The sequence below is a fragment of the Budorcas taxicolor genome, chromosome 22 (assembly GCF_023091745.1).
Source record: "Budorcas taxicolor isolate Tak-1 chromosome 22, Takin1.1, whole genome shotgun sequence".
Taxonomy (NCBI): domain Eukaryota; kingdom Metazoa; phylum Chordata; class Mammalia; order Artiodactyla; family Bovidae; genus Budorcas; species Budorcas taxicolor.
Window position 1 is genome coordinate 42567012 of NC_068931.1, and position 71349 is coordinate 42638360.

At 45.2% G+C, this 71349-nt stretch overlaps 1 protein-coding gene across 2 annotated transcripts; it reads left to right on the forward strand.

Moving 5' to 3' along the window:
* The first annotated feature begins 9903 nt into the window (after positions 1-9903).
* On the forward strand, positions 9904-47867 carry VAPA (VAMP associated protein A). Of its 2 annotated transcripts, XM_052660237.1 has the most exons (7): positions 9904-10055; positions 28406-28558; positions 31595-31698; positions 32113-32193; positions 38714-38848; positions 42627-42800; positions 44595-47867. In XM_052660237.1, exons 1-7 carry the CDS (start codon positions 9977-9979, stop codon positions 44751-44753), a joined length of 885 nt encoding a protein of 294 aa, XP_052516197.1. In that variant the 5' UTR covers positions 9904-9976; the 3' UTR covers positions 44754-47867. The 2 variants fall into 2 exon arrangements, with proteins under 2 accessions (XP_052516197.1, XP_052516198.1); XM_052660238.1 differs by lacking the exon at positions 38714-38848 and having other exon boundaries at positions 9905-10055.
* The last annotated feature ends 23482 nt before the right edge of the window (positions 47868-71349 follow it).

Consider the following 71349-nt stretch of genomic DNA (forward strand, 5'->3'; position numbering starts at 1 on the left):
TATATTCTTTTCCATGGTAGTTTAACACAGAATATTCAATATAGTTCCCTGTGCTGTATAGTAGGAACTGTTTAGCACAGTTTAGGAACTATTTATCCATCATATATATAATAATTTGCATCTACTAATTCCAAACTCCTAACCCACCCCTCCTCTAAACCCCCTCCACCTTGGCAAACACCGGTCTGTTCTCTATGTCCATGATTCTTTTTTTATTTCATAGATAAGTTCATTTGTATCATATTTTAGATTCCACACAGAAGTGATATCATATGGTGTTTGTCTTTGTCTTTCTGACTTACTTTACTTAGTATGATAATCACTAGGTCCATCCATGTTGCTGCAAATGGCATTATCGTATTCTTTTCCATGGCTGAGTAGGGTTCCATTATATATACGTACCATATCTTTTTTATCCATTCAGGAAGATGACCTATGAATGTTAACACATTCATTGGAAGGCAAACAAAGCTATAGGAAAACAGTGGTGTTGGAGCAGGAGACATTTCTAGGCCTTCCCCCTGGATGGGTGAAAGGGTATGCACTGGAACGGAGGAGTAGTTAGCCAACAGAGCTGCCGGTGCTCCGTCCAGGATCCACTGTTGGAAGAGATGCTGAATCCCCAGGAGGAAGGAAGGAGCACCGCAGTGATTCCCTCAAGACTACCCCCAGAGAGACCTCTGGCCGTTGACTCAGGCTGCTGCATACCAGGGAGAAGGAAACACCCAGATTTTCCTGTGTTTGGGGCACAGTCTTACTGCAGATCAGAAAAGCCACCAGACGTGTATCCCTCAGCCTGCCCCCTGCTATAGGGTGCTTTACCAGTGGCCCCCTTACCACCACATCTCCCACTTGATGGTCGTTTTCTTGGGCCCTGAGTGTAAAATGCACATCTCAATTATTTCCTAAGAGGAATGTAGAGTCAGGGACCACGCACCCTCTACTGCACTGCCAACATGCAGTAATTTATGTGTAAATAGAAATTCTGGAACTTACATAATCATTTCCAAAATTGCACCATTACTAGGTTGTCTGGGCAGGCACACTCTAATTTCAGCTTAATGTATTTCTTCTGAAACTGAACCACACTATAAGCTGGATCAGTGATAAACCCCACACTCTCCGGGCTGGACTTTACATGGAGCTACAGACTCTTAAAGGACAAGTCATTCACTGTAAAATCCACTGCTAGCATCTGAATTGTGATTTCATTCCCACTCTTTAGCCTGACAATTCTTCAAAATTCATGTTTCTATTGATTTTTGGCCAGATTAAAAATAGGAATAATTATATCTTGGTTGCCACATGCTTGTTTTATTTCTCTGAGCTTGTCAACTCACCCTCCTGGGCAAGGACAAAGGGCAAGAAGCAGTCTGGCAGCTCAGCCTGCTGCTGACTCTGGTCAGGGCGCAGTGTGGGTGACACAGGCAACCCTGGAAGGTGAAACTGGCCGGAGGAGGAATCGATGCTGCCATGGAGCCCGGATGTGTGTGTCACTTGTCTTTGCCAGCAGGCTCCAGCCCTGGGCTCAGACATTTAAAGACAGCTGGGAGGTGGTAAATGGCGTGTGAAAAAGATAGGCATGTGTGTGTGTTTTCAAGGGTTCCAGGCTTTTTTTTTTTTTTAAATCACCTTTGTAAGGAAGTAAAACCTTGAAATCACTGAGGCTAGGATAAATTAAGTTTCTCAGTCTTTTTTAAAAAATTGAGTATAGCTGATTTACAATGTTGTTTTAAATTGTGCTGTACAGCAAAGTGACTCAGTTATATGTATATAAAATATATTCTTTTTTAAAAAAATATTCTTTTCCATGGTAGTTTATCATAGACTATTGAATATAGTTCCCTGTACTTCCCAAGTGGCACAGTAGTAAAGAATCCACCTGCCAATGCAGGAGACATGGGTTCCATCCCTGGGTCAGGAAGGTCCCCTAGAGAAACAAATGGCAGTCCACTCCAGTATTCTTACCTGGAGAATCTCATGGACAGAGGAGACTGGTGGGCTACAGTCCATGGGGTTGTAAACAGTCAGACAGCACTGAGCATTAAGACCATTGAATGTAGTTCCCTGTGCTATTCAGTAGGACCTTATTTATCCATTCTATATATAATAGTTTGCATCTGTCTAAAAGCCCTTTAGTTCCAAGGAAGGTCTTCCATCTGAGGAAGCAGCTTGGTGAGTTTCTGTGATACAGCTGTGTGATTGCGTTGGAATAAAATTAAATCTACATACTTGGCTTTGATTTTTATTAAACATATAACAAGTAGACAAGGGCTAAAGCCATTGTACCAAGTAAAGTGCTGAGGATACAGTGTTAATGCTTCCTCTATCAACTCAGGCTTCCCTGGTGGCTCAGAGGTTAAAGCATCTGCCTGCAATGTGGGAGACCTGGGTTCGATCCCTCGGACAGGAAGATCCCCTGGAAAAGGAAATGGCAACCCACTCCAGGATTCTCGCCTGGAGAGTCCCATGGACGGAGGAGCCTGGTGGGCTACAGTACATGGGGTCGCAAAGGTTCGGACACGACTGAGCGACTTCACTTCACTTCACTTCACTTCACTATCAACTGGATGTACTTCTTTCATCATACAAACCTGCCAGATGAGTTCATGGGGGGTCAGTAGGGTCTGGCCACACCTCCAGATCCACTCAAAAGATGGTTGACTCCAGGGTTCCTGCCCACCTCACAGGTGTTCTGGTGGTGGTGTGTGAACTCATCCCATCCACATTTAGGATGAGCTTTCCAGGTTCCTGACTGTAACTGCTCAGGCCCCAGAAGGCTGGGTTTCTACATAACCCTGGGGTCACCCAGCCTTCACTCGGGTCACAGGCTTAACCCACACGAGTACAGGTCCTTACTTATCTCTGCACTGAAAAGTGACCTGCAAATGCATTCTTATTCTTGTTTTTTAATGTCATGGTTAGAAACTTACTTAATATGCTGACAAGATAAATCCAGACTTGGGCAACACACAGGGATCAACAGGACAGAATTTCTGGACAGAATTTCTTTGGAAGTAACTATTTGTCAGAGTGTGCTGTTGAGTCTCCAGTGGGATCAGCTTCATTTTTTAAATTATTTTTTTCAGATACATTTATGATTCTAAGGAGATAATACAACTATATAACCTCTAAAAAGGAGCCAAAAATGAATGTTTACCCCACTTGAGAATGAGCAATTACGAAGTAAATAACAGCAATGATGACATTTACTATCTTACGAGTGCCAGACATTGTATTCAAATGGTTACAAGGCTCTTTTCCTTTAATTTTTACAACAGTAAATAGTTGTATTATCCCCTTAGAAACTAAAAGGACAGGAATTGAACCCAGATTGGAGTGAGCCTAAGCTCAGATCCCTAGTATTGCTTTTAAAAGGCCAAGATAGTGATGTAAAAAAAAAAGCCATTGAGAAGGAAGGAGATGGCCAGGGCTCTGTTACAGAAGGACCTGATAAACTGTGTGCACTGAACAAAAGAAATGCTTTCATTCTTTTATTTTATTGTGATAAAATATCTCTGACATGAAATTTACCATTTTAACCATTTTTCCAGTGTGCAGTTCAGTGGCAGTTTGTCCCAAACAAGACCTCAAGCAACAATTGAAATCAATGAATTAAAAAAAAAAACCCACCAAGGTTTTATTTTCAGAAAATCCTACAAAATTATCTTCTGTTTTTGAAGTGTCTCATTAAGAAGATGACATTTGGTTGTGGATTTAAATGTCTAACAACTTATATATGTGTATGACTGATACTTCAAAGGAGCTATCAAACTGTAGGATCTATCTTATAACCGTCATTTATTAAAAGCTCAGTGTTTGCCAACTATCACACTGAGCACTTTGTACCCATCAGCGAAAGTAAACAGAAGTTGGAATGTTGCCATATTATAGATAAGGTAATGAGTATAATTGCACTAACAGGGCAAAAAGTGATGGAGCCTGGATTCTAGTATCAGTTCAGTTCAGTTCCGCAGCTCAGTCATGTCTGACTCTTTGCAACCCCATGGACTGTAGCACGCCAGGCTTCCCTGTCCATCACCATCTCCTGGAGCTTGGTCAAACTCATGTCCGTCGAGTTGGTGATGCCATCCAACCATTTCATCCTCTGTTGTCCCCTTCTCCTCCCTGAGAACCCCAAGAACAGTATGAAAAGGATTCCAGTATGTTGATTAGCAAATATGTGATGTCTGCCCTGGGTCCAGGTTTTGGAAGGCTCTGCAAAGGAGCCTGTGTGTTCAGAGATTACAAGCAGTCAGATAACATCAAATGTAGATTTATTGTTCATAGGCCTCTTTGGATTTCTTCTTGCTTGCTTTCCTTTATGAATAAGTGTATTTGGGGACTTCCCTGGTAGTCCAATGGTTAAGACTCTGTGCTTCCAATACAGGTGTCGTGGGGTCGACTGCTGGCCAGATTGCTAAGATTTCACATGCTGCGTGGCGCAGCCAAAAACTATTTCTAAAAGGAATAAATGTATTTGTAGGAGAAAACACATAATTAACTGCAGAGAATCTGGGCTTACAGGGCCTCTGGTCTTTGTAACCTAGAGAAAGAAATGGAATGAACAGGAGGAGAAGACAGACTCAATGGGAAAGGATGGATTGAGGAAAGTATACAATTTTGGAGGCCAAAACTGCTGACCCAAGCAATCCAAGGAGACATACATATATGCCTCTTCTTTAGTCCCTGATGTGGAGAGGGATCTAGCATTTGGTGAGGCTGGGGGCATTGGGGGTGTGGGGAGATGGACGCTCTCCTAAGTCCCTGATTGGAAATGTGAACTGCTACAACCCTTTGGATGAAATGTGTGCTATACGTATCAAAATAGGAAATAGGCTTGATCCAGAGGTTCCCATGACTGGGCTTCTCCCTGTGGAAATAAAAGCATCGCTGTGGAAATAAAAGCATCTTGTGGTAAGGACACATGTTTATTGCTGTGCTGTTTGTTGGGATAAAAGCCTACATCAGTTTACATGTTCATCAATAAGGGAACAAGTGGTACCATAGTAGGGTCATCTATTCTGTGGATTCAGCTATTAAAAGACTGAGTTAGATCTTTGCCAATTGATCTGATTAGATATCCATACTAAACTGTCAGGTGAATAAAGCAACTGGATATGTTTTTATATATATTATAAGAATTCTTATTTAAAAAAACCCCAAACAAACTAGCCATGTTTTTCTAAGTCTGGATAAATTTGGGGAGCGGCACACAATCCAGACAGTCAACGCTGGTCACCTGAAGTGGAGTCACAATTGCGAGATTCAAGAGGAAGCTTCTTATTCATATGCGTCTTGGGTTGTGTCACTTGTTACAATAACCACATATTGCTTTTACAGAATAGAAGATTGAGAAAACATTCTTCAAATCGTTTCTCATAAACAAAGATTATTCCTTATTGTTTTAACTGCTTTCCATAGTCATACAAGGGGCTTCCCCGGAGGCACAGAGGTAAAGAATGCCTGCCAATGCAGGAGATGCACGTTTGATCCCTGGGTGAGGAAGACCCCTGGAGGAAGAAACGGCAACCCACTCCAGTGTTCTTGCTGGAGAATCCCATGGAAAGAAGAGCCTGGCGGGCTATAGTCCATGGGGTCCCGAAGAGTTGGACATGGGTGAGTGACTGAAAGGTATCCCGGGATACATTTTTTTTTTTCTAACTCTTCTTCCAGCATTGATTTTTATCTGGTGAAGCTTCCACCTGCCTTCTCTTGGAATCTCTATTTCTCACAGAAGTCTGAAAAATACGCTACAAGGAGTACCCCCAACATACCCACACTTTCATCACTGCTTCCCTGGGGTGCTTCCTGACCTCGTGCTCGTTTCGGGTGGTTCTCACTCTCCTTCATATCTGAGTGTTTTAGAAAGAGTCCCTCATGCGCAGTGACTGTGTTCCATTCCCATTTTACCCCAGCTCCCCCTTTTACACCCTTAGGTGGATGGTTGCTGGTCTTTGCCTTATAAGACCACTCAGCAGATTTCTACGCCTCTCACCTTTCTTGGTCCACTCCTGGCTTCCCCGACACCTCCTTCTCCGCAGCCTCTACTATTACCATAGGCAGGAAGCAGCGCAATTAGGTGCTTACACAACGTGGGGGAGGGGCAGGCTCTCTTGGGCAGCTGCTGCCTATGAGGCTGCAGGTCCGACCAATGACTCAGGGAGCTGGACTTTGCACTCAAGCAGGAGCTGCTGCCTCTGCTGATCCTGCACTACTTACTGCCTCTGGAGACCAGATTGCCGGAGTCTGGGCACTGGGATCGCTGCTGCAGAAAGCGTCAAGGCTCCCCACTGCCTCCCAGAAAACAGATAGGGGCAGAGAGCTGGCCTCTGCCTCACTTTCAAATATCCCAGGAGCCTAACTGACTGGTTGAACTGAGGCCAAGAACAGAATCCTAGCTGCAAAGGAGCTATTTCATGCTTGTCTCTCCTCTTCGGATGGAGGGGCAGAGGCCATGTCTACTGGCTTACCCCTGAATACCCACCACGTGCTGGGCAAGGCAATAATTTAACATCGATAAAGTATTAACTCATATGATTCTCACGACAAATCTCGGATGGAGCTTTTGTTATTCTTTCCAACTTACAAATGTAGAACAGGCACAGAGAGGTGAAGTCTGTTGCTGTGACCACACAGCAGACAACGGTACTTGAACCCAGCCTGTACTCTATACACTTTACTGCCTCAGTATCTGTTGAAGATATGGTCATTTAAATGTTTACTGAAATAAATTAAGCAGAGAATTGTCCATAAATTCATAATTATAGAGCATCTCTATAGTAAAGGTTAACATATTTAAAGATGGAGAAGACAATTGTACTTTGTTATCATTTGTACTGGAAATTGGTGGTTTTTTTTTTTTTTTAATTCTATCCAAACTACTAAGAGATAATCTATACAAAGGTGAGTATTACTCATGATTCAAGTGGGTTGAAGTAATATTCGAGGACTTTGTACCTCTTGGACACCTGAAAACTTGGGAGTTAAAGAATATGCTTGAGTATATTTTTGGTTATTTTCTTAAGGCATCTTTGAGAAGCTGTGTGTCAATGTAGAAACAACAGAAGTCAGTTACACTGAAACAGTTGTTGCCTTAATCACTTTCAAATGTCATTTTATTGTGGCTTTGGGAAGAGTGAAAATGCACATAAGAGAAAACTGGGCAATTCCTCCCCTCCAGTTTAGGTCTATTAACTGACATGAGATACTCTCACCTATGTTTTCATTTCCATATTTAACAACAAAGGTAACACTTGCCAACTGTTATGAGGTTGTTCTGAGTAGCGTGTGATGTTTGTAAAGTTCTTCGAAGTGTAAGAAGAAAGGTATTAAAAAACACCAAAGCACAAACAAGACCTCACTGGTGGTCCAGTGGTTAAGACTGTGTGATTCCAATGCAGGGCGTGCGCTTCAATCTTTGGTCAGGGAACTAAGATCCCACACACCGTGTGGCAAAAAAAAAAAAAAAAAAAAACCAACCCTAAAAAACGAAAACAAAGCACAAAGTGCACCGTTGAATGAGGGGTAGGTGATTCAGGGGGACTCTGAGTCATTCACAGTGTGGTGCTCTAAAATAGTAATAGAATAATTCTTCCAAAGAAGTTTCACGTATTCTACATATCAAACCAGATATGTAGATTCTTATGGGTTTAGACTCTATTCCATTTTTGAAGCTATACTGCAAAGAGAAAATCAGTTGATTGCAGAGGCGATAACTGAAATGGCAGAGGTTTCTGAATGATACAGATGTGGAAACTGCAATATATCCATTTCCGGCTTCCTCCTGAACTCGGTGGTGAATACGCCAACCTGTCCCACAGCAGAGAAACTGGCAGAGCCTCAGCCTGCTGGGTCTGCTACCGGGGGTTTCCAGTCAGCTAGCTGGGAGACAACTGTTCACTTAGTCATGGAGGGGCCAGTCAGCCAGGCTAATTTACCCATGGATTAGAGTTCTGCAGCAAGCTGAAAAGGAACTTGATTTTGTGATAGCTTAAGGGTCATCAGTTCATGACTAAACATATATGGTACCACATACCATGGGGAGATTGTCAACTTCAACTATTTTGTTTTTAAATCTTAAAGCCTCTTGAACAGATTTTCTGTATTTTCCTTTAATGAAGTTTCAAAATAATTTTGTGAATAGAAGAAAATCAAAGGATAGGTAGATTTAGAAGATGCTTTTCAAATAATTGGCGCCGTGGTAAAGAATCTGCCTGCCAAGGCAGGTGACATGGTTTCCATCCCTGGGTCCAGAAGACCCTCCTGGAGAAGAAAATGGCAACCCACTCCAGTGTTCTTGCCTGGAGAATCCCCTGGACAGAGTGTCTAGGCGGGCTATAGTCCATGGGGTCGCACGGAGTCGACAGGACTGAGGACGCACGCATTTCAAACAAATTAAGCTCTTGCAGCCTGTTGAAGGTACACTTGCTCTCCTTGGGCACAGCCTACAGCCTGGTGCGCATGCTAGGTTAGCTACTCCGGAGAGCTGTTCCCAAGTGGGTTCCGATGCCTGGACTGCAGTGAGGAGGTGGACTCTGTGTCCACGGCTAGGCCACTGTCCCATTTGTCTGGTTTGTTTTCTAGACCAACTGGGCTCCTCCTCCACCGCGGCAGCATCAATTTGAGCGTTGTTTCGCGGAGCTTCCCAGGGATTTGAATTCCAGCAGCACCATGACGGTTGATTTACAGCACACTCGTTTGTTTCACGTTCCTGTCCCCGACTACCCTGGCGATCCGTTAAGGACTGGTCAGCAACTCTGCTGTTGGCATTTTTTTCTCCTTCAGCTCAGTTTACTACAGGCTATCTTAAATGCTGCAGATGGAATTCTCTGCCAACATGTGAACGTGACAACTGTTTTGCTTTGGGCTCATCGTTATCAATCAAAACTGAGGATGAGACAGAGCAACAAACACTGTAGATTCTGACTTTTATTTCCAGTTTGATAACGCTTGCCTCATCAGGTCCCCAACGACGCGTCCTCGACAGAGGAGGTGTGTTTCTTCAAGGGCTTTTGCATCCCAGAAGAGAATTCGGGAAGCCGGAGAGCTTGGACTGGAGAACCACAGCTGTACCGACGGAGGGATGGATAGAATTAGGGAGGGAGCATACTAACAGATCCTGGCATGTTTTCCTCTGGGAAGCTTCTATACTTCTAACCGAGGAACCTCGGGGCAGTCTCCAAAAGTTGTTTTTCTTTTTTCAGGGCATATGAGACATCCTTTGGGAACCAAAATGAGTGTTGGCACGCGTCACCCCAGCCTCCAACCGACCCTTCTTCCCGCCCGCGCTCAGCCGCTACTACAATTCCCAGCAAGCACCACGCAGCGCCGCAGGAGGACCGGTCCGGCTGGAGACCCCGCCCCGCGCGTAGCATGCTGGGAGTTGTAGTCCACGATCCGGTTCGCTCCTACTTCTGCTATTTGCCATTCCCGCTTAGGAGATGGCGATGGGCTACCATAGCGGGTTTTCCAGTCTAGTCTCGTAACTGCAGCTAAACGTGACCGAGGATTGCGCCCTCCCGCTCTGCGGTGCGCGCCGCGTCAGTGCCAGGGAGCTGAGCTCCGCCCCGTCCACGCCCGCTCCCTTGACAGCTGGGCTAGGCTCAGAGCGCGGCGGGCCAGGGACGCGCAGGCGCAGCAGCCGGTCGCGCCTGGCGGCGTGGAGGGCGGGCCGGGCGCGAGAAATCGCGGCCGCCGGGGCGCGCACGTAGGCACGCAGAGGCGTCACGTGGGGCGCCGAAGATCGCAGTGCGCGTGGCCGCGGCGGCTGGTGTGGGGTTGAGTCAGTTGTGAGACCCGGGGCTGCGGACCGGCGAGCGGCCCAGCTAGTCGCCGACAGAGCGGCGGGTGTCGGGTTCGGGAGCCGAGCGCTGGCCCTGCGTCGAGCCGGGCCGACCCGCGCCGCCGCCGCCGCCGCCCCCCGCCCGCAGCCAGCGACCCGCCGCGGGCGCGCCCCCGCTCTGCGCTGTCTCCGATGGCGTCCGCCTCCGGGACCATGGCGAAGCACGAGCAGATCCTGGTCCTCGACCCGCCCACAGACCTCAAATTCAAAGGTGGGCAGGGGCGGCCTGCGGGAGCGGCGGGCTGGGGGTGGCGGCCGCGCCCGGTGGGCCCCCTCCCCCGCCGCCCGCGCCCGGCCCGGCCCCGCCCGCGCGGGCGCGCGCGCCCCTCCCGCATCCCGCCGCCATCTTGCGGCCCGCGGGCGCCTCGCTGCGGCGGCGGCCTCGTCCTTGGCCCGCGGGCCGGGGCGGGGTCCGGGCGTGGGCGGCTGGCCGGGGACTCGGGGCAGGCTGGGCGGTCGTCGGTCTGGCGCGGGCGCGGGCCGGGCTTTGCGTCAGCGGGCCGGAGGCGGCCGGACGTCCTCCGCGCCGGGCGACACCTGCGCGGGGCGTCACCTGCGCGGGGACCCGGGGGCCGCGGGAGCGACTCGGGCAGTTCTGCTGGGGATGCTGCGGGCGCGGGGAGCTTGTCCTTCATTCCCGGGGCCCCACGAGCACAGGGGCTTGGGACTGTGAGGCCGCTCCAGTGCTTTAGAGAATCAAACCGAAAGAAATGGAGTGCGAAAGAAAACACCTTGGTTTCCGTAGGACACGTTTTAAATAGTTTTAGGAGCTTTAAGATGTTGTATTTTGCCGCTATGAGAGTAATGTTGTATAAAACCTGTATTTTGCAAGGTCTTCAGTTCATTTGCGAGTTTCTTTGAATGGAAATGTCAGTGAGCCGCGTGTTACGTGAGAATTCGGTTTTTTAGACGACTCCACGAAATACTTAGAGAGGCTTCTTAAGTGCATTTTATTGTAGCAAGTTTATGGGCGTAACGTGAGTTTACAAAGTTTTCGCTGAAAGGGGGAATTAAAAGACTTAGGGGAATCATGAATACCAAAGTTCAGGTAATACCTAACTCTAGCTGTTATCTGAGAATGGAAGAATTTAATGTAAACCTTTATGGTAGGTAGTTCTTCTGAGAATTTAAGTGTTTTGCACTTATTTTGGGGGAGGCTGATTTTACAGAGGAAGTTTTCTCCTTGTTAATCCGTGTGTGTTGCCATTAGGGACTTGGACGCCGTTAAAACTAGTTTTAGGTCAAGAAGTATTTATAAGTCGGACAGTTTCTTCTTAGAGAAGTCAGTATGAAGTCATACTTCAGTATGTTTCAATGACATGCTTCCTGGCTCAGTCGTCTCCGTCTGCTGATTCCATGGACTGTAGCCCGCCAGGCTCGTCTGTCCATGGGATTCTCCAGGCAGGAATACTGCCGTGGGTTGTCATTTCCTTCTCCGGGGGATCTTCCCCACCCAGGAATCGAATCTCCGTTTCTTAAGTCTCCTGAATTGCGGGTGAACTTTTTACCGGCGAAATCTTCCTTGGATTCTTTACCGTTTCAGTAGTAAGAGGCTAATAATAGCAAAGAGGCAAGTTAAAGGAACAACCAAAACCCCGACCCAAAGACTTGCCAGATGCTTATTTTAGGTATTGAAGAATTACTAGCTATGATTACAGAACGGATTCTTGTGTTATGGATGAAAGTAATTCACAAGGCCTATTAAAGTTTGGACATTAGTTGACTTTTTTAAAAAAGGATTTCATGGAAAAGTTTATAGGGACACATAGTCAGCTGGGCCATTTACTTAGCAAACACTATTGAAAGCTTTGTACCATCTCTATATTTGATGAAGAGTATTCAACAATGAATAATTTATTCAGCAAACATCAGCTTATATTTGGGGATTCAGTGCTAAGCAAGGTGGAGAAATGACCCACATTTAGTTTGTAGTTTAAGGAGTAAAACATGTTTTTTCTTAGTGCTTGAACTCCCAGACGGAAGAGGCACTCACATGCGGTAACAGAGGCAAAACAAGTATGAGGAAAGAAGCCCCTTCTTCCTTCCTCCCCACTTGTTTTCCGAGGAGTTGCTTAGTCGCAGAGTCCTGTATGGCTCTGTGACCCTCATGGGCTGTACTGTAGCACATCGGGGTCCACCGTCCTGCACTGTCTCCCGGAATTTGCTCATTGTTGGGTGATGCTATTTAACCATCTCATCCTCTGCCACCCCCTTGTTTTTGCCTTCAGTTTTTCCCAAAATCAGGATCTTTTCCAATGAGTTGGCTCTTCGCATCAGGTGGCCAAAGTATTGGAGCTTCAGCATCAACATCAGTCCTTCCAATGGCCATTCAGGGTTGATTTTCTTTAAAATTGACCGTTTGATCTGCTTGAAGTCCAAGGGACTCTGAAGAGTCTTATCCAACATCTTTATTGGCTTGCTTTCAAATGGGGAAGTGGGAGGGCAGGTCATGGGAATGGTTTGCTCCTTTCCTGACGTGAGAAAAGGTTGGCTTGTGCTTAGGCACCCACGGTGTGCTGTGTGCCTCTGTAAGAGTAGGGGATGGGAAGGATTGGGAAAGCAGAGGGTAGGATGAATTGGGAGGCTACATTTGGTGCCATTTGATTCCTTCCTTCTTAAAAGTTATTCTTTTAGTCAGAGGTAAATAAGTTCTTGATGGAAACCTCTCTGTATTCCAAGGACCAGTTCAGCATTAAGTGAGGAGACTCATTTGGAATCAGCAATTCTCTTCATGCTAATTTGATGATGGTGTGAAAAAAATCTTTAAACTCTACTTTAAATCATCTGTAGTTTTAGTTAAGTGGAAGTTTGTTAAAGGATATTTTTACAAAATGTCATCTTCTGGTAGATTTATTTGAATTATTTTAACTTTACATTTGATTAAGATAGTTTCTCCAAGAATGAGTCATTTAATCATTCTGAGATTGTATGGTGCATTTTTCTGTTACGTGCATAATAAAGTCATCTTGCTATGAATTATTGGCACTTTGCACTATTTTGGAGAAGCAAATAACTGTTTAATACATTTCCTACGTTAATATTTTATTCTAGTTTGTTTTATACAATTGTTTATGTGAAAGTACTTTTATAATGTCATGAACTCTGAAGTAGTTTTTTTGTTGCATTAGTAAAGAAAAAGATGTAGATATTTTAAAATTCTGTTTTTTGAGCTTTGGCAGTAATTTGACCTAGAATTCAGGTGTGAAATTTGGTATTACATGTGAGACTTTTTTGGGGTGGCGGTCTTTAAAGTGTTTATTTACTCTTGTAAAAATTTTTCCTTTGTATTACACAACATTTTATTTTTCCAGCCTGTTCATTTTGGAGAAAAGTTTGGAGAAGAAAGTTTAGAAAGTGCTGAAATAACTTGTGAATATATTCTTCCTGGCCGTGATCAGAGAAAGGAAAATAGACGAAAATCATTGTGTTGAAGGTGGCCCATAGTAATAGCATCAGTAAAGAAAACTAAGTGCTCTGAGCGACCAGGGACCAGTGATGTTCAGACAAAGCATCTTTGGATAGCAGCCCATCAGGAAAAAGAGATCCAAGAGAGGATGGAGACTATGACTCCTCCTGGTGGGTATGTGGCACAGTTGTAGGTGTTTCAGCTCACTCACATTTTACAGCGGCTACATCAGACCCCTGCCGTGATTCCCCACACCCTGGACATGGATGTCATATCTTCCTTAGCAGTTTTCAGGGAGCTCTCGACTGCCCTCTGGGTGAGAGTGTAACTATTAGTGTGGCATACACGCCCTCTGGGATGTGCTGTCCCCTCTTGTAACACCTGTTCATCGGCACACGTCCACACTTCCCTGAGAAGGCAGAGCCCTTCTCATGTTCAAGCTTGTTGGTTCTGCTGGTTTTGCTGGTTAAGGTAGAGATGCTCATGACTCAGACCCTGTTCCAACAGGTATTTTCTCTGTCACATTTTCAACCACTGGCTTCTTCCTTTAAACATACGAACACATACACCTGAGTCTTTCCTTTTAAAAACAAACAAACCAGCAAAATATTGTACTTCCTTGACTCCCAGCTCCCCGTGCTCTCGTGTCTCCTGGGCTTTGTTTCCTTTGCGCTCAGGCTTCTTGGAAAAGCAGTTGGAGTGCCGGGTCTCTTCTGATGGCCCCTGTGGTGGCCACGGTGCGCTCTCTCTCCCTGGCCCTGCCTTTGGCCCTTGCCAGGGTTGACAGCTCACTTTTTAGTAACGCGATTCTTCTGACTCCTGTGACACAGCTGTTCTCCCGCCTTCGTCTTGCCTGCATCATTTGTGACCTCCTTTTTCTTAAATGCTCATGTTTTTGAGATTCTGATTTGGTTTCAATTTTATCTCACTCTGAACTTCCCTTGTTCAGTCTTCCTTGTTTTGAGGGCTTCTCTGTCTCCTTCATGCTCTTTTCACACATTGCTACACACCCAAATCTGTGTTGAGTTCAGAGTTAAAATCAGCTTTGGGGGATTCCTAGTGGTACAGTGGTTAAGACTCTGTGCTTTGACTGCAGGGGGCATGGGTTTGATCCCAGGTTGGGAAATTCCTCATGTTGCCAGTGGAGGCGGGGATCCACTTTGGAGTACATACTGATTGGGTGCATGCATGCTAAGTTGCTTCAGTCATGTCCGACTCTGCGACCCCATGGACTGTGGCCCACCGCACTCCTGTCCATGGAATTCTGCAGGCAAGAACGCTGGAGTGGGTCCCCATGTCCCCTCCAGGGGGACCTCCCCACCCAGGGGTCGAGCCTATGCCTCTTTTCTGTCTCCCTCATTGGCAGGTGGGTTCTGTACCACATACTTATTACTTCTTGACTGTCCTGGATTTGAATGTTGCTCAGGTGGCTCCCTCAGAGAAGTCAGTGGCACCCCACTCCAGTACTCTTGCCTGGAAAATCCCATGGACGGAGGAGCCTGGAAGGCTGCAGTCGATGGGGTCGCTAAGAGTGGGATGCGACTTAACGACTTCACTTTCACGTATTGGAGAAGGAAATGGCAATCCACTCCAGTGTTCTTGCCTGGAGAATCCCAGGGACGGGGGAGCCTGGTGGGCTGCCGTCTCTGGGGTTGCACAGAGTCGGACACGACTGAAGTGACTTAGTAGCAGCAGCAGCAGCAGGTGGCTCTCTGGTAGCTCACCTGGTAAAGAAACTACCTGCAACGCAGGAGACTCTGGTTCGATTCCTGATTTGGCACGGTGCCCTGGAGAAGGGATAGGCTACCCACTCCAGTGTTCTTGCTTGGAGAATCCCCATGGATAGAGGAACTTGGCGGGCAGCGGCCCATGAGGTCGCAAAGAGTCAGACACGACTGAGTGACTAAGCACAGCACGAGTGGTGGCTCAGTGGTAAAGAATCCGCCTGCAGTGAGGGGGACCTGGGTTCGATCCCTGGGTTGCAGGCCCCCTGGAAAAGGAAATGGCAACCGCTCTAGTATTCTTGCCTGGGAAATCCATGGACAGAGGAGCCTGGAGGGCTGCAGTCCATGGGGTCACAATGAGTAGGACTTAACTCAGACATGCACAGACATCTCAAACTGCGTATCCTGAACTGTGCTTTTTATGTGCACGCCTGCTCCTCTTCCTATGTTATTAATTTCTTTTTTGTGGCATCTTGATTACTTATTCCAGAAATGCTGTGCACATCTAATGATTAAAATCTGTATTTTTGCATTCAAAAGATAACTTTTGAATCTCTCCTGTTAAATGCAGCTCAGTTTCTCAATTCATTCAGCTATATAAGAGTTGAGTTTCTACTATATGTGATACACGTTGGATAAGTGTTGGAAGTACAGTTTTGAGTAAAAGAATCTTTATTTTTAAGAGGTGATTGTCATGGGAGCAGTAGAAGCTAATCAGATCATCAGAAGACAAATTAGCTTTGAAGTCTGTGGTGCTGTGAGAACGTGGAATAGGGGTCTTTGATGTGGTCAAGGAAGGCTGCCATAGGTTGACCAAGATTCCAAGAGTGAGTGGAAGTTACCTGGGTGAAGAGAAAAGGAGCACTCTCCTGGAGCGGCGGGTGCAAGCGTTCTGAGGCAGGAGGGTGTGGTGTTCGACGTGTTAAATAACCTCTCCTGTGTTTACAAGGCTGCGGGGTCAGTACCCCAGTCGCTGGGTCAGCCAGGATGCATGGGTGTTGGCTTAGTAGTTCTGTTTTTATCCTGACCCACTGTTGATCTTCAGTGGGGAGAAGGCAGAGGTGTGGAGGTAGTGGGCTGACACCACGTTTGTGTTGACGGGAGTGTTGTAATCTGGTCATAGTGTGGACTTGTGTTGGAGGGAGCTAGAGATGACCCAGGCTGTGGCTGCCGTCCACGCAGGTGCTGACTGCTGGAGGGGCAGTGGTGGGGATGGTGAGAAGTTTGACGGGGTCTGTTGGGTGTGTGCACGGGGGGAGAGTGTCCGGACAGCGCTGCGGTCTCTGGCTGCACAGCTGGAGAGGGCAGCTGGCAGATACTGGCCGAATTCAGGGGCGTTGGAGAGCACCTGTGGGAAGGTCCTGACCTCATCAGATAGGGTAGCTGCCTTTAGGTCCTCCAGCTGGACTTACGGAGGGAACCCAGGGGCATTTGGGGGTCCATGAGCCTGACTTGGGAGGGATCTGGACTTGGCTTGTTTCTTTGCTTCAGGTGCTTCTCTTTCCTCTACCGGTCAGCAGGCTGGTCTCCTTTCTCCTTGTGTCCCACTTCCTCCCGGTCAGCAGGCTGGTCTCCTTTCTCCTTGTGTCCCACTTCCTCCAGCCTGTCGTCCTCACGGATGCTGAAAGAACTGCCCTTTGAAAAGTGCACACCTGATCCCATTGCTTCCCTGGTTGAAGAACCTGCAGCATCTTCCTGTTATGCACTTACTGGAGCCCAGATCCAGCCTGCCTCTTCAGTTCACCTCTGCTGTAGCTTTGCTTGCATGCAGCGGTTTCACCAGACGCTGTCAGTGCTGCGGACCTCTGCATGCTCTTTTCCGAATGTCGTCCCCTCCTGTCTGGAGGGCTGTCTCCCCTGCAGGAGCTCTACCTCCAGTGTCGTCTCTGGCTCTCCAGGCCCTGGGCCACTGCTATTTTCTTGACCCTGTCCTCATTGCTGCTCACTGGCAATTACCGCACTCACCACATGGCACAGTACTGATGTTTACATACTTTTCTCTCACAAGCTGTTTGTGAAGCGCTTGAGGATATGCCCATTTATTTTTATATCTGTGATAACAAGATCTGGCCTGGGGTGATTGCCCAGTCAGTGTTGATGGCGTTAATAAGACTCAGACCATCTCTCTGTCCTGTAATTGTCGTCGTTTTAGCCTTGCATCTTTCAGCAGATGCTTCATCTGCCTTTGCAGGTAGTGTTTTCAGAGCTTTGTAGTTCCAGAAAAGGGTATTTTGTTAAGAGCTGACTACTGTGCTTCACTTTTTTCATTTGTGAAGTGAGAAGCAGGGGTGGGTGATTTCTCGGTGGTGGTCTGACCGTAAAGGTTTGTGAATGCATAGGATGGTTGCGTGCAAAACAGAAACACAATTCTTGTATGAAATGGAAGAACGTAAGAATTGGGAGACCTTGATGAGGTTCTTCTGAGTTTGGTATTTTGTGATTATTAGTATTGGTAATTTTGTTGTTGTTTTCTGTATTGTAATAGTTACCTGTTGCTTTTCCTTTCAATAAAGTTTTCCTTAACCATATGAGGCAAGTCTGTTAGCAAGGACCCCTTTATCATTGCTTTCAGAGGTGCTTGCTAACTCTTTTTCTTGTTGCTTCTGTTATTTTTACTGACCCTGCAGTGAACTGTCTTTTAGAGGAGATAGTAGTTAATATAGCGTGGATCTTGCTTTCCATAATAAAAAATTGGTTTAAAAGAAAATAATATTTGCCAGTTTATTAAATACAGACCACAAAATGTAATACTGTGTGAGCACTAAAGAAACTTCTTGATTAAGAAAAATTAAAGGTAAAGGGAGGGTTAGTTATTTTTGCAAATGCTTGTTTACTGGGTTTATTATGCTTAAAGTATGACTCAGATTACTCTAATATTCCTTATGAAAACTTGCAAAACATTCATAAAAAACTTTCTATATACTTAATGAACCTCTGTACTCTTTAATAGCTTCATATAATCTTAAGTTTAATGATTATTAGTATTTTACTGTTTTGGAGAGAGTAGGATTACTGCAGTATTTTAAACAAATTCTGGCTATCATAACATCTCAAGCCTGAATATTTGAGCTTACATTTCTAATAAAAAAAGAGGCTTTTTCTTTACATAATCATGACACCATTGTCACTTAATAAAACCAAAAGTAATTCTTCAGTAATCTGATGTCTGGTCTGTTGAAATCTCCCCATAGTGCTAATTTTTGGTTGCTGGGTGTCAGGTTGTCCTAATCTTTGGCAGTGCCTTGTCCACCTGCTTTTTATCACACCATTCACTTGTTGAAAAGACCCCGTCGTCGTCCAGTGGAGTGTCCCAGACTTGTGGTATTTCTGGTATGTATTTCCTGTAAGTTTGGAGTTGGATTTAAGGGCTTGAAGATTCAGGTTTCAGTATTTTTTTGGTGCAGATACTTCATAGATGGAATTGTATCACATCAGGTGATGATGGCTGCTTGTCCCCCTTCTAGTGATGCCAAGTTGATTGGTGATGACAACCTTATCCCGCCCGTGAGAAGTTGCATAAATATGAGTGCATTTATGGTAATATGTGTGAGGAAAAACATCAGAAAGAAAAGGACGTTAGCAGTCCTCAGATCTACTTTAGGATGCTTTTGTTTTTACTTTTCTGTGTTTTTCAAGATTTCTGCATAAACATTCAGTGCTTTTCATAGTAAGAGAAAAAATTATTTTGTTATTAGACTTGATACTTTGGGAGATTATATCCAAAGTTTCAATTGTCCTACAATGAGGTGACTATGTAAGGTCAATAGAAAACAAATCTGTAACCATCCAGTAACAGTTAAAATTAAGGCATATGAAGACAAGTAGAAAACCATGTTTGTTTGAAAGTGAATCTAATTTATAAATTATAGCTATCCTGTGACAGCTGACAAATTGAGCTCCTACTGCCAGCATCAGTTGGTGGTCCATGGTGAGAAGCATGGTAGATTGTTGAGGGTGTTTATTTCTCAGAGAATCGGCCCTACCCGCAGACTGTATTTAAGAGCAGTGTGGACGAGCTCACAGGAGCCCTCCCTCTATGTCCAGACTACTGAACTCATTGGTCTTGTGGTGGGCATCTCCCCCAGGCTGGACCGTGTATGTGTGGATGGCTGACAGTCAATATTTTGATGTCTCCTCTTTAAACTTCAGACTTTTGAGGTCACAGAGGCTAGGAGACAGTGGCTGGAGAGGGCCCTGTGCATGCAGAAGAAGCTAGCTGAGAGGAAGGGGAGAGCAGATGACACAGAGCTTGTGGATCCAGGTGGCAGTTTCTCTTGGAAGTAGCCTTTTGTGAGGCCAGCTGTACTTCATTTCCTGTGCCATAGATTGAGTGCATCTTTAGAATCAACTCTTGATATGATTGTATTCTTCCTAGTAAAACTCCTTGCTTAAATAAAATTAGACTACAAAACTTCTGAGAATATGTTCAACTTGATGACTGTGACACGTTTCACTTTACAAAAATAATCTCCACCAACGTCTTAAATTTTTATAGCTGCCATCTTTGATGCTGTGTTATTAATATGCTATAGTTTGCTTAGCTGCTTTTCTCTGGCATTTGGGATGTTCACTGGTAGAGTTACTGCCAACATTTGGTACTGTTTTCAAAATTCATGTTTAAATTAATGAGATGTTTAGTTATTTGTATTTCAACTTTTAAAGGATATGATTGAATTCAGTTGCCATTTTAAAAAATAGATATGTTAAAGAATTGTTAATATGAGAGGACTTTAAAGTACTAGTTTGCAGTATAATTCGACAAGTTTCTTATGGGCTACATTTTGACAGCCTTTTATTTTGTAGTTCTATGTTTCATATATATGTATTTATACACATATATTTGTTTTGGTGCTTGGACAGTCTGACATAAATTGGAGTGACTGGTACACCTTTGAAGGTATAGAGTACCTTTGCGTCACAGTGTGTGTTTTCTGTTCGTTTTTCTCCATAAACAGATTTTACTTTTATAGCTTACAGGGGAAGATGAATTCCTTGGTTTTGTTTTCTGAGTACGGTTCATACTGCCAAACATCTCAATAACCACATCTTCCAAAGATAGCTTTTTTTGTATCATCTCAGTACCCCCACCCTGACTTTAAAAATAAAAGCTTTTATGAATAAGCTAATATGAATTCATGTTTAAAAATCCCTTCTGATTGTAAAATCAGTGCTTAATGTCAAAAGTTGAGAAAGTATAGAACAGTATAAAGCAAATTCTCAATCCTACCACATAATAACACCTGTTGCTGCTGCTGCTAAGTCGCTTCAGTCGTGTCCGACTCTGTGCGACCCCATAGACTGCAGCCCACCAGGCTCCCCCGTCCCTGGGATTCTCCAGGCAAGAACACTGGAGTGGGTTGCCATTTCCTTCTCCAATATGTGAAAGTGAAGTCGCTCAGTCGCATCCCACTCTTAGCGACCCCATGGACTGCAGCCTTCCAGGCTCCTCCGTCCATGGGATTTTCCAGGCAAGAGTACTGGAGTGGGGTGCCATTGCCTTCTCCATAAAATTTATAGTATTGTGATAATTTTTTAAATAACTGTTTTGCTTCTAGTCTAACAAGAGCTTTAGATTTATAAGTGGTGCTAAAAAAACATTTATTTCAAGTTCTCCCCAAAGTATCCATTTCTCTTTTATTCTTTCCCATCCTGCCTACCTAGGTTTTAAAAAGTAGTCTAAACTCTTAAGATATGAAGCACTTATTTCTGTTTTAATGAAGGTGTTCACTTAAGCAGCCTCCACATTTAATATTTAATTGCAAGCATTAAATTTTATGTGTGGGTACATATGATTTTTCTTTATAATGTTGCACAGTGGAAGAACATAAAATTTATATAAAAATGTTACAAGTCAGATTGTTTTATTTCTTTGTGAAGACAGTGCAGTTGTGTATTCTCCCCCATTCGTTTTCAGTACAGTGTCACAAAGATTGTTTAGGTCAGAGTGAGCAGTCTCTGTGTCAGAAGGTTAGAAAGAGTACTCCTAAAATGTTTAGTAGCTTTATGCTGAATGTCAGTAAGGCTGTGATCATCTGAGATTGGATTATCTGCCTTGCTTCCCTGGAGTAGTAGGTGTTTTCTGATTAAGGCAGTAAAGTTGTTCCTAAATGTCATGTAGTTTTAGGACTGAGAGGAGTTTAGGAATTGGAGCTGGTTTTGTCTGCTGAGCTGGAGTAGGGGGTTAGGCTGTGCTGGAGAAGTGACAGGATTTGCTCAAGGGCACTCACCCCATCCCCCGCCGCCCTACCTCCCACAGGGAGGATGAGAGTCAGTGCTTTGACTTCATGGTGCCCATGCTTCTTCACTGGCAGGTGATGGGTGAGTACTTGACTGTGTGCTCAGAACACTGCTACGTTAACTGACAGCGCTGCCAGCTAAAGAAAGGACATGGTTCCTGCCTGCTGGTCACTTGTAACCCTGACTCCAAGCCCCTAGAAATGACCACACACTACTACCTTAAAGTGGATTTTGGAGATTTTTCATGATGAATTCTGAAGTTTTTTTGGCTGATTATGTAATATGTATAAACAAGGGCTGTGATGCAGTTTAAGAAATCAAAGACTTTCTTAAATAGTTCAGTTGAGTCACGCAGTCATGTCTGACTCTCTGCGACCCCGTGGACTGCAGCACTCCAGGCTTCCCTGTCCATCACCAACTCCTGGAGTTTACTCAGACTCCTGTTCATTGAGTCGGTGATGCCATCCAACCACCTCATCCTCTGTCGTCCCCTTCTGCTCCTCAGGGTCTTTTCCAGTGAGTCGGTTCTTCCCATCAGGTGGCCCAAAGTATTGGAGTTTCAGCTTCAACATCAGTCCGTCCAGTGAACACTCAGGACTGATCTCCTTTAGGATGGACTGGTTGGATCTCCTTGCAGTCCAAGGGACTCTGAAGAGTCTACTCCAACACCACAGTTCAAAAGCATCAATTCTTCGGCGCTCAGCTTTCTTTATAGTCCAACTCTCATATCCATACATGACTGCTGGAAAAACTGTAGCTTTGCCTAGACAGACCTTTGTTGGCAAAGTAATGTCTCTGCTTTTAAATATGCTATTTAGGTTGGTCATAGCTTTTCTTCAAGGAGCAAGGGTCTTTTGATTTCATGGCTGCAGTCACCATCTGCAGTGATTTTGGAGCCCAAGAAAATAAAGTCTCTCACTGTTTCTACTGTTTCCCCATCTATTTGCCATGAAGTGATGGGACCGGATGCCATGATCTTAGTTTTCTGAGTGTTGAGTTTTAAGCCAACTTTTTCATTCTCTTCTTTCACTTTCATCAAGAGGCTCTTTAGCGCTTCACTTTCTGCCATAAGGGTGGTGTGTTTAAATAAAATAGTGAAATTTGGCTTTTGTATTAATCTCGCGTCTATACTTTTGTAATAATGAAACCTTATGAAAAGATATGCCTTAGTATCTTAATAACTACAAACCATCTTGAATTGATTCATTTTGTTTCCTGAAGTGGTCCTCTGTTTGTTTTTACACTAATGCTTGTATCATGACATTCATTCAGTACCTGCTGTGCCAGGGATTGTCCTAGCAGCTGAGGGCAAGCTGCACATGAGACCGGTCTTCACAGAGCTCACATTCTCTCTGGTCTGAGATTTCAGTATGTTTTCGGGAAAATGGAGTAAAGGTAAATAGGTAGCTTAATGTTTTAGGGCATTCTTTGGTGTAAAAGAGAAAAACTGTTTTCTTGGTGTTTGAAACTTATTTCTGGAAATGTTTTTCCTGTGGAACAAAGGGAAATATAGTAACCATTAAAAATCTTTTTCCTGTATTACTGATTTGACTTCAGTTTCATGCCTTAATGCTGCAGAAGTCAACCTAGAATGGCTTATGAATTAGGAAATAAATACAGCCAGGTAGTTCACATAGACTATGTAGAGAATTTATGAGAATTCAGGCCCTGGAGACAGACCTGCTTTGACTTCCCACTTTCACGGTTCTGTGCTTGTCTGACCTTGGACAAGTGTTCTCATGTCTGAGTCACAGTTGTCTCATCTGTAAAATGAGAATAATAAGTAATAAAAGTATCAGCCTTGTGGCTTGTTATTAGGGTTAGATGACATAATTCATGCAGAGTTCTTGATACTTGGTGAATGTCCAGTAAAGGCTAGACTGTGAAAGCTGCTGTGATCACTTCAGGACGTTGAGTCTGCTTCAGTGTTCTGGGTGCTGTGGAAGGCATGGGACTCCTGGGTTTAGAGACCAGGGTGTGTGATGGTCAGGGCACTACAGGCAGCATCTTCATAGCTGTGTTGGTTTCCTTTGCCCCTTCATTCCGTGGGGTGACACAGGGCTTCAGTGTAGGCGGGTGCTGTGCTGCCCATGTGGTGGATTTGTCATAGCTGAGAAACTTTGAGCCTAGGGTGCTGAATCTTTCATGATGGGCTGCACAGAAACCTGCCTGACCTTTTTCCAGAGGAAGACCTGAGCTTTATCACCCTGGATAGTAGAGAAGCCTGCTCTCTCCGGGAGGAGGTACTGTCTTCCGGGGCTGTTGACTCTGCTGTACATCCTTGGAAAGACCGACTGTGTGAAAGCCCCCAGGGCCTGCACTGGCCAAGCTGCAGAAATGCCAGGACCCATGGAGACGGGTCTGCCAGCAGGCCTCCGAGTCCCTGGTCTAAAGGACGCCACAGCCTTCGCGGGGCACCGTTCATGCACACAGCCGTTTATTCTGGAGCCGCATCCCAGAGACCTTTTCTGTTTCTGTAATGCTCCATGCTGTGTTCAGGACCACGTATCCTGAAATAACGTTTGAGTCTCTTCTCAGCAAACAGATACTATTGAACTCAAGTTGGTATACATGATGAGGTGTTCAGTTTTCAGAACCTTGGAATGTAGGAAGATAAGATGGATGGACACAGACGGCTAGGTAGGTTGCTAGGTCTTACGGTAACAGCAGGTGTCAGTTGTGGAGTCTAGGTGAGGCATATACAGTTCCTATTCACAGTTGAGTTATTTTGATTTCTCTGAAATTCTTCCGAAGTCTGGGAGAAAAGGCAACTAGTCTCTCCGCGCGGCCCCTCCCCCCCCCATCAGTTTTCTTTGTAACTAAACAAAGCCTGGTATCTAAAGAAAACTTTTAACAGCAATTTACATAAAAATATGGACTGATGATAACCATTTTAAAGATTTGTTTGGTTAGAGTGGTTCTAGTTTTAGCTGTTTTTAGCTTAATTGGGTTCCTTTTAAGATAGGATGGTTTGGAGAACTATTTAAAAGAAAATCATTGCTCTGTATTTTAGATAGCCAGTGTTTCGTGCCTGGAATACATTTTTAGGTAAAGGAGTCAGGCCAGTCTCCCTAAGGACAGCCTTCCAGGTGGGTGGCCCTAAGCTTTTTCTACATTTCTGAAGTCTGAGGGTGCAAGTTTTTCCAGGCTTTTAAACACTGAGCCCACATTGAAGTATGTTACATTTCTGTCAGTTTGGGGCTGAGGCTAGGGTGCTGGTTTACAGGGAATGGTAACTGGTTAGAGTTACGGTGGAGTACCTGGTGACCCCAAGTGACCCTGCTGCTTGAGAGGAGAGGAGGGCAGCCTGTGTGATGAAAAGGTAGACTTTTAATAAAATTAATTTTTGTTTTGTTTCTTTTCGGTAAAAGAGTTTAAATGTAATTTGTATTGTGTGGAATTTTGTTTTATGTGGAATATTTTTACGTGTAAACAGTGAAATTTCATCTCTCAAGTAGGGAATACCAGATGGTATCTGTGATTGGTGATTAGTTTACTACCAAGTAATCTTAAATGGACTGTTGTAATTGTGTTTCTAAATGTTAAACTAAGCATTTATGTTGGACACATGGCTGGATTTCTCTCAGTTACAGGGATTGTTTTAGAAATCCTCTAAACATGAGTTTATTTCCTATGTAGTTTGCTTCAAATGTTTCACTTTTTCATCAGAAGTGCTTTTCACAGGTTTTTTCAGTTTTTTTTAAGGTTATACCAAGAGTCATCTTTTCTTAAACAACAACAACAACAAACCTTTACTGTTTTTCATAAAAGAAAAACCATGTGCAGTTGATAGAATTATCAGAGTCAATAGCCCTGTAGTCACAGCCCAGGCTCAGAAATGGAACTTGGCTTCAGCAGAGCCCTCCTCCTTTCACTGCACAGCTAACTCCTCTTTTTTAAGGTGACCATTTACATGTTTTTCTAAACAGTTTAAACATCTAAGCATTGCATGAGATATTAGTAAAGCTGGAGAGTATTGATAGAATGCAGTAGTTTTTAACCTTATTTGACAAAATATCCCATTTTAACATTTTATATTTTGTAGTGCCCAGTTTTGCATTCTGAGATGAAATTCATGTATGAATTACCCACCAATGTACATAGTTTAAAATCTTAATATATGCCCTAACTATAACATACAGGAGAAGAAACTGGATTTGTAATAAAATAGGCATTTCGATGTGTAAGTGTTGGGCATGACTGTATTGGAACTAGTAGAATATCTATCCTATATAGACTATACTAGCTGTAGTGTATCTGTATATAGGTAGATAGGTAGTATATCTATATAGACTGTACTGGAAGACTAGTGAAGTAGCCGGATGCCTGTGACCTCCTTCAAGAAGTGAGCTTCGGTTTAAGGGAAGTGAGGCAAGAGTTGCCTGGTGGAGGCTGACTGCTTTTCTCTGACGTCTTGAAATCAGGGTGAGAGCATCCTAATGCAGTGGGTGCGCTCACATGACTGTCACGCACACACGTGTGCTGACTGTCCCAGAAGTGTTGCAGGATTCCCATGTCCTGAGTGGCATTGCTGTTGGTAGAATAATCTTCTGTATTGGTGAACTCAGGTTTTAGATTTTTGGAGAAAGAGAACAGAGTTTTTGCAATAGATGTATTTTTGGAAATACATAAGATGGATGGACACAGATGCAGTGTGGCTGTCTGGAGGGGTGTGGGAAGGTTTGGTGGGCCCTTGACTGCGCGGGTCTGCCTGGGCGCCGCAGGACACTGCTGTCCTGTTCCTCCCCCCAGCAGCAGCTCCTCCAGACCTCACATCAGACAGAACACCCACATTTAATTTTGTGAGATTCTCAGAGTTTCTGTGACCTGTGAAGTGTAACATATCTCTGCCTGACGCTGCTTCCAGCTGTAAATCTGGTTCTTATGCTTGTGGTCATTAGTACTTGGTTATTTTGCATTTTAACCCAGAAAATGGCTTTGGACTCTGAACTGTCTGTTGGAAGCAACCCTTATTGAGAGACCTGGGAGGGACACAGTGGTGCAGAAAACCTCAAATTGATTTGTTAGGTGGGTTTATTACAGGTAATTTTATATTTTACTGAGAAGGTTAACCTATTCAGTTAAGAATTTGGTTTTAGTGAAATTTTTTTCTTTTGACATATTATTTTCATCGTTAGAGTTTGCATTTTCATGTCTAGAAAGATCACAATTGGTTAATTTAAGATTTATATTCCTTGATGTGCAATCTAAAATGTGAGTACTGTTTCAGAATTCATATGTTGATGAAAATTGACACATGGTCATTTAAAAAATCAGTTTAAAAAACCAGTTATTTTACCTTATTTTGAATAGTTGGCACTTTCCTCTAAAATTGGGGAGATTTTAGAAATTGAATTTAAAATGACAAGGTTACATAATTATGTTATGAAAATACAGGATTGTTCTAAATTAAGATTCATAAAATTTTAGCTATTTTACTAAGAAACTTCTGAAAACAAACTTTAAAAAATTATACTTAGCGCTAATGTTAAAATCCTAGTTGAAATAACATAAAAATTGACATGTTCTCAGTTACTTGTAGTAACTTGTGGATTTTGAGAATGTTAGGAAATGGGATCGGTCTCTCTAAGATTCATAGTTTTGCCAGTGGATTCACTTGGCAGAATGCACCGCTGGGGGCTTTCCCCTTGCTCCCTGGGTGTGGCTGTGGGGATGGGGTGTCAGGTGCTTGTCAAACGTGCAAGCAGCAGCAGTGCTGGGAGGAGCAGCAAGGATGAGAGATAATATGCAAATGCAGTGGGGGACTCGACTGTGAAATTAAAGCGGGCTGCCCAAGAAGTTGTAGTTCTTGTGTGTATTGTATATATTAAAAAAAAAGCCCACTTGTTGATTTAAATACCTATTTCATGTTAAAATTTTTTCTGTAACTGCTTCTCTGCCTTTGTGTTTTCTTCTAATGTTCTCTTATTTCTAGCTCCTCCCTCTCATCCCAGTTCCAAATCTTTGTTAGAAAATATAACTCAAAAACTTTTAAGCACAGATTAGAATTAATTTCTCTCCTTGGATTTGAAGTAAGTGCTTTTCCCTGGCCTTTGATTTGAAGTCTCTCTTTTCCTCTCCTCTTATCAGTTTGGCCTGCTTTCCACCGCCCTCCGCACACTGTCCATTCGCCTGTGTGTGTGGTTCCCCTTCAAGCCTTTGTCTTAGATAATTTCCCACTACTCAGCAAAATGGGAGACTTGTGTGTGGCAGAGTTGGGGAATTTTCTCAGTCTGGGATCCTTACTAGAAACATTTTAAAGCATACTAGAAACATTTTAAAGTTCTAAAAGACATGTTTATTCTGGTTTATTTAATTTCAGCCTTGAAATTTGATTTCAGACTTCTAAAGGTTTTTTTTTTTTTCTCCTTTAGAGACCACTTAAAATTGCTTTTGGGTTAGTGAGAAGTGTGTGGTTGTTGCTTCTCATGGGGACATGTTTTTTAAGTTTTATCTTCTGTCTCCAGATTAACCAGTATTCAGTTTATTGTCTAAATCTGCGTACAGTGTCTTTAGGCTTTTCTTGAACCGAGAACTGTACTGTTTCTCCGCACCCCGCTCTCCCGCTTTTTTAAAAACAAAAAATGGTTTTAGATTTACTTAATTCAGGCAGGACTGCATCGCCGTTTGGTTTCTTTGTTTTGCAGTTTTATGTTTGGGTGTTGAACCAAAGTTTAAAAAAACCTTTGTATGTAGAACATTTGACACAGTTATCTTAGTAAACCTGTGATGAACAGGAGTGAAAGAAGGAGCGAGTGAGGGGGTCAAAGCTGATGGAGGTGGGGCGGGACCACTTGGTCTGGGCCTGCTGGCTTTAGGTGGAGAGACTTTGCCCTCAGCTTGGTCAGGTAAGCCTGAAGACGGGCTCTGGTTTGCAGAGCACTGGGGGACTGATCTTTTCAGTAATGTGGTAAGCATGTACTGGGAGAATACAGTTTGGGGCTTATTTTGTAAGTTGTGAAACTTTCAGAACACATTTTACTTGATGGAAACAAAAGTTCAAGTAGGGATTTTATGGGTTGGTTAATAACGAAGGAGAGAGCACAGCCCCTTTGTGAGTCCCCACCTGTACACGGACTTCAGTACATACTCTACATAAAGTCGAGGTTATGTTTGTCCAGTTTTGAATTCTGTTTTTATGTGGGTGTGAATCCAATTACATTTTCCCCCGTTTTTGTTTTTTAAATCTTACAGGCCCCTTCACAGATGTAGTCACTACAAACCTTAAGTTGCGAAATCCTTCAGATCGAAAGGTGTGTTTCAAAGTGAAGACGACAGCGCCTCGTCGGTACTGTGTGCGGCCCAACAGTGGGATCATTGACCCCGGGTTGACTGTGACCGTTTCAGGTAGCAAATGCATGCTGTCCTCCCTGTGTGCAGACTGCTGTAGAAACTGTCTGCCCCTTCTGGTGGGGTGGGCTGAAAGCCCTATGCAGTCTAAAATGTTATGCTGTTCTTTATGTCTGCAGCTTACTACCACCACATCCTCTGCCCTTATTATTTGGTCTTTGAAATTTTGTATCATTTTTGGCTTTGCTCATTCTCTCCCATAGATCACTAGCTGTTACGCTTTACATGCAGCTTCATGCATTGGAGAAGGAAGTGGCAGCCCACTCCAGTGTTCTTGCCTGGAGAATCCCAGGGATGGCAGAGCCTGGTGGGCTGCCGTCTATGGGGTCGCACAGAGTCGGACACAACTGAAGCCACTTAGCAGCAGCAGCAGCATGGGGGGATTATTCTCAGTCTTTTGCTTAAGAATGTACAGTGTATATCTTTGGGCAGTAACTTTCAATAGTTGGTGAGGCTTCTGTCTTTACTGTGAATGCCGTGTCTGTTTTGATCCCCTTCTGTGTTTACTTGAAGTCCGCGTGCGCTTGGCTCCTTCCTCACATGGATTACTTGCTCCTGCCATGCAGCACAGTCAGTGCCCCAGACTGTTCCTTCTTCCCTCATGACACTGGCTCACAGTGGAGGCAGGAAGGTAGTCGAGGGTACAGGTTACTTAACGGCAGCGCCTCTCAGGCCCCACACCAAGACCAGTCACTCCCGTTTTCTGGCCGTGGTTCTCACCTTTGTGAAGGCCTGTTGTAGCAGCACGGGCTTTTCCAGATTAGAGTCTGCGGATACAGCTCAGATGTGTGTGTTAAAGCACACAGAGTATGCCTGGGTAATCCTGACAGGTATTACTAAGATAGTAAACAATTCTGTGTCAGTGTTCCAGTTTTCAGGCCCACAGAGCCGGCTGGGGGCTGGCTCCTTGAGACGTTTCACGGTGGAACCTGACGCGTGGCAGTTGAGGCCAGACTGCAGTTAGGGTTTGTGGGGCACTGAATCCTCCCTCTGTCACTAGCCCCCGGATGCAGAGCCTGGAGGCCCTACAAAAGGAGTCTTATGGTGTGGCGGCCGGGCAGGCTTGCTGTCGTGTTTGTCCGAGCTGTCAGTTCTTGGGAAAGGTGGCGGGCAGTGAGAAGAGTGAGCAGTGGGCACGTGTGTTCTGGAGGTTGCTCTCTAAGGCCACAAGCCTGCAGCCCAATTGGGAGAAGATACAATAATTTCTGTCCACATGGTTAAAAATGGATTTTGGCGCAAGGAGCTGTACCCCTAGGATTCCATGGAACTATTCAGAGTGACTTTCTTGGAGTGTTCTAATTCACTGAGCTTTTCCGGTATTAGTGTTTTTTAAGAATGTGTATATACTTCTCAAAGCACTTTCTCCCACATAAGCCCCCCTTGTATTGAGCATCTGAGTTAACTAAGACCTCCAGACACACTGGTTCCTGTGTCCACACGCATCCTTGACGCCTTTCCTCCACTTGGAGCTTGGCACTCCAGCTTAGTGCAGCACCTCAGTGGGTGAGGGGTTCTCCAATCACACTTTGTCCAGCAGCCCTCCTTGATTGTCTGCATATTCACTCTAGCACGTACTAGATTAAGATTGTCTTTCTCTTGTTATGAGGTCTATCAGCAAGTCAAAGTCACATCTTTGTTTGAAGTTTTCTTTTTATTCAGTTTCTAGTGAATATCCTGGGGTGGTGGTTCTGTGAAAGGTGTTCCTGGAGATACATTGTGCGTTATCTGGATAAACACACATTTATCCTGTGCGTTTTCTTTTCTTTTTCCACAATTTTGCTGATTTACGTTTTTATGGCTGCTGGTTCTTTGTTGCTGCGTGGGTATTCTCTAGTGGTGGTGCACAAACTTCTCATTGCAGTGGCTTCTCTTGTGCAGATCACAGGCTTTAGGTCCTTGGGCTTAGTAGTTGTGTTTCCTGGGCTCCAGAGCACAGGCTCAGTAGTTGTGGCGCAAGGGCTTATTAGTTGCCCTGTGGCCTGTGGAATCTTCCCGGATCAAGGATTGAACCCACGTCTCCTGCATTGGCAGGCAGATTCTTTGCCACTGAACCACCAGTGACTCCCCGTCTTGTGCATTTTCTACTGCTGTATATTTGGCTGTTAAAATTTTTTTTTACCATGATGGGAGTTAAGGATCTCTCAGACCTACCTTATAAAGAAGAAGTTCTTATATAATTGCTATTTCTTGCATTTGCTTAATTTCATCTGAGTTTTTGAAAGTGTTGACATCTGTCTTAGAAATAATCTAAATATTAGCAGGGAAGTTAACTCCACAGTATTGTGTACATATTTTGTGGAATTGCTGATTCATTCTTTATAATCTCTTATTAGATTTATATTACATAATTTAAACCATACAGAGCCTCTAAAAAACCTCTTGTAAGCCATTGAAAACCATAAATGCTTGGTAAAAAATTTTTAAATATAATTAGTAGGACAGTGGAAAAAGTTCAGAAATCGTGAGGCTGTATGGTCTCCTTCTACACTTTGTTGTCTTAGACTCATTTAAACACACTGATAAACTCTTGAATAGGTGTTTATTTAAAATCTATTTTAGAAAAAGCTAGTTATATTGAAGCACTAATAAACGGTAGTGAGTTTTAAGTTACCTAGAATTTCTCCTATAAATATTCTAGTTGTCTGATTTTAAGAGCTGTTATCACTAAATACTAATGTGAAAACTAAATTTATAAGTGGTTTTAAATACAAATTTACTAGATTTTGAGTTTATAGGCATTGTAATAGTTAATGTTAGCAAAGGTTTGAAAATTTTCCAAACTTAAGTTTAGAGAGGGCACTTATAGATACTTATTTTTTAAAATAGCCATTTGTTTATTTTGTGGGTTGTCAAAGATGTAGCAACTTAAAAACGTAGACAAGGTAAAAATAATTGAAAATCGTAAAATTGATTCTGAATCAACTTCAATAATCCAGTGTTACTTGCAACTTTGCTGGTTTTCTTTAAATTTTCAAATTAGAGAGTGAGTGCTGGGAATGGTCAAAAGTCAGTGATATGTCCTTTCTTCTTCAGTAATGCTGCAGCCTTTTGACTATGACCCCAATGAGAAGAGTAAACACAAGTTTATGGTACAGACCATCTTTGCTCCACCAAACATTTCAGACATGGAAGCTGTGGTGAGTAGAAAAATTGAACAGAAATCTTTTGGGGGAATGTTGTTTAAACTTGGGTTTTGTTTAGTTCTTCATTGAGAAACCTACTTTTTAAAATTAAAAAAATATGTACATCTCTTTACTATGGATAATCCTAACTCATGTCAAGAATGAAGGAATTTTGAAGTCATATTTGTTAGAGACGGATTAGAAGTCCATTGCTAACAGTGAAGCCCGGTCATCTCTAGGGATGTCAGTGAGGTTTTAATGGTGGTGACAGTAGCTCTTATAAGGTTCTGTAGAAAGTTCTGTGGCACCTGGAAACCCCCCAACCCCTGCCTCCAGGCAGCTACTCTAACCCTTTAGTCCCTCGAGAGGAAACCTAGTTGCTGCAACTGTATTTCCTCTGTCTCATTGTTTGGTTTCCTTTGTTTTTAGTGGAAAGAAGCAAAACCCGATGAATTAATGGATTCTAAATTGAGATGTGTATTTGAAATGCCCAATGAAAATGATAAATTGGTAAGTAGGAAAATTTAAGAAACTTGGAAGCTGCTCAGCTCTTACACTGAGACTTCACTTCTGCTGCTGGTTTCGGCCTTGGTGGGTGTGTGATGCAGGATACAGCTGTTCCAGATTCGGTGCTCAGGCTTTTTCTAAAAACATGGTGTGGACGTGCTCTTTTTGTGTTACAACATTTTGTTTGTTTAAGAGGAAAAGTACTTTTAGATACTTTTGATTAAAAGTATGATGAAAAAAGAAATAGTTAAAAAAGCTGCATGATGGAGAAGAACCATCTCTTCCTACCAAAATCTTACCACTTAAACCACTTCAAGTTCTTTGTTAGAATAAGATGTGTGTATACATAAATATAATTAAGTTACAGACATAAACTGCCTGTTAGCAGCTATATACCTGCAGTCTGCGGGTAAGATTTAATTTACATGGACATTTAATTTGCATTTATTCCAGATTTGGCTATTCCCAGGTATTTTGTTCGCTATTGTTATTTGTCAAAATAACTCTGATTTTATCCCTTAGTAAATGATTTTTATGTTGCGTTTTGATTAGTGTGAGGCAAATAAAATTTGAGAGAGAGTTTGAAAAATAGCCTTAGAGAATGGGTTGTGGCCACTTTCTCTGTTCCTTTTGTGAAATTCAAATTTAAATTTTTTCTGTGGTTTTTAGGAGGACTTGAGGGGTCTTTAGATTTGTGTGCATGTGATTTAACATAAAGTAATACAAACACATAACATGGTTTGGCACAATTAGGTTATAATCTGACATGACTGTTGTCTTTGCTCTGGAAGCTGTTTCCCCTGTTGAAAAGTAAACTTGCAAGTTAAATACATGGGCTCGATTATTGTGTTTCTCTTTGAGGATAAGCTGAAATAAAGAAGTGCCTGAGTGGCAATTAGGTGTTGACCAAATCATTTATTGTGTTTTTAATGCCTTTTTAAGGGGGTTTTGAAATATTTGCCAAGATGGAGAACGTGCACACGTGTTCTTACTGGAGAGCGAGGTTCTGATGGTGTAGCAGCGCTGATGAAGCTTTGACACTTCCCACATAGAGCTCACTTTCTGTTTTGCTGAGGCTGCCAGGAGGCTAAGAGCTTGTGTAGTTCTTACCGGAACCAAGAAAGCACAGTAGCACATTGTCTGGGTTGACTTGTTTTATTTCTAGTTTTCTTGAGCTGTAGTTGACATGCTGTATAAGTTTAAGGTGTCAGCATAAAGACTAGTCTTCCATACATTGTGAAATGATTACTGCAGTAAGTTTAGTTAACACCCATTGTCTCATACAGCTACCAAAAAAACACTGTTTTCCCCTGTGATCAGAACTCTTAGGATCTGCTCTCTTAACAGGTGTTGAGTGTACCGCACAGCAGTGTTAACTGTAGTCAGCATGCTGTATGTTACATCCCCAGTTCTTGTTTATCTTGTTTATCTGGAGGTGTGTACCTTCTGACCACCTTCATCCAGTCGCTCCTCCCCATAGCCGACTCTTCTAGCCACAGACCTGATCTCTGTTTCTGAGAGTTTGGGACTTTGTTGTTGTTTTAAGATTCCATGTATAAGTGAGCTCATCATACAGTATTTCTCTCTCTCTCACTTCGCTTGGTGTAATGCCCCTAAGGTTCATTCATGTTGTCACAAATGGCCGGGTTTCCTTTTTAATGGCTGGGTAACATTCCATTGTATACACGCATTCCAGTCCTTGCATGTACACCACAGCTGCTTCACCTGTTCTCTTGGTGGACACTTAGGTTGTCCCCATGTCTTGTCTGTTGTAGATGATGCTACTGTGTGAACATGGAGCTGCAGATATCTCTTCCACACGGGCTGTCCTTCCCTTCAGATGTGTTCCAAGAAGTAGAGTTCATTGGAATAGGGTTAACTTATTTTAAAAACACATTTGGGTATTTTCTCACTTTTATGAGTTTTATGATTTTTACAATTGTTTAATAAGCACAGAGCTGTCTTTCAACTGGGCTTCTCTTACGCTCTGGATTGGAGACCATTTGAGATTATAGTCTGAAAAGGGCCGGGACCCAAGTAGTATTGGAAACCAAACCAGAGATTGAGGGAAATGACATGACTATGATAGATGGGCCCAGCCATCTTCCACCTTACACAGGGAAGGAAGTAGCAGGTGCCCCAGACAGAGGTGTGGCCCAGATTATCCAGCAGAGTGGCTTTGGATCTGCAAAAGGCTTGAGCAGATACTGCGTGGTGAGCTCAGGACCCCGTACCATGGAGCTAATGCCAAAGTAGTTTGGTCCTAAAAGTTTTTCAGAGTAGGTTGTTAGTAACCTGGAGTGTGTTCAGCAATTTCAAAGTTCTCCAGAGAGTAGCTGATCCTGAGCTTGATATACTGGCTGCAGAAGGATAGGGGCTTATTGAACTACTTGGACTTGCAGTATAGTTTTTACTGACCAATTAAATTATAGGGAATACTTGCTAAAGGTGATGATTTTTTAAAAGCGATTGATTATGAAAAACTTGAAATACCTAGAAAAATGAACAGTAAGTTAACCCCTGTGAATCAGCTTTATAAATAATGACCAGTTTGATTTTATCTCCATCACTTCCCATCTCATTTACTGTTTGAAGTCACATCTCAGACATAATTTCAATCCGTTATTGTTTCAGTATATATTGTTCAAAGCTAAGGATGTTAAGAAAAGTAGAAGAGTGAAGACAACACTGTCATTAGTCTTTGAAAGTTTAATGTATCATTAACATCACACTGCCAAGCAGAGTCACACGTGTCATCTGGACATTTGTAGTTTGTTTGATTTGAAATCAAACATACTGCTCTTGGACGATATGTTTCTTAAGACTCTTAAACTGTAGATTCCCTTGTTTTCCTCTTGAAAATTGTTTAGTAAATCAGGTTTGTCCTGTAGAGCTTCCCGTAGCTTGGGTTTTGTTGGTTACATCCTTCAGGTGTCATTTAACTTTCCTGCTTTTTTTGGTATTTCCCATAATCGAATCTAGAGACTGGATTAAATTGAGGCTTATTTTTTGCTGGTGAGGGAGAGGGCAGGACTGCTATATAGATGATTATCTGTTCTTTCAGGGAGGCACATAGTGTTTTTTTGTTTTGAAGCTAGCAGCTGTTGGTGTGTAGACAGTGGTTCCCAGCCAGGGGACATTTGTCCGTGTCTGGAGGCATTTTTGGTTGTCACAGCCATTGGGGTTGGAGGGAGGTGTCTACAGACAGCTAGTGGGTAGAGGCCAGGGATGCTGCTCGCAGAACCATTCCCAGAGCAAAGATTCTCTAGCCCTAAATGTCAGTAAAGTCAAAAGTGAGAAAGCATGGTTTAGGCCCATTAATTCCCTGAAGGTTGCGTAGTGGTGATTCTGTCATTCCTGCTTCATTGTGTTAGAAGTATGTGGCGCTCGTTTGATACTTGCTGATACCGTCAGGGCTGGAGTTCTCAGTCTTTCTCTTGGTTAGAAGCACCCACTCACTGTGTCCTGGGGGCGGTACCCGGTAGCTTTGCACCTCCTTCCTTTTCTCCTCTTTGCTGTCTTCTGTGGACTCACAGACTTAAACTCATTTGTGTTTCAGCCCCTCAGAGGTACCATGATGGTACCAGGTGTTCTGTAAAATACTCTTTTGGAAACTGTTGCTGCTTAAACTCATTCTTGTGGTGCTGCTAACCTGCAGGTTCTACAAAAAACCCCTGTGACACAGGGGTCACTGAAGTGGGCGCAGCCTGCCCCAGACCTGCCATCTGAATTGTTGAGTAGTGACTTCCTGTTGAGTCGTCAGCTTTCCGTTGTGTCAGAATCTTTATAGAAAATGTGAAGCATCAAAGTAACCAAACCTGGAGTGTTTATAATATAAAAAATACAAAGTTTTTGTGTATTTGTTATAATGGTTAAGGATGAAACCTTATATATATGTATGGATACACACATGCGGGTGTAAAAATACATTTAAAACACCTCTTTTCTAATACTTTATTCATGTAGTGATAAGACCCTGTTGGTAAGACCCTAATGGAATCTTGCCACTTCCAGTTCAGTGTTAACTACAGACAATGTTAATGAAACTGCTCTAAGATCATAGTGTCTTTGACATACTGCTTTCTTTCTAACATCCATAGGTACAGTTATGAAATTACTTAATACCCCATTTCTGTATATGTGTCTTCACTTTAGTGAGAACTTTGTTTATTAGGGAATTAGGGCATCGTTGAGTCGTGTTTTGCACAGATAAAGTTTGTCAGTTTACTACAGATAAATTGGTTAGGTGCCATATGAAGCTGAATGCTGCCTACACAAACTGATTAAAGAGGACACTCCCTTATTCAAGGAAAACATACTTCTGAACAGTTAGTAGCATGTATTTTTAGAAGTAAAGTATGAAACATTTTTTAGTATATAGTTACTATTATTGTGTAGTAAATTCCTATGGTGACATGGTTTGACCTCTCATTTGTTTAGTTTGTTCGTTTATATGTTTTTAAAAGTGTGTTAATTTCAGTAAAATTCAATTCAGTCTTGACCAAGTTGCTGGTGACAGCCTGTGGTTTAATACACAGCTCCGTCCAGACGGCACTCGCACTGTGTTCAGCTGAAGAGAAGCCCATGCCAGTTAGCGGTCCCTTCCACATTCACTCTGAAGAGTTGCCCATCTGAATTTAGGACCTTTAGTAATCATTTGCAAAGCTTTAGTTAATATCCAAAGCTGATAGATGGTGCAGTAGCTGTCATAGTTGTTTTACTTTGGTCTCAGGGTTGGTGTAGGCAGCAAGTCTCAGCGTTGTGATGTTGACTCAGTGTTTCTTAATGTTTGGTACCCCATCCCCTTCTCACCCCTGCCCGCAGCCCCTCACCCACCTCCCTGAGCCACCACAAAGAAGTAGACAGTCAGTGAAGTGTATTAGGAAGGCGCCCAGTGTGACCTGTGTCTGTTTAGGTGTGCTGTTATTGCTTGGCGTTTACTGTTCCTAAAGACAGTTGGAAGAGAGTGTGGTGTTATGTTGTTGATTTCCTTAGGGATTTTAGAACCTTGATGCCAAATATATAACTAAGAAAATGAAGGTTTTGGTTATCTTGTAGGAAAGGTGCTAGTATAGTGGTTGAGTCCATTTTTTTTTGTTGTTGTTTATCGTTTAAGGAAGTCATTTTTGTGATGAAACAGTCATAATGTATTTGAACCATCATTAGAATATGGGCTTCTTTTTGGGAAATAGGTCTCTGATTTGGATCGTACATAGAATGGCCTAGGAGTCGAAGAAACCTTTCATTTTAGAATGAAAAGAGGTCCTGTTACTAACACTTTCTGGGCAGCTCTGCTTTTAGGTACTGAGACTTGTGGCCCCCAGTCCTCTGGGCTCTGAGCATGTTGTTGGTGCGTTTTAGTAAGTTCATGGCAAGCAGAGTTCTCTGAGTTATTAACTCTTGTTAGTTACGATTATCTCTGTATTATGAAATCTGACGTCCAGTTAGTGTTCGTGGTTTTTTCAGAATGAGTGTGGTTTCAAATTAACTTGTTAGTAATGGTATTTGATCACTTACTCAATTCTGTTGAAATAAAATTTTTTTGTGTGTTTTTTAGGCCACCAACTCTACTTGACATTTTCCAAATTTTAAAAAAGTATTACATTTCATTTATAAGCCCTCCATTTAACATCTGTTAATGACATTTGCTTTATGATATAATGTTATTTTCAAGGAAAAAATACTTATCGTAATGAAGAGTGAAGGGCAGTCAAGAAAGGGAACCTTAGGGGCCTTTGTATAAAGATTTTCTATGATTACGTGTGCATTATTTTCTGTTGAGATAAAGAACAGATTGACGACAGTGCATTATCAGATAAGATGGAGAGGTCTTATCATAGTTATGTTTAGTGACCTGGATATCAGTAAGTATTATTTGATCTGCTACAACCTTTTTATACGGTATTATCTTTAAGTGTGTTAAAGGAATTTGAGAAGATAGAGAACTGTGGAGATACAGTGGTGTACTAGAATGTTCTGTGTGTCTGTGTCTTGATCCTGGGAGGTAGGTAGGGGGGTGTGTGCGCATGTTTGTGTTTGTGGGAGGGGTGTCTGTGCTGAATGCAGAAGTGTATAAATTATTGTAATTTTTGAACCCTTGAAAAAATTCATTTAATTTAAACATTATTCAAGTTGAGTGTTTTCAAAGGTAAGAAAACGGAAGTGCTTGTTCTTCAGGTATTGACAAGTATTCATTAGCAACAAAAATTAGGAGCCATGCAGGTAGAAGGTCCTCATTCTAGGACAACATGAGGCTGGCCTAAGGTTAATAAGGTTTATACATTTAGTTTAGTGAACGTAATGCAAGATGATTGTAGCTAATTCATAGAAAAAAAAACTTCAAAAAGGTAGTTTTTGCTCTAACATAACTATTATTTATTACTATTTCTTATGTGTGACACGTCTTTATAGAATAAGTTGAGTGTTGAGAGCCTAATGATCTCTGTGTTAGTCATCTCCAGTCCCTCGCAGGAGTGGTCAGAGCTCGGTGTGAATCTGAGACTGTGTTTCCCCCGCACCTCAGGGTCTCGCTCCTCCAGGGCCCGCCGTGGCCGTCGCTCCGCTGAGCAGCATCAACAGCACAGGCACAGCACCTACCACTTATAGTGCGAAGAATGAGCCCAGGGGCTTCAGTGTGTTCAAACAGGAGAAGCAGAAGGTTTGTTTCAGGGAGCTGACAGATAGACGGGTCTGCCAGTGTCAGTGATCACGGTGACATAGTCACTGAGCACGTGCGAGGTATTTATTGTGAGTGTTTTATGTGCAGTAACTAGAACTGAAAATTTCAGCTGTTTAAAATGACAGCAGAACCACAGTCACTTAAAAACCATGCATGCAAATTCTTCTGTTTAAACAGCAAACACAGCACTTGATAACATCCCAGTCGTGAGCAGAACAGTGTAAATGGGAGCATTATTATGAAATGGGCGGCTTTTTCACTGTCACTGAGAGGTTTGGGGAGCATCTTCTGGGAAAAATCTGACGGGGGCAGCAGGTGTCAGTCAAGGGGGAGGAGCTGGTGGATGTCACTCTCCAGGCAGGTGTTTATGTTTATACATAAGAAAGATCAGTGAGATTTCTGCCTTACATCTTCTGTCCCATGCAGCTGACAGTCACTGTCTTTAACTGTCTGTGCCCCCTGGGGAGAATGGTAGCAGGAGCCCTACAGATCTGAGGTCACATTTGAGTTTATTAGTGTCTTTGTGTGTGTGCCTGTGTGTATGCTTGTGTGCACCTAACATCCATTGAGTCACTGTCGATGACCTTGACCTCCTGGGGGTGTCCTGGATGCTGTAGGCTGCCTCTCTTTCACACTTCCTGTTCCTGGGGAGCTCTACCTTTCAGAGAACATGGACACTAAGGCTTCAAAAACCTACTCCTTTCTCTAAAGACCTGATACTTCTAACAGTTTTGTGATTTTAGTTTAGACTGCAGATGTATTGATACTTTGGTCACTTTATATTCAAACACCGCCTCCTCTCAGCTGAGGTCTTATTTGAGCCTCCTGCGGTTCTCTGGGCTTTGCCCTTTACCCTCTGCACATGCCCTGGACCCCTCACTCCCCCAAGAGCCACGAGTGTTGCCCCGGTGTGCGTTCTTTCCCTCCTCTGTCCATCCCAGGGCTTCAGTGCAGAAACCAAATTTGCCTTTTATCTCACCTTTCCTTTTCTGGCAGCCCCTAAGCCCTTGCTTTTTCTAATTATCCCTAAAGGGAATAATTCAGAGTATTGGAACTGAAATTCTAAAGGAGGCTTTCTAAAAAGTACAGCAGTAAACTCATCTCCTAGGTGGAGAGGCTTGCTGCTGATAGGCTGAATCACGTGGAGCAGGGTAGTGTGGCCTTGACTGCTGAGTCTCTTCCGAGTTGCCGTGTTAGATGTGCGCAGCGTCACTGCTCCTTGACTGCTCGGTGTCACAGCTTGTTGAATGCCTCCAGTTGGTGTCCATGGCTCTTAGAAGAACCTGTCTCCTCTTTGGGGAGCGTCTGAAGCAACTTTGGAGGAGGGACCATGCAGTGGAGCCTGTAGTTAGGTCCCAGCAGCCTTGGGGTCTCCAGCTTGTCCCGCACCAGTGACGCCCCTACTCAACCCTTCTTTAGCCACCCCGAGTTAGGTTCTGTATGCTTCCACTATAAAGTAGTTGATCAGTAAATTGGATTTCCTTGCCCCTGCTGTGTGTGCCAACTGGTTTGCAGGGACCTGAATGCTTGTGAGCACAGGGTGTGTATGCACTCACTCGGTGTGACTGTCTCATGACCTGTTGGGCTCACTTGTGACAAGTGTTAGGTTTCACTATTATCCTGTGCATCCTAGTCTTAACGTGTATGCACCACAGATTGGTCATGACATTTCTTTTCCTTTTCCTTATAAAGGCAATATATCTACATTAAGGAAAATTTTCAATTAAAAGATCTCATTCTGTCACTGTGAGATGCTGTTAGTTGACATGGTATTTAAAATCCCAGAGTGGGAGCTTCCCATCAGATGTTAATAAGAGTGAAATGTTTAAGTAACTTAGGTAAGGCACAGAATAGTATTTAGTGACATCATGTCGTTTAGAATGACACTTAAAAGATGTACATATAAATGAATAAAGATTTAAAAGTTACATGTATGCTGAGTTTATAAAACATGCATATGAAAGAATATTGGAAGATAATATGGGAATAATAGTTATGTTGAATTAATGAGAGAATGGGAGGTAATTTCCTCTCTCATATTCTCAATTTTCTAGAATTTCAAAAATTTGTTCAAAAATAAAAGGCCATTTGGGAAGAATTTGATGAGTCCTCGTGCTAGTTTTGTCTTTGCTTGGTTGACCTTTTGTATCTCCTCTTAATTTCTTAGTCAGTTTTCTGGCACGAGGGTGATACTCTTTCCCCAAACCGGGAGTGTGCCGAGTTGTGGTATTGTGGACTGTCTGTCTTCATGAAGGAAAGAAGGCCGTGTGCCATCCTGGTTCCCAGACGCTGGGCTGCTTCTAGGTGGAAAGTGAGAAGTCACTTGGGAAGCCATGCTGAAGTGAACTCTAGTGACTGTGAAGGAAAGGAAGAGAGAAGCTATTGGTGGAGGGTACCAGCATCTGAAACAGGATTTTTAGCAGACCTGAGGGGCTTGGCTGGGAAGGAAGAGAGGGGAGAAGGAGGCTTGCATGGAAGCAGAGAGGATCATGAAGCAAGCTTCTTGTACCCGGCCCGGCGGGGATGCTTCGGAGAGAGATGGGGATCTGAGTGTTGACTGGGACCTCAGTATAATCAGTGGTGTTCATTTTTACATGGATCTAGACATAGCAGTCAGAGCACAACCCCTTCATAGGAAGTACGTCTTGTCCCCATTTGTACTCAGTGTGAATTCCAGAACTGGGATGCTGTGGCAGGTGTTGACTGTAATTAAATCCTCTGATGAGTACTGTGGAACCTGCCATAAAGTTGATTTTGAAAATGTTTTTGGTAGAATTTTATATCTGAAGCAGTTTATACCTTGCTATCTGAAAAGTTAAATTTTTAGCAAGTAAAATTTTAATTGAAGACAAGACTTGCTGTGCTAGTCCTGTTGGGGTGCTTGAAGGTAGAGAGGAGGTTCGGGTGGACAGGTGTCCAGTTGAGGCTCAGGGCACCTGGGGGCCCGCTGGGTCACATGGGTCAATGCTGGCCGGACTTAAGACATGGGGCTTGTAATTTAAAGTGCCAGAGCACCACATTGGCTCTGTACTGAATTTCATGACTGACAGCAGGGAGTGTTACTTCATAAACAGGGGGGGTCACTCATGTTTGAGCGCAGTTGTCAGGCGGACTCTCCCTGCCTGCTTTTTCCCCATGACATGTGTTTGTGCTCATTATCTCCCCTTCAGGCTCCAGGTCCTCCAGTGACTTTTTCTGTGAACAGAACTTGGGTTTTCTCTTATGCATTTCTCTTAGGTGGTCTGATTTCATTTGAGTGGTTTCGACCGTGTCCCCCTGCCCTCCGGGACCTTGCTTGGGCTGCAGAATCAGCACTGACCGTGAACTTTGTGTGTGGATCCGGGCAGGCATCCCTCAGTGTCCTTGTTGAGTGACCACTGGCTGGGGTGCTGGGTTTAGGGGTGAACGCACAGACGAGTGACTCTTGCTCTCCCAGACTTTGAGGTGTTGTAGGGAAGAATCTTGGAGGATGATGTGAGCTGCATGCTCACTGCTCTGGGGTGGGAGGTGGACGCAGAGCAGGGAACCACGTGTTCGGACCTTGGTGACCACTCATGCTCACTGTTGTCCTGTAGAGCTGGTCACCGGGGACCAGATGTTGGACATTTTAAAAACTTTAATAATGAAATTGAAACCTGTCAGAACTTTCTGTGTAAATAATTTCTTGGACAGGGATGTGGAGTTTTAAGTTTTGTTTAAAACTATTAAGGAGAGTTGTCAGTTGACGAACTCCCCGCCTGCTATCTTTGTGATGCAGAACGACATGGAACCCAGCAAAGCCGTTCCGCTGAACGCTGCGAAGCAGGACGGGCCTGCGCCAAAGCCGCACAGTGTCTCCCTCAGTGACACCGAGACGAGGAAGCTCGTGGAGGAGTGCAAGCGGCTGCAGGGGGAGATGATGAAGCTGTCGGAAGAGAACCGGCTCCTGAGGGTGAGTGCCCGCCTGGCCCCACTCTGCAGCGGCCTCGGCGCCCCTCTCGCCCTTGGCCTGGGTGCTGGGGGCTGGCATGGCCTGGCCACTTCCTCACTCGCTGGTGCAGCCTCCGCGCCCGGGCCTGGCCTTGTTGGCTGCAGCAGCAGTGCAGTCCCTGCGAGGGGCCCCTGTTGTCCAGGGCGGGCTACCAATGTGTGCTTAGTCAGAATTAAGATGTGCTGTGAGTCACATAGTGCAAGAAAAATCCCTGTTTTGTATTGTTACGTTGAAATAATACTGAGTTCTATTAGATTCAGTAAAAGATACGTTATTAAAGCTAATTTTATCAAGTTTGGTACCTTTTTAATGGGCTTAGAAAATTTTAAATTTCGTGCATGGCTCCCATTGAAGGCCCCCGTGAGGTGGCTTGACCTGTGCTGAGATGGTTTTTCTGGCTGTTTCTTCCTCTACCAAGCCCCTCTCCAAGGCCCCTGCCCCGAGCACCTACCTGGAGGGTGGAGAGATGCTCTCTGTTTCACAACCACACACAGCTCCATGCAATTGTAAGGGGGCTGCTGTTTGCCATTTTCCTTTACCTGCCATGACCTCGGTGGACGATGTGCTCCCTGGCTGCTGAGCCCAGGTGTTCAGAGAGCTGAGGCCTGAATGCCAGGAACTGCCAGGCTGACCAGGCTGGGAGACAGGTGATGGGATTGACTGATGTTCTCTAGGAGATGCTGTTTGAAGAAGCATCCTACTTTTTAAAAGATAAAAGAACCCTGAAGACCGCTGGTGCACTGACTTGACCTCTGGCCCAACATCTCACATCGAGGCTGGCATTGCGGCAGCCTTCCTGGGCAGGATCTCCCCACTGCCCTTCACCTCCCCACCCCCGCTTCCTCATCCAGCCTGTTCATCGAGTGTGCTGTGAACTCTTACCCCATGTCCGGGCCACACTCCAGACCCAGGGAGGCAGAGTCATCTGGAGTGCCTTTTAAAGTTCTCTCTGGGACCGAGAGTCATTGTGGTGTCCACATAGGACTAACCAGAACAAGAGCCCCTCCGAGCAGCCAGTCATGCGGGCAGACAGCGTGGCGCCCAGTGCATGTGGTGTTACTGGTGAACGCACCGGCGGTGCAGTGCGAGAAGTGAGACCGGCCTGTGCTGAGGAGGTGAAGTGGTGCCCCCGCTCTGGTCACGGTGGCAGGCCAGGTGGAGCCGGCTGCCTCGGCGCACAGGTCATTCTGCAGCTGGTGAAGTGTCGTAACAGCCTCCTGCTTTGAGTGACTGCTGTCATGTTACTGAGAACCTTGTCCCCTAAAGTCCCAGACTGACTGTCAGAAACTACTGTGTGAGACAGCATCAGTCAGGATGGAGCGGCTGCTCTGGTCTGGAAGTGGAGATCACCTTGCAGAAAAGTGGTCTCCAGTCCAGGTGCAGAGCCTTGGGGGCGGGGTCCTGCGAGCAGCTCTCCCCCTCTGTTGTGTCCCGCCTTTCTCACAAAACAGGGTCCTGTGTCTCCTCCGTGGTCCAGGCCGGGTGCCAGCCCTTTACTCACACCCTCCCTCTCCCCCAGTCCCGCAGGGTCCCAGCTCTTCCTGTGTGGGGCTGGCTTGCCACGTGTCTGTAAGCTGGACTCTGACTAGCACTGACCTGTTTCTGGTCGTCTGTGGCTGAAGGGCCCATTGTGAGGACACTGTGGGCCCCCAGGTCACCTGCATATGGCTCTGTTGTCTGCCTGTGGATTTGTAGCTTGTGGTCTGATGCACATTTGTTTTTGAAACCTCTTTTTGTGCCTGTGTTTTTTCCTAGGATGAAGGCTTACGGCTCAGGAAGGTAGCACATTCGGATAAACCTGGATCCACCTCAGCTGTGTCCTTCAGAGAGAACGTCACCAGTCCTCTTCCTTCACTTCTTGTTGTCATTGCAGCCATTTTCATTGGATTCTTTCTAGGGAAATTCATCTTGTAGAGTGGAGCATGCAGAGTGCTATTTCTTTTTTTCCTCTTGACCAGAAAAGATTCGTTTACCTGCCATCTCACTGGTAGTGTGGCCCACGGTGACCATGTGGCCCACGGTGGCCATGCTTTGTGTGTACAGCGTCATGTAGGCCTCGCCCGTAACGGTCTCACGGTTAGAAAGAAACGCGTAAGAGCAGAGTGCTGGGCTCCGGACAGCGCCACCGCCACCAGACCGTCCCTAGCAGGCGTCATTGCACATTCAGTCCTTTATGAAATTCATAAATAAAGAATTGTTCTTTCTTTGTGGTTTTAATAAGAGTTCAAGAATTGTTCAGAGTCTTGTAAATGTTATTTTAATAATCCCTTTAAATTTTATCTGTTGCTGTTACCTCCCTCTTGAAATATGATTTATTTAGATTGCTAATCCCACTCATTCAGGAAATGCCAAGAGGTATTCTGTGGGGAAATGGTGCCTCGTACAGTGTAAATTTTCTCCTTCACCTTTGCTAATATCATGGCAGAATTTTTCTTATCCCTTGTGAGGCAGTTGTTGACTGAGTTTTTCATCCTTCCAATCCTGTCCCATGGTATTTAACACAAAAATAATAAAACTGTTAACAGATTCTTGCTCGATAGCTTGTCGTGTCTGTCGTGTCCTGAGGCGGGTGTCAGGGAGCACGCTGTGTGGCGATCTGGGTTATGAAATGCATGACTTACCTCACGGAAACCCCTGCAGGTGTCATGGTGTTTGTGGTTCAAAGGCCTCATTTCTTTAAGGAAAGGAACTGATAAGATTTCAGGACATTTTTGGTATTTTGGAAGGTCATAATCCGCTTGTCTTCAAGATAATACAAAATAAGCAAATACCATGAGAATTAAAAAAAAGTGCTGTAATGTCAGTCAGTTTATGTGTCTGCCCTGTGGCGTGATTCTGTCTAATTTATTCTGTTCTTAGGTTCTTTGAGTATCTGTCTTCTCAAGAAAGACTAATTTTCCTTGGTTCTAATCACTGCTTTTTGACCAGCCTAGTGATTTTGTAGCATCTCAGAATAATACTTAAACGTACCGCCGCAGCTCCCCCCAGCCCCGGTCCAATTTGACATGTGAGGTAACTTCCATTATGGAATTTTGGTATTACCGAGTAAGCCTGGGGAATTCCTTCGTGAAAAATGGCCGTCTTTGCAGGTCTCTGTGTCAACCACGTGAAGTGGGTTTTTGGTGTAACCGCGTGGCAGGGTCTGGTGTACTTCCCTGCACTTACGTCTCACTTAGTTACTAATGTGTTGGCGTAGAAAATGGTGAAACTAGAAAAAATGGATTCACTTTTTCTACTGAGTACAGTCTAATCCAAGCAAATGTTGATTTTTGAAAATAGGTGTTGGTTTTGTAAAAGAAGCACTGATATCTGAAAGGGAAGTTGGACTTGGGGACCTGGCGTGCAGTGAAGGATGTTGGCCCCGCATCTGTGTGCATTTCATGGAGAGAAACAGTCTGAAGTATTTGGTTGCATTTTCATTTCATATGTGTTTTGGGCTTGCCAGATCCATGTGCTGTATGGTGTCTTCTAGAAAACCCCTTGCCTGTGTGCACGAGTTACGAGAACATACGCATGTCTCTGGAGCCACCCGCCTGCCTGGGGCCCAGGGTGGGCGCTCCTTCTACTTGGAACCTGGGAACACACGCCAGCAGCAGCCTTGCCATCCCACCCCGTCAGTGCAGAAGCAGGCACTCCCTGGCCTAAATCTCTCCCTGTGATCAGTGTTACTGGTGATGAGCATCAGGCCGGCAGTTTCAGAGCTGTCAGTTTTCAAGCTAAATTTAGCAGAATCCCATTTGATGGGAATCCTGTGTAGTTAGGGTTCATTTTGTTCAGCCCCTTTGTTTTCTGGTTGAGGGTTCCGAGGCCTTTTGGGGGGCCGAGAACTTCCCTCGTGTCTCATGGGAGGTGGAGGCGGGGCCGGACCAGGAAGCCTGCTCTCCGGACTCCAGCTTCCTGTCTTGTTTTTGATAACTTTGACATGACAGGAATAGTGGACATTAATACGCTGTTTAATAACAGTGTGAAACTTCCTGGCCTAAGATGAAACCACAGGCCGCCATGGAATAGTCTCACCTACATGTCTGGCTTTAATGTTTAGGCTAGGATTACCCCCTCCCAACTGGTAAGAAGTAAATGCATTTTCTGGTAGGCATTTCACAGACTGTGTGATGCAGTGGTTGGTCTTAGCTGGGAACCATCTGCAACAGAAAAGTCCACGTGGGCTGCTCCTCTGCTTTACATTCCAGGAAGCGCTCTGACTGTATGGGAGGCGCCTCATTGCCGTATGAAGTGTGATTTGGTTGCTTTATGACAGTCACTTGAGAAGAGTCCCACTGTATTAATTGACTGGTAATATAGAGGTTAAACTGTCTTTAACCCTTACATGTTTAGAAATCTTTGCTTTGCCTGCCTGCTTACTTGGAATGTAAGCGTGAGGGGAACGCACTGCTGACATCACCGAAGCCACAGCCACGTAACTAAGGCCTTAACGTTCCTACGTGATGCTAAGTGCACCGCCTTCCTACGTTCTTTCTGTAACTAATGTACGTAATTTTGCCCATTCTTGTATTTACAAGAGACAGATTTAAGAGTACATTCTGAGTGTGTCGTGTGTCACCTTAAATGATATTTGGAAAACAGTATGTATCAAAGTTGGAAATTCTCGTCAGGGAAAAGTAATATTCTTAATTTCTCTTTCTGTTATCTTAGAAGTTTCCCTGAAACAGATGTTGTCTGCCATGGGATTTAGTTCTGGGTTGTAATCATCGAAAATATACCACTTTGAAAACAAGTTTTACCCATAAGGTAAAAAAATACAGTTCCTTACAGGGTTTATCCCTGAATTGTGATCTGCTGCCACTTTAAAAGCATTCAAGCACTAGTTTTCCCAGAGCTTTGCACATTGCTTTCGGTGATTCTGGTATGTGCATAAATTTTAAAACATTGACCTTTATGAGAATTAGGGGACGATCAAGGTTTTACCATGTGGAAAAACAACAAAACAAGGTAAATAAGTGATCTCCATATGCTAGCTTTCAAAGGAAGATAAACTATTGTGTGAATAAATAAACTGTTCAAAAATGTGGTAAAGTGTCATTTTCCTTTCTAAAAAACAGCAACGGGATTTGGTCTCCACGGAGTAGGGCCATGCTGTGCTCATGCTGCGTCAGGGAGTGATGGCCTGTCACTGACTGGGACTTGAGCCTGCTGGCAGGTGGTCTTCTCAGTGACCTTGACCTGGAGGTCAAGGGCTTTTGGGTAGGAGATGGGGACAGCTGCACTCCAGTCCCTCCCTGAGAGCTGAGCTTCTGGAGAGCTCTGGGCAGCTGTGGCCTCTTGGGAACTCCCAGCCTGTGGGGTGGGCACAGATAAGTGAGAACATCACCCTTGAAGGGAGAGTGTGGTTTTCCTGCATTTCTGATTGTAGAAGTCATGAGGTGCATTTTAGGCAATTTGGAAAATATATTAAAAAACTAATGCTGAGTTCTGCCATCCAATATCAGTTTCTGTGAATATTTCCCTACAACAGTACTGATCAAGCACAACCATAAATTGCATACAACTTTTCATCTTTTTTTTAACTTAGTCTACTTTCTCAGGTTTACTGAAAACCAAGTGACTACAAAAATGCATTTTGTGATCCTAAAGTATCTTTATGATCACATTCTTGACTAAGGTTTTGAGCGTTATAATTACAGTGTAAAGGTCGACTGGCCAGGTAAATTCCCTTTCTAATTATTCATGTGTTCCCTATTACCACATTGCTCTCCTTTTAAAACTGATTTTCTTGTTTTCCAGTTGTTTGTTGTGTATTAATAACACCTACCTTTGAAAAGGTGTAGGAAACTATGAAGATAGCTATTCATTATGTTAGATTTCAGTGGTGGGTGACCAGACCCATGCATTAGCAGGTGTGATGCACTTCAGAAAGTGTCCTGACACTTGACTGGTACCTGCGGAGATACCCCTTAATTGGTGGGGAATGGAGACCTGGCATGGTCTTTTATTTTTAAGCTCCAGTCATTTTAATCTGCAGCCAGAAAACTGCTTTAGAGGCTTTAAAATGCCAAAGCAAGGTACAAAACCGGTTTTAAGTAAGACTGAAGTCTTAACAATATAGGTAACCTGCATTTTCAGAATTCTTAGTATGTTAACCTTTATTAAGTTTCAGGCATCACCTTCAGGGATTGCTACTGCATGAGCTGTCTTTGTGAAGTTAGGTTGGTTTAGAACACCAGTAAATTTTTTTAGCTTGCAAAAGGATCAAAATCGTCTGTCCAAAAATGAATGATTTGACTAATGTTTTGAAGTTCAGCTTTTATAAGCGTTTTGCTAGCAGACAGCCAAAGTGATTACCCACCTGAGAATCGTGTTTCACCCGTCAAGTTTCTCAGAGCATGGAGTGGTTTTCAAGATCTTCATCACAGTGTGCCAGGTGTTATTAGGTCAGCTTGTAGTCCTCACCCCCGTCCCGGGATACAGGTACTGTTCTTAGCACCTTTGTTGGGGAGGGCCAGACAGGGTTAGGGAAGTGAAGGATGCTCAGGCTTAGGGGCTCTAGGTAACAGGTCAGGCCTTGGGTCCTGATGATGTGGGTCCTAGAGCCCAGGCTCTGGCCCACTGAGGTCCACGTCGTGGAGGGGGTGCCTCGTGTCCTGTCCTAGTCAGTGCCGTCTCTGGTGTGGTCCTTCTGTGGTGCCTGTGGCTGACTGCACAAACAATGCAGCCCTCCCTTTGTGCCCGAGGATGGATGGGTTCCAAGATTCCCCCAGGAAACCGTGACCCAGGGGTGTCCGACAGTTGTATGAAATGACTGAGTCCTGTCAGCTCTTTTGTATCCGTGATGCGCAGCCCACACATGCAGAGGGCAGACTGGAACCTTGGAACCTTGTGGTCCTGAATTTTCTAAGACCTTTTTTGTTGCCTTTATTTCCCGTAGAATTGAAAAGAAATAGCTGGCCGCTAGCAATCTCAGCTCTTAAAGCCAGGATGAGCATAGCCAAACACATTTATCAATGTCACATAAACAGGAGACGGTGGGACTCAGAAACTGGCTTATGTGTGACCTTCACAGCTGGAGGAACAGTGTGTGACCTCAGTCTTTAATCTACAGGGTCCTTAAATATTTAATGATTAAACCAAGTGTATGGATTTTGATCATTCATAGTCTAAAACTGATGACGTGTATAATCCTGGAGAAGGAAATGGCAACCCACTCCAGTATTCTTGCCTAGAGAACCCCATGGACAGAGGAGCCTGATAGGCTACAGACCATGGTGTCGCAGAGTTGGACATGACTGAGCGAGTTCACTTTCACTTTATAATCCTACAAAGAACAAAAGAGATCAAGTGATGTACACGCTTAAGGAATTTGAGGAAAAATGTAGATTTTGGAGGGGAAAGAACGGACAACTGAGTTACAAAAAAAGTTATGAAGAATTGCAAGTACTTGTCCACTGGACATTTCTAGCGGTAAGAATTCCTCATTTTAGTGAATTCCTTGTTTTAAGAAGTAGAGGTTTGTCAGGAGTTAAAGAATTTAATGTAGTTTAGGGGGCAAACTTGCTTTTTCATCGTGTGCTGTTTTAATCCTGTGTTTCCTTAAATGTGCAGTTTGTACATAAATATACAAGGGTGTGTAGCAAGCTTCTTTGATTTAAATTTAGGGAAATACTTGATTTGAAAAATCCAACTTTAACTTTTGAGAAGCAAAGGGAAGCTTTGTTGCAAAGTATTTCTTCGAATGCCCTTCTGTACTTTGCCATCAATTAAGTTTTGTGAAATAACAAATAAAAATCAGAATTTCTTGTAAAAGTTTAATGATCATGTTTAATTTATCAAATTGAATTCTCATTGTCTCAAGGGAAAAATGCTCTTAGACCGTGAGCACCGCCCCACCCCCATGGAATTTGTTAACTGGGGAATTTCCTTACACATTTTAAGAAATTAGTTTCTTACCAAGATCCTACATTCTACAATGAGGAAATGGCTTAAGAATCTTAATTTTTAATTGGATAAAGTGTTCCTTTGTCAGACAAGTGGTGGGTGGAATTTTAGGGAGGTAAGTACATCTGAATATGTGCTTAGGTTCTTGACTGAACTTTATAAAGTGCTCAAAATTTGTGTGTGTGTCCTCTTAGTGTTTGCACGGAGAGACCATAGGAGGGACATGCTGTTCCAAGTTTTTAACAGCGTAACATTGCTGTATCTCTTTGAGGCAGTAAAGGTACAAATGTTTCCAAGAAGTAGGTTTCAAGCTATGTAAATAAACATTTCTTTCCATCTGATACTTAGATCCCTTAACTCTAAAAAAGTACCTTGCCGGGAGAGGCCTGGTTAGATTGCACTGCTGACTCAATGGACATGACTTTGAGCAAACTGGGAGGTAGCCAAGGACGGAAGCCTGGCACGCTGCAGTCCGCGGGGTCAGAGTCAGGCACGCCTGAGTGAGTGAGCAGCAACAGAGGCCAGTGGGAGACAAGGTGTCCGTGTGCCTGTGTCCCCACCCCAGGGTCGCGGGGCTGGGATGGGCGTGCCTGGGGGATGGGGTCGCCTTTCCCCTGGGCCTTTGTTGTGTTCACTGTGAACTCTTCCTTAGCTTTGGCATTTCATTTTCCCATGATTTCCTTTGATTTCTTGGCTTCTTTTAAAAATAAATCATCTACAGCAGAAACTAGCACGTTAGTGGTAAAGCAACTGTACTCCAACAGAAAGGAAAAGAGCAAAGGAGCTCATCAGAGAAGGACTGACGCCCCCTCTGTGCCCTCTCCTGAAGACACGTCCCTCAGGCAGACCGCTGGCCCGCGGAGTCCAGGGATCCTCATCCTTGCATCCAGATGTCACTCCTCTAGGACGTCACCATTAGCACGTAGTGTATTTGCCTGTTACAATCTGTGACATAAATGCCATCCTTTACTCGGCGTGCTGTGTCGAGTTCTCCCTCCCCTAGAAGTTCTTGAAGGCGTGCACACGTCCGGGAATCTCCCTTGGCATGTCTCGCACGAGTTTCAGGACCTGACACACCACGTCCTCCTCTTCCCTGCCAGCTTGCACTCATCACAGGGATGTTTTGCTGCCAAGGCTGGCACTGAAATTGTCACAGCAAGACCCCGAAGGTCCTGGCCCTTCTGCTAAAGCCGCATCTCTCATGGTTTCGTTGTAGGAGGGAGATAGGAAGGTGGGCAAACACTGTCTTACAAGCTGCCTGTGTGATGTGTATACACAGCCGCACAGAACCTGAGCTGTAAGGACTGAGTCTATGGGGAGGGAGGTGAGAACGCAGGTCTGCAGGTGGGACCCTCGTGTGGCCACACCGCCTTGCTGTCTGCTTAACGCACGTGCTGCGGACTGTGTGTGTGTACGTGTGTTGGATGGAGGTGGTTTTTCTTGCATGTTTTGAAAATGGAGGAATGTAAACACTGGGGCTTCTCACTTTGGGGAAACGCGAGGCGTGGACTTGGTTCCCACATGTGATTCACTTCTGTTTGAAGGCTCTGTCTGCCTTCTGGGTTGGTGGGACGAGTCCTGGACTCACCTGGCCCGGTGAGCCAGCTCAGGTCCTCATCTCGTGGGACTGGCGGCGGCCACTCCCCTGAGCTGGGCACTGGCGGGTGTGGGCTGAGGTATGATGACACCAGGTTGGGATTGAGTCCTGGGTGGTGGGATCCAGGGGAATCTTATTCTCAGGGGACAAAAGATCCCTAAAGACACTTGACCTTTGTCAACAGGTGGTTGGGCCCAGACGGTCCGAAGTGTCATCAGCTGAAACACCCTTAAAGTCTGAGGATCAATGGAAGCCACTTCTAGGAGGAACCGTTGTAGGTCAGAGCTTCCATAACTCCTCTCTGGAGCACCTTTTAACAGAGGAGAACTGGGAGGACTGGCCTTTCCAGGCTACTGTGTTGAGCCGAGTCCTGGTCCCAGGCGTGGGTCTCCATGGGCCCCACCATCTTTGAGACGAAGGTGGATGAAGCTGCAAAATTGGCTTTTGTTGTTTAGTCACCAAGTCGTGTCCAACTCTTTGTGACCCCAGGCGGTGTAGCCCGTTGTCCACAGGATTTCCCAGGCAAGAAGACTGCAGTGGGCTGCCATTTCCGCCTCCAGATCTTCCTGACCCAGGGATTGAACCCAGGTCTCCTGCATTGGCAGGTGGGTTCTTGATCGCTGAGTCACCCGGGAGGCCCCCATATTGGCGTAATGACGTTCAGTTCAATACAAATGAGAGCACGCTTTGGTCTCAGTCTCTCAGTACTGGATGTATTAAGTAATTTTCTGCTTTTGAAAATCTTGGCATCAAGACAATATTCCACACTTATTACACACTGCATTAGTGGCTAGAAGCTTGTGGCCACGATATGGTTTCAGAGTTTAAGCATTTTGCAACCCAGGCTCTTTACAGCTGGCCTTTCAACCAGATAACTCAGATGACTAGCTATATATATGGTGTTTAGTGTTACAGTTTCGAGTATGAAGGATGAGCTGCTTGAGAAGGAAGCATGTCAAGGGTTTACTAGCCTGGGACCTGGGCTGACGTGGCGTGGGTTATGTTCTGAGTTTGGTCACATCCCTGGTTATGACCTGGGGTGTTTTTTCTCTGTGCCCCATTTTTTCTGCTTGTAAGAGGGCGTCCTACCCATGCCTGCTTCACTGAGCATGAAGGGGGTGGGAAAGCAGAGCCTGGTGCCAAGCATACGCTCAGCAGATGGAAGCAGGTGTTGTCCACATACAATCAAGGCAGAAAGTGGGCCATTGTCTGATTATTTGGGTCAAGAATTAAAGTGCAATACCCAGAGAGGGGACTGGCTTGACCTTTTGAAGTTGTGAACCAGATCTTCTGAATGCAGTGCCTGGTCGAATGCAAACACCTTTAACTGACCCTGGCTTTGGAGAAGAGATGAGCCTGGGTTCAGGTTTCAGCTCTGCCCTTGCACATGGTGCGACCTCCGCAAGGCCCCCTTGGCAGCCACACGCCTGCTGGTCACATTTCCCATTCAATCCAGGGGGTGTGGTAAGGACTGAAGGGTACTTTAAAGAACCCAGCATAGTCTGGGGTACATAATTAGCATATTAAAATTGGTGTTTGTACTCTGTCCTTTGATCATGTATCAGAAAGATACAATAAGTATTTAGAAGTTTCTAACAGCTGTGTAATGGAAGTGAGGACCTTGAGTTAGAAAATGTAAAAACACCTTAACATTTAGAGAAGGGGGTTGTTCTTACTGTGTTACACTTGATGCATTTTGGTTTTTTATTTCCATTTTTTTTCTGAATATGAAGGTGACGCTGGCTTTAGAAGCTTAGAAACTATAGAGATGCATATAGTAGAAAAGAAGTCTGATACTTCTCCCCAGAGATGGTTTATCAGCAGCTTCTTGAATGCTGAGCTAAGTATCAAGTACGTAGAGTTAGTATAATATTTGATGTAAATATACATTCATTACTGAAGTCCAATACTTTGGCCACCTAATGTGAAGAACCAACTCACTGGAAAAGACCCTGATGCCTGGAAAGATCGAAGGCAGGAGGAGAAGGGGAGGACAGAGGATGAGATGGTTGTATGGCATCACCGACTCTGGACATGGGTCTGAGGACACTCTAGGAGATAGTGAAGGACAGGGGAGCGTGATGTCCGTGGAGCCCCTGGGGCTGCAGAGTCAGACACAACTGAGCGACTGAACAACACGAGTCTAGTTCTGTGTGGTTGTACTGGGCTGCAGCGGGGTCATCCTGGGGAGAGTTTGGGGTCCTGCTGAGCGCACCCCCAAAGCCCTTTGGCTGAGAGGCAGCAACGCATCCTCTTCCTGTCCACAGCTCGTTAGCTATTGTGCTAAACCACTTGGTCTTAGGAAATGCTCCTTAAAATCTCAGCCTCAATATTGTAACCGCTGTGACATGTTTGAAATGAGAATCACCAGAATTCATTGGTTTCACGTAACACCTGTGCTCGTAGCTTCTTTAAGGTTTTCTAAAACTAGGTCACTAACTAGTAGGCTTCCTAACCTCCAGAGCCTTGCCATTTGGCTTTGGCCGAGAGGCTCGACTAGGTTTTAAAGCAAACAGGGATATTGGAGTGTAGTGTGACCTCCACGGGGCACCTGGGGGGATACTCATTGAGTTCCAGGTGTCAGTGGAGTTGGGCTTTGTTCCAGGGGATAGGTGGGGCTAACGGCTTTCTAAGAAGATTTGGACATTTGGTTAAATTAGGCACCTCAACTTCGTGTCCCTCAGACCCTTCCATTTTTTTAAAAGTTAAATGAGAACCACCTTTTCATTTTTAAAAATAGTAAACCAAAGGCTATGTGTGTGTTTGGGGGTGTGTGTGTGTGGGTGTGCAGTCACTAAATTGTGTCCATGTCCGACTCTTTGAGACCCCATGGACTGCAGCACACCACGCTTCCCTGTCCTTCATCATCTTCCAGAGTTTTCTCAGATTGATGTCCATTGAGTCAGCGATGCCATCCAACCATCTCATCCTCTGTCACCCTCTTCTCCTTTTGCCTTCAATCTTTACCAGCATATTGGTCTTTCCCAAAGGCTGGCAAGCTCACAAATGAATTGTCAAACTTAATTCTGCCACCAGGCGGCAGTGCAGTCTCAAGTCTTGAGGGGGACAGGCCACCCCAGTGAGCTGGTTTATTATCTCAAACAAATCAGACTTTTATGTTTATTATGCAAAGTGTCATTACCAAATGAAGAAAGTGTTTGTCTTGATTCTAAGGATAGATATGAAACTTCTCCCCTCTCCTTCAGAAGATAACAGATAGCTGATGTAAAGTTTGTTTTTCCATTATAAAATTGGGATAATTATAGCAATAATGTGGGTAAACGCTAGTGATGTCTTTAATGAAAAGATGCTATAGAATAATACCTTTAATTTCATTACTGACTTTCAATGTAAGCTTTAATTTTTTACAATATCTGATAATTGCGTAAGGCGTTATGTGCTTTTCTATCTGATTCTTGATGAGCAGCTTTTTAAGTTAACAGTTGAAGTGGTTGAATTCTGGGTTCCATGTGCACACCCTGCCCACCTGGCTAATGTGTAAGAGGCCTGTGTACTGACTTTCAGGTTGAACCTTGGCAAGGGAAGAGGAAAGCTTCAACATGGGCTTGAAAACCACAGAAATTTAAAAAGTAAATCTCCTAAGCAGAGACATCACTTTGCTGACAAAGGTCTGTATAGTCGAAGCTATGGTTTTTCCAGTAGTCATGTAGAATGTGACAGCTGGACCATAAAGGAGGCTGAGTGCTTAAGAATTGATGCTTTTAAGACCAGAAAGTATAAAACTCCTAGAGGAGAATATAGGCAAAACACTCTCCGACATAAATCACAGGAGGATCCTGTATGATCCACCTCCCAGAATACTGGAAATAAAAGCAAAAATAAACAAATGGGATCTAATTAAAATTAAAAGCTTCTGCACAACAAAGGAAACTATAAGCAAGGTGAAAAGACAGCCTTCTGAATGGGAGAAAATAATAGCAAATGAAGCAACTGACAAATGACTAATCTCAAAAATATACAAGCAACTTATGCAGCTCAATTCCAGAAAAATAAATGACCCAATCAAAAAATGGGCCAAAGAACTAAATAGACATTTCTCCAAAGAAGACATACGGATGACTAACAAACACATGAAAAGATGCTCAACAGCACTCATTATTAGAGAAATGCAAATCAAAACCACAATGAGGTACCACTTCACACCAGTCAGAATGTCTGCGATCCAAAAATCTGCAAGCAATAAATGCTGGAGAGGGTGTGGAGAAAAGGGAACCCTCCTACACTGTTGGTGGGAATGCAAACTAGTACAGCCACTTTGGAGAACAGTGTGGAGATTCCTTAAAAAATTGCAAATAGAACTCCCTTATGACCCAGCAATCCCACTGCTGGGCATACACACCGAGGAAACCAGAATTGAAAGAGACACATGTACCCCAATGTTCATCGCAGCACTGTTTATAATAGCCAGGACATGGAAACAACCTAGATGTCCATCAGCAGATGAATGGATAAGAAAGCTGTGGTACATATACACAATGCAGTATTACTCAGCTGTTAAAAAGAATACATTTGAATCAGTTCTGATGAGATGGATGAAACTGGAGCCGATTATACAGAGTGAAGTAAGCCAGAAAGAAAAACACCAATACAGTATACTAACACATATATATGGAATTTAGAAAGATGGCAATGACGACCCTGTATGCAAGACAGCAAAAAAGACACAGATGTGTCTAACGGACTTTTGGACTCAGAGGGAGAGGGAGAGGGTGGGATGATTTGGGAGAATGGCATTGTAACATGTATACTATCATGTAAGAATCGAATCGCCAGTCTATGTCCGACACAGGATGCAGCATGCTTGGGGCTGGTGCACGGTGATGACCCAGAGAGACGTTATGGGGAGGGAGGTGGGTGGGGGGTTCATGTTTGGGAACACATGTACACCCGTGGTGGATTCATGTCAATGTATGGCAAAACCACTACAGTATTGTAAATTAAAGGGGAAAAAAAAAACTCAAAAAAAAAAAAAAAAGAATTGATGCTTTTGAACTGTGGTGCTGGAGAGACTCTTGAGAGTCCCTTGGACTACAAGAAGATCAAACCAGTCAATCCTAAAGGTAATCAACCCTGAATATTCATTGGAAAGATTGGTGCTGAAGCTCTAATGCTTTGTCACCTGATGGAAAGAACCGACTCATTGGAAAAGACTCTGATTCTAGGAAAGATTGAAGGTAGGAGGAGAAGGGGGTGACAGAGGATGAGATGGTTGGATGGCATCACTGACTCAATAGACATGAGTTTGAATAAGCTCTGAGATGGTGAAGGACAGGGAAGCCTGTGCTGCGGTCCATGGGTTCGCAAGGAGTCAGATACAACTGAAGTGACTTAGCTTGCACACGCATCTTCACAGCAGAGTGTTTCCTAACAGTCTCGGTCTATGACAGTGATGCTCCTGGCTAGAGATGCCTGTGGTGCTCACCTCGATCATCCCACCTGCAGCAGCCCTTACAGGCATCTCCCTGACCAGGGTCCAAGGATGTGGCTGGATCAGGCCTTGTGGGTCTTATGACTGCAGAACGCACCTCAGCAACAAGCACCAGGAAACTTTGGAAATAAGAAGAGTTATGACTCACCAGTCCTGGAGGACGTGCGGCACACCCGGACCACACACTGAGGTCAAGGTTGAGGGAGGGAAGGAGTGAGGACCTGGGGGTTGGCCTTTATTAGGGTCCCGGGTGGGGTGCTCTGTGTTTTGTAGGTTCATTCTTTATTGGCAAATTGAAAGCATAAGGGTAGGAACTGGGGTGCAGGCAGAGAGGAGTGGGTCACTCGACGGGTCAGTTATCTGGGTCACCCAGGGCCTTCTGAAAGGGGACCTTCCTGAGTGGCTGGCTCCTTGCCGAGTTGTATAGCTGTTGTCTTTGAAGAGGGTGCCTCCACAGTCACAAGCTGATGGTAAGGAACTTACTGTCCCAGGGGTGGAGCTGGCCTTGGAGCCTGGATCCTGACCTCATCTGTGCAAACCCTCCACCTGGGCAAGTGGGCAGAGGGGACAATGCCTCTGGGTGAGGCACTCTGGTCCCATGGCCAGTCTGGAAGTGAATGGCAGTGTCTCCCCTGTGATGAAGGGGACATCTTCCCCTCTGCCTGGCACAGTGCACCAGGATGAAGGGAAGGATTGTCCTGCTCCACAAGCAGCTCCTTCTGAAGCTGCCAGCCTTGAAGGGAAAGGAGAGGGCGGGGGCCACTGGGACCGTCTGCTTCTCGTTAGGCTATGCAGAGAGTGAGGCGTGGGTGGAGTTCATTATCACCAGTATATGGTTTATCCTAAGGATGAATAAATACACTTCCTCGACCTACCTCAACGGAAAGGAATGATGCCTCAGGACACTTATCAATTAAAAAAGATCTGATTTTAACTTTTGGGGAACAGTTTTAGATTTATTCCTTTGCATACCATTTCTAATGATGTTCTTTGACTTCTAAGAAGACATTTTTGATTGACCGTAAAGAATAAAACAATCTTTGTGGTGTCCAAACCATGTTCCACAAATTCAGCCTGGAAGCATCTGTAAAAAGGAAACAAACAAACCAAAAGATGCCACACAGACTTTCAGAGACTAGAATGTAACCTTTAAGAAAATGTTGACTGCAAAGCAGGCATTCCATTGAGTTTTGACATAGTTTGGATGGTGTATTTCCTGTGAAACTGACTTAGCTGTGAAGGCCCACCTGCCTTTTCTCCACATCACTCCCTTCCTTCTGCCATTGTTTGGGGTGGCATTTGCCAGGTAAAAACATTGACACTGCTTGTTGGGGGGATGATCACGTGATATGAGCAGTCAGAAGTAAGTGGGAGACTGCTGGAACATTTCATTTTCTTATTTTTGCTTATGTCATTTTTTCCTTGATACTGTTTTCCAGATTGAAACGTGAATTTGGTTGGCTTTGGGACCAAAGTGGTCGTCTTGGGACCATGAAGTAAAGACTGAGGCTCATAGACCTTTTCTCCTGCCAGCCTTCCCACCCCTCACAATTGACCAAAGGTATCCATTCTACTTCCAAAACCAGGCAGAGAGGAACTGGGAAACCTGACTGCCATTGGCAGGGTCTGCTGCTTCCCAATAGCTTCTGCTGTGTTTGAATGGTGTTCCTGAGCGCTGATGTGTCCTAGACTGCCCTTGCTACAGCCTGTCTTTTAAATAATTTATCTGAAAATGTCATCATTTCATCTATATCCTGGGACGAAATTTCTGCTGGGTATACCATCTAGGTTTGCAGTTATTTTCTTTCAGTCCTTTAAAAATATGCTTCCATTGTCATTGGCTCCCAGTGGTCCTGTAAGAAGTCAGCCATCAGTCTATTTATCGCTCCTTTAAAGGAATTTTGTTTCAGGTTGTTGGGGACTCTCTGTGCTTCCTGGACCTGCACGTCTCTTTTCTTCAGTAGGTTAGGAATGTTTTCAGTTATTATTTCTCCCACTAGGCTTTCTTTCCCTTCATCTTTCTCTTATCCCTCTGGGACCCTTATATGTCAGTGTTTGTAAGCCTGATGTCTCTTAAACTATCTTCTTCTGTTTTTTTCTTTTTTGCTGGTTCTGATGGGAGTGATTTCTACCAGACTGTCTTCCAGATCCCCAGTCTATTCTTCTGTATCATCTAATTTGCTCCTGGTTTCCTCTAATATATGTTTAAATTTTTAGTTATTGTATTCTTCAGCTCTGATTCAGTTCTTTTTAATATTTTATCTCTTTGTTGAAGTTCTCAATGTGTTCCTCCATTCTTCTGAGTTCAGTGAGTTATTTTATTACTGTTACTTTTTAATATTTATTTTTATTTATTTGACGGCATTGGATCTTAATCACAGCTTGTGGAATTTAGTTACCTGACTGGGGACTGAAGCCTGGGCTCCCCACATTGGGAGCGTGGAGTCCCAGCCTCTGAACCACCAGGGAAGTCCCTACTCTTGACCCTTTACCTGGAAGATTGCTTATCTCTGTTTTGTTTAGTTCTTTTCCTGAAGTTTTTTTCTTGTTCTTTTGTTTGGGACGTATTCCCTTGTCTCCTCATTGTGCCTAACTGTCCAAAACATATGGACACTGGCTTTTGCAAAAGCTCCTTGTGATTTTAATGAATACTGAGATTGAGATTTTCCCAGCATAAAATATGATAATTGCTAAGTCACTTCAGTCATGTCCGACTCTGTGCGACCCTATAGACGGCAGCCCACCAGGCTCCCCGGTCCCTGAGATTCTCCAGGCAAGAACACTGGAGTGGGTTGCCATAAAAGGGAAAGCAACAGCCTAATCTCAGACATGGATATAGCTGCAAAAATAAAATATTAATATATAAAAGTCAACTGTCATAAAAGTTTCACTAAATAGACTTTATTGCAGCAACACATGAATGGGTCCCCCACAGAAAAGTTATGAGCATAATTTATTACTTTGCATTTCCTATGGAGAACACCCACAAGAATCTATCAATACATGTTGAAAATTTAACCATCAAATGAAACCTTTTTAATACAAATGGAAAGAAATTACTGAGATGTAATAAAATCTGTTTGGTAGATATTATAATTCCTGCCAATACCTGGTTTCTGCCTGCTTCCAGCCATCCTGGTCGGTCGCCCTGAAGCTCTCTGGGTGGAGTCGTGGTGCAGGTGGGGAGGCAAGAACCCTGTGTGTTCTTCCTTACTCGGTGATCCAGGAAGCTTTGTGTTGTGGTGGCAGAGTCATGGGATCGAGACGTTGTGTTTTTCCATGGGGAACAGCATGCCTGGGGTTTATCCAGACCCAGTGTGTGAATCCACTGAGATTTTGGAGTTGTTTGTTACCACAGAGAAGATAACCTCTTTTGACCAGAGGTTTTGGGAAAAGTTTTCCTGCAAAGGGCCCAGATAGTAAATATTTCAGATATTACAGGACACGTGGTCTCTGTCACAACTACTCAACACATCCGTTGTAGCAAAGAGCCGCCATAGATAATATGTAGTTGAGGAAGCATGCCCTGTTCCAGTAAAACTTAATTTATGAAAGTACACAGTGGTTGAAACATAACACATGCAGCATTTCTTTCTGGGTCTGATTTACTTAATCAGCAGAAGACCCTCCTGGTCCATCCGTATTGCTGCAAATGGCAATGTTTCTCTCTTCTCTATGGCTGAGTAGTGGTCCATTGTGGGTGTGTGTGTTTGTATTCACGCGTCCAGTTATCGGTTGATGGACACTGAGGTTATTTCCACGTATTGGCTATTATCAGTAATGCTGCTGTGAACGTTGGAGTGCAGGTACCCTTTCTAGTTAGTATTTTCATTTTCTTTGAATACAAACCCAGGTGTGGAATTGTAGGGTCATATGGTAGTTCTGTTTTTAATTTTTTGAGGAACCTCCATACTGTTTTCCACAGAGGCTGCATCAATTTACATTCCCACCACCGCTGTATCAGGGTTCCCTTTTCGCCACACCCTCGCCAGCATTTATTACTGTCTGTTTGGTGGTAGTCTCCTGATAGGTATGAGGTGATATCTCATTGTGGTTTTGATTTTCATTTCACAAGCCTGTTGACCATTTTTGTGTGCCTTCTTTGGGGAAATGTCTATTCCTCTGCTCATTTGAAAACTGAATTGTTTGCTCTTTTCATCAACTCAATGGACAAAAGTTTGAGCAAACTCTGGGAGCTGGTGAAGGACAGGGAAGCTGGCATGCTGTAGTCCATGGGGTTACAGAGAGTCAGATACGGCTGAGTGACTGAACAACAATGTGAAAATATATATGAATATATAGAGATACATATGTACATGCATGTATATTTGGCCATGCCTCGTGGCCTGTGGATCTCGGTTCCCTGACCTGGGTTGAGCCTGGACTGCAGCAGTGAGAGCTCTGAATCCTGGCCACTCGACCGCCAGGGAGCTCCCTGTGTGTTCGCTTTCCAGTTGTTTGAGGTTTTAAATATTTTTTGGATATTAACACCTTATCATATATATGATGTGCAGACATTTTCTCTTATTCCATAGGTTGCCTTTTCATTTTGTTGATGGCTTTCTTTGCTGTGCAGAAGCTTTTCAGTTTGACCCCACATGATCATTTTTGCGTGTTTTAGGTGAGCACAGGGGATCTTGCAGTCAGTTGATTAACAGGGGAGCTGGGCAGTTGGGTGTGCAGACTGCCCTCTGTGCACATCCCGTTAGGTGAGGGCACAGCGCATGAACGTAGGAGCTCGGACGTCATGAGCGACAGGAACGAAATAAGGAAGCTTGTTCTTCTGGCTCCGCCACGGCTGCTAGAGGAGGCGGGCTGGGAGGCTGCGGCCGACGCCTGCCTGCTGACCTCGAGGGCCAGGCTGCTGCTGGCATTGCCTAACCACGATGCTCGATGAACCTGCCTCCTATAGAGTCTGCAGGTGCTCTCCTGAGAAGCGTGCAGAATGCATACCCCGATGATTTTGTGAAAAAACTAATTAGGTCGTTTGGTACAAAAGCTGCACATGTCGGGAGTTTGTGAAGCTTCTGAGGTCCCAGAGAATCAGGCTTCCTGGTGTCGTTATTGAACACCATCCGTTTTCATTTTTTCCTGAGGGGCACTGGTGCTGAATTGAAATCCATCAATCACCTCAACTCATCGAGATGTGCAGAGCTTGGACTGTGGGCTCCACACCAGGCTTAGAGCCTAGACAACAGGAGCTATGTATGGCACAGTCCTGACCTCTGAGGAGCTGAGAGCCCGTGCTTTAAGGAAGAAGCCCGAGTTTCTTACCTTATGTGGGCTTTCACGTCCTGGCCCCGCCTCCTTCTGCCCCCTCTTCTCTGGGGCAGATTTTTACTTTTTCAGCAAATAGAATGTGGGGCGGTCTGAATCTCCCTGTGTGCACGGAATTGGGCCCACGGCATGTTGAGTGACCGTGTCCTTGTGCTGCCTGGGGGTCTTGGGGATGTCACTGTGCTCCTGGAGAGCTGGTGGCAAGCTCCTTATGGCTGGCAAGACCTCCAGGGTCGTCCCGGTTTTCTTGTCATCTTCACCTCTCAACTGAGAAAGCAGGAGGGGAGGAGGGGGTGGAGGCTTCAATATTTGAAAGCACCAAACCCAACAGAATTTATGTGGACATTGTAATTATTACTAGGCTGAATTAATGAACTCTGTCCTCTCCTTTTTTGGCTGGAAGAACGTAAAAATCCCAATGAAAGGAAACAGATGTCTTTGCTCTGAGCATTTCCAAAGGAAACTGCAGTTAAAAACTGAGACGCCACAGAAAGGCCTGCTGAATAACGGAGATGCTCCGGTAGTGTTTCTGCTCCCCAGCTGTGTGTGAGCGGAGTGGGTGCCTCTGGCCGGCACAGCCCCCCCATCAGAGCAGCCACACCAACAGCGTCGTGGACACGTTTGGGGAAAAGCTTGAGCCGTGTTTCTTGCTGCACTTGGTTTTCCTTTCAACCAAAAGCAGAGTCAAAGAAGTCAGTCCCCAGGAGAACTCGTGGGCTGGTAACGAAGCGTGATTTATGGGCCAGGAGGAGCAAAGACCGCCCGCGGGGAGGGTGATCCTCTGTGCTCAATCTCTAGGCCCGGGGGTAGCTGGCGAGCGCTCGGGGTCAGCCCTCAGTGGACGAGACCCCACATCCCCAGCGGGAAGGGCCTTCGCCCAGGGTCACTGCTGTTAGGGAATTCGAGGCCGGCCCTCCTGCTGGACTCTGTCCAGGATGTGACCCTGGCTGGTGGCTTGGGTGCACTGGGCAAGCCCCCTTTCTCCATGCAGGCTGGAAGGACGAATTTCTTCTCTCCCCAAGCAGGGAGGTTGGTGCACATTGTCCCTCTTAGAGTCTGCTTTCCTGCAAAACATCAGAGTGCAGAGTTCTGTCCAGGTTTTCAAAGAGGCCCAGGACTCATCTTGTGTCTCCCCATCTTTACCTTCTTCATCCTCTCTTCTCTTCCTTTCCTTCTACCAGTGCTGTTCAGAGACTGAGGCTCAAGGAAAACAAGAGGGAAGCTTGGCACATCCCACTACTGTGGTGGGGACCCTAGAGGTGGCACTGGTGCTTGTTGTTGGCGGAGTCTAGTCAGGGCACCCAACCCTGGGTGCCAGGTAGCCGACATGGTGGGCCAGGTGGGAGAGCACTGGTTTGCTTGGCTCTCTGGCAGCCCCTCTGGGACCAGGAGGCCTCAACTTCGCTGGGCCCCTCTGCTGGCCCCGGCCCCCGGCTGTGTTCCACGGGCTGAAGAGAGAGAAGGGCCCCATGGCTCTCGACATCAGAACATTTGCTTTAATAGATGCCTTCGTCCCTTGAGGCCACTGGACCCCGCAGGGCTTGAATGAATCACCAACTAAAATGGATAGGGCATCAATTGTCCAGAGGAGATACGGGCTGGGCTTCAGGTCCGCTCTACCATTCTTGCTCTCCTGTTGGATCTTGTTTGTTGGATGTTCTCAGGCAACTTTCGCAGGATGTGGGTGGGTGTGCCCTAATTTTGATTTGTGGTTTAGCTGTCTACTTCTAAATTAAAATGCTTGGCAAACAAAAGGCCTGGCTCTTGGGTCCAGGAAGTGAATTGTAGAAGCTTGGGGAAGGGTGATGGGAGCCAGTGGGCACAGGCTGAGACGGGCTGAGATGGGCTGGGACGGGCTGCAAGCTGGTTGAGGATGAAGTTAATCCTCAGTCCTGGAGGATCTTGTCTGCCGGGAATCTGAACTGTCACTGTGTTAGTGGAAGTGCACTGTTGAAGGCACGAGGGCTCATCCCACTCAGGCTTTGCTGGACCACCAAGCAGTGTAACTGGTCCTGCAAGGGGCGCCTCTCGCCACATCAGGGGCACATCTGATGGGGAGCTTTGCCAAGAGGAGAACTGGGGCCTTGTGGGCCCGCAACCATGCTGTATGAGAAATGAGGGAGGGGACACACACCTCGGCTAAGAGAACTGACGAGCCTCTGGACAGTGTAGGTGCTGCTCCCGTGAGTCTGGGCCAGCACACGCTGTGGGGGAGGGGGGCTCAGCATGAAGGGACCCCCCAGTCGAGCCCCTGGGGGGCAAGGACCGCATGTTGGGGAGATTGTGTACCTACCTGTGGTGCGAGGGTCCCAAAAAAGTTGAAATAAGTGACTTTAAAGTCTTCTCCAGCTGGGAGATTTTTATGATTTTCAAATGGACAAATTTGTATTTTTCATGAGTTTGAGTGAAATCCGGTAAGTGTGTCAGGAGGAGTCAAGCTCCTGGGTGATCCGTAAGAGCCGCTGGGAACAACTGGAGTGGGATTTGGCTCCGTCTGTGCCCAGAGCCCACATCCCGTGTGACCCTGGATTCTCCCTGTGGTTTGATGCCTTGGAGGCGTGCCTGCCTCAGCGACCCTGTCCATGCCCCTGTCCACGTCGAACGTGTCCCTGGGAGTGGATGGTTAATTGTCCATGACATTTGCTGGTCATCAAGAAGCTGGTAGGGAGCATGGAACACAGGATTCCTTTCCCTCCTCTGACGCTGCCGTGCAAACCCATGCGTGTTCCAGGAGAGGCTGAGCCAGCCCTCTGTCTGGGCTGACAGCGAGGAGACAGGTCCAGGCCTCCTCCAAGGAACCCAACACATGGGAGAAAACTGACAGCCCCGTCATTCTGAGTTTCCCATCTGGGGCCAGAATGCAGGCTATTCAAACACTGAAGGCAAGTCCTCCTGCTTTTGCTTCTTGCAAGAGGAACAGAGGGTCAGTGCCAGTCACCCTGGTGGGGCTCAGGGCAACCAGTTAGAAATGTCTCTGAAGGCCGTGTATTAAGGCGATGTTTCTAAAGTCCCCCAGAGAAGAAGGGGTGACAGGAAAACTATAGATCACCCCCCGACCCTGCCTTCCCCCACCTGCTTAAAACAGGTCTCCAGGCTGCTTGGAGGGAAAGAGTATCAGACACCCAGGGGCCTCCTCACACCACCCTGCTGCTGTTCCGAGGATCATGGCACCCACACTCCCGAGGCTGGATGTTAGCTGCCTCACTGGGTCCCACTGGGCTCTCGGTGGGCACTGGGATGCCCAAAGGACACTGTTCTGGTCTGAGGGTGAAGACGACACATGAGCCTGCTTGGTACTTACCTTTCTTATCATTCACCATCCACTTGGGGTGGGCAGGACCTTCTAGAAAGGCTCTGCGACTCTGGCTGGTGTGGACGAGCTGCCAACTAATGGACAACAGGTGTCTGAAGACCCTCAGCAGGGGTCACTCTCCAGGCTGACATTTGAGACCAGGGTTCCCAGCTGGGTCACAGTCCCGGGGCATGGGTAGCCGGTGAGGGAGACACAGACGTGAAAACAGGGGCATGACCCAAGTGAGCTGAGGGCAGTGTGTGTGCTGTGTGTGCCTGAATGTGCACATGTGTGTGATGGGGCAGACAAGGAGGGGCTGAGGGAGAAATAACTGATGAACTTGGGGAGAAGTTGAGCTGGACTTATTCTGACCACATGAGGCCCTAGAGCGGTCATGTTATAAATCATTTTCTTATGAGGAATTCACTTCCTGAGCTTCGCACAACTTCCCAAGCCTGGCCTGTGCATGAGAACAGAACCTAGAAATCCGAGAAAATGATGGTTTGTGCAAATATGGTTTGAGACCACAGCGGGTGATCCTGCCAGCTTGGGGGAGTGGGGGCTGGATGGGCTTTGGCTCTTGCTCCCAGAGCCTCCAAGGCAGAACTTCCAAGAGTACTGGTGACCACAGGGCCTTGAACACTGGACTGAAAAGGGAATTAAAAGGAATTGGGGCCTGGGGATGTTCCCTGGGTTGGAGCATCAGTATGGCCTCTGTTCCTCAAAACTGGGGTGTCCAAAGCCTGCCCAGTGCTCTCTCTGGTCCCATCTGCAAGCACATCCATGATTCTGACACCCATGGGCACACACTGTGTGCTCGGAAATCGTGACTGATTTAACTCATGAAAAACGAAATCCTCGAACAAACGAATTTCTCTGGTCCTGAGTCAACAAGAAAGGTTCTTTCTTGAGCGGTGTCTTTTTCCTTCTGCCCCTTAGCTGCTCTATGGCTGCTCTGTGTTGTCCGGAGCTTTCTTTGGGCAGGTTCTGTGATGTCTCAGCCCCTGGAGGGCGCAGCTCAGAGCCTCCCACACATCCTGCCCAGGTTACAGTAAAGTTGACCTGGGTGGATACTTACGCGACCGTCTGGTAAGGTGTAGCAGGCAAATGGAGGGAGAGGCTCTGAAACTCTTCTGAGTGAGGTTCTGAGATGTGTCATCGCATCTAAGGCACTACAGTGATCACACTGTGGAGATTAAAACGAGTTTCACCAGCACCATACGAGTGGGTCCGCTAACTCCGAAGGTCTGAGGGCCCGGGGTCCCCTTTGTGCTGCTCTGCAGCTCAGACCACACCCACCTGCCCCCTGGGCACTGCTCTCGGATGGCGGGGTGCACCCAGGGTTCTCACCTCCCCCCCACCAACAGCAGGATGGCAGGTGCAGAGCAGACCCTTCCTGGGTGAATGATGACTGCCCCCCCGGGGCCGGCAAACCCCTACTGCCACATGACCCCGTGTGCAGTGCCCTCCCCGAGGTTTCCCCGGATGGAGGCTGCACAAGGGCCATCTCCAGGGCCAGGCTGCAGCTTCCAGTGTCACCATAGTCACTCCATAGTCACCATAGCTCTTCCTCCCAAACTCTGCAGGGAGGCCTTGGTTTCCATGGACAACCCTTTAGGAGTTGTGGCATGTGGGCGCAGTAGTTACGGCTCCCGGGTTCCAGAGCACAGACTCAGTAGTTGCACCTTGAGGGCTTAGTTACTTCACAGTATGTGGGATCTTTCTGAACCAGGGATCAAACCTGCATCTCCTGCATTGGCAGGTGGATTCTTAACCACTGAGGCACCAGGGAGGTCCATGCATAGTATCTTGCACACTGTTGCTGCTGCTAAACTGCTTCAGTCGTGTCCAACTCTGTGCGACCCCATAGACGGCAGCCCACCAGGCTCCCCCGTCCCTGGGATTCTCCAGGCAAGAACTCTGGAGTGGGTTGCCATTTCCTTCTCCAATGCGTGAAAGTGAAAACTGAAAGTGAAGTCACTCAGTCGTGTCCGACTCTTAGCGACCCCATGGATTGCGGCCCACCAGGCTCCTCTGTCCATGGGATTCTCCAGGCAAGAATACTGGAGTGGGTTGCCATTTCCTTGGTGGATGGATCTTGCCATTTCCAAGATCCAGGGGATCTTTCTCACCCAGGAATCGAATCCTGGTTTCCTGCACTGCAAGCAGATTTTTTACCGACTGGAGCTACCTGGGAAGCCCCACTCTCAAGGCAAGCCCTTTAAGAGAACAAACAGGGTTCTGGGCTCATGTATTATGGCTGGAAAGAGCCACAATAGGAAACCAAGGAAACGGCAGGCTGGATGGTTTGCATCAAAACCGCTGGGCATTTTACAAAGCATCTCAACAGAGCTAATTATAACCCCAGCATCATTCTGCCCGTTCCTGGTCTTCAGAAGGCAAGGCAGGCACTGACATCATGTGCTCCCTTGTTTGTTTAGCTGGTTTCTGAGGCACGGAGGATTTATCCCGCTTAATCTGTGATCCACAAACCCAGCCTGTGATGACTGCTTGCAGTGGGCAGTGCTGGTGCTACTGGCCAGGTGCTCGGGGCCCATGGAAAACACATCTGCTGGGCACCATGCACATTTTTCTCTCTGGGCATTGGGCTACCTTGGCATGATGGATTCTAAACTCCATGAGACCAATGCAGTGGGAATTTCCCAGCCTCTAGGACTTGTGTTCCCAGCCTGTTCTTTCTGTGACTTTGAATCCACGTGGTGAAGATGCCAAACCCCCTCCAGAGCTTTATGGCCAGCAAAACGCTCTCACACCCGGTGGTCTATTTGTCCTCAGGGCAATCTGTGGGGTAGCCAGGACAGTGTGATCAAATGCAGGGTGATTAAGTGTTCTTTGGTAGCAAGCAACACAAACCAGTTTTGGCTAACGTCAGCCAAAAAAAAAAAAAAAAAAAGAATTTATTGGGAGGCTATAGAGGGGTTTTATTTATAAACTTTCTTACTCCACAGATTATTTTGCATCCATTTATAAACATGGGACAATGCAGAATAAAAAGCAGTTGAGGGAGTTAGAGTGAATGAAAAATAGAGGATGGAGTTTGGGCCCTTGAAGCCAGGAAAGGGTCCACATCTGTCCCCTTGATGGGAGAGTCTGAGGCAGCAGCCCTCGGTGGGCATGGGCAACAGGAGGGTGGGACTGTGTTCTGGGCTCTGCTGGCGAGGCTCTTGTCCAGCTCTCTGTAGTTTTTTCAGAAAAGAGAAATACCCCCAGCTCTATGCTTATTGCCTTGAGCCACTTCCTTTTCTCTGTCTACTCCCCCGTCCTGGCTGAGAGCAGCCTCGCCGTGGCTTCAGCATCTTTCCTGAGCTCCGGCCTTCAGTTTCAGACTCCTCGCTGGATGCTCCCACCTCCAGGCCCTACACACGCTCATCCTTATTACGTCCACAACAGAAGAGGATAGTGTTTCTCCATCTGTATTTTTCTAGCTGGCACAGGAGTGCATGACATTTCCCATCTGGGATGCCTCAGGCACTTTCTCTTCTGTCTGGGGAATGACTATTGACCTTTTAAGTCCTGTTCAAAGGTCACCATCTCCAAGGCTCCTGTCAAGTCCTCAGGATAGAGTGGTCGCCGCCTCCTCGGTGTCCTGGCATCTGGCCCCTGGTGGTCATGGGCTATTGCCACCCTCTGTGTGTCTTGTTCTAGGCTCGCTTTGACCAACGTGTACACCGGGATCAGCACAGCTTTGTCTGTGGGAATTCCTCCATAAATGCTCCCTGATGAAGACGGCTGGGGTAGCTGAGGTGAACTCTTTCCTGATTGCCAGGAAGACAGTCCGGGTCACTGCATGCGAAGATGCGAGCGCTCAGCCCAGCGATGAAGAGAGACCCTGGAACTTCTCACCTGGTAGGTCAGGGCCTCTGCAGGAGAAAGACGCAAAGAACTCTTGCAGAGGTGACAGTAATGAAAGCATATACAGTTTTTGGTTTCTGATCTCTGGGAAGAGCTACAGAAAACAGATTATGCTATGAAACAGCAGTCAGAAGCATTCGCCCGGCTGTGAAGCCAGAAGCTTTTGCCTGGCGGTGATAAAAAGTTTGCCTGCTGCTGACTTAATGCAAGACTGTCTTCACCTCTAAAACATCCCAGAAATACTTGAAAGTGGCTGTGTTTTGGGAGATTCCTCCAGGCAACATCTCCTTGAGCCTGGGAGACACTAGGGCTTAGTTAAGTCTGGCATCAATAGATAAGTCTGTCAAGGAAAAACTGAGAACTTGATGTGGATGATTAGATGTTTCTTTGAAGCTTGCCCCTCTTATGATAATGAGCTATAGTTAGTTACATGCTTGCATCTCAAGAGGATGTGGCCAACGATGAAACAAGTCCCTGAAATAAAAGTATCTAAAGGCGGAATCATCTTGAAAATATCAACTATGACTTAAAATATTTAAGATGTCTCACAATGTTTATGATGCATTTTAGACTTTGGGATGGGCAAAGGCGCCAAGATGAGCAAATAAAGCCATTAAGACTTTTGCAGTGTGGAATGAAAAGATGGGAAAGGGTGATATTATATAGTTGATGCAATCATAAGATGCTTCAATCGGCCTAATGCTCAGCCTAGAGACCAGAAGGGAAGTTCAGGGCTGATCAGATGTTTCAATGTACTGAGCGAAGTAACGCTGTGTAGAACGTGAATCACTATAAATACACAGAAGACTAACTCAGCCAGGAACTGAGCTGTGGGACGCTGGGGTAGGCAGTCCTGTCCCTCTGCGTCACTACTCCTCCTCTGTGGCCGGTGAGCCTTTCCAGTCACTCCTCTGTCGCAGAACCTCAGTGCAGAGAGGCAGATGGGTTTGCTGACCGGCTTGATTTCCTGTCTCAGATCATGGACCCACAGCACACGCTCCTCTGTTCACCAGCGAGCTCCCTGGTGCGCAGGATTTCCCTTTCTCAGCTCTGAAAGCTCAATCCCAGCACGGTTCCTGGCAGACACAGAGCTCAACAGACATTTTCCAGACTGGATATACATTTATTCAAG

Excerpts from the sequence above, each read along its gene's own strand:
- VAPA (XM_052660237.1), top strand. The coding sequence starts at position 9,977 with ATGGCGTCCGCCTCCGGGACCATGGCGAAGCACGAGCAGATCCTGGTC. Across the intron at positions 31,699-32,112 it reads TTTCAGACATGGAAGCTGTG|TGGAAAGAAGCAAAACCCGA; the intron begins GTGAGTAGAAAA and ends CTTTGTTTTTAG. Across the intron at positions 42,801-44,594 it reads AAGAGAACCGGCTCCTGAGG|GATGAAGGCTTACGGCTCAG; the intron begins GTGAGTGCCCGC and ends GTTTTTTCCTAG.